Below are 72089 nucleotides of genomic sequence, written 5' to 3'. Positions count from 1 at the left end.
GTGGAGTCACCGACCCTGGAGGTGTTCAAGAAATGCTTGGATATTGTGTTGAGGGATACAATTTAGTCAGAACTATTTGTGTTAGGTGGATGGTTGGACTGGATGATCTTTTCCAACATTGGTGATTCTGTGATGTTAGGAAATGTGATGTAGACATAGAAATATGTCTGATGTGATACAGATGTAGAGGTACTTGCTACAGAGGCAAAGCAGCATAGCAGTAGGTGGAAATATAGAATATATTCATAAGATTAGGAACTTTTAAGAAAGCTTTTGCAGTGGTGCAGGATTGGGTGTGTTAAGGAGAAAACAAATGGCTTTCAGCTTAGACTCCTCAAATATATGTGAAACCAATTACGTGTGAAAAAGTAATAACAGTAAGACAGAAAATGTAAGAATGCATTGTTGGTGTGTCTTATGCTGGAGAAGCACAATTTTTCTGTTTAATGATAGGCCTTGTCACTTCAAACAGAAGAGCGTAGCTGATTTAAACTCTGAAGATGAAGATGTTTTTTTTGCTTGTTTAGTCTTAGCTCTCCCCTATTACCATTTTAAAAACTGGATCACTCTTGTGAAAAAGTTTTTACAAGAACCATTTTCAAAGCACTAAAGATCTCATTATCTTTCTGCTGAAGTCGATCTCCAAATTCTTTGAGGATTAGGAGCAGATTCAAATCAATAAATAAATAAAATTAGCCATTAATTGACACCCTTCTTTTTTTAAATTTTGTATTAATTGATTCGTTGGCAATATAGCATACAAAATTGTTTTGTTACAGATAGTGTAAGAGCTTGGACAAAATTTCCTCATTTGATTTTACATTTTTTTCATAGACTGGGAAAGCCACTTCAAATACTTGCATGTAAGGATATGTAAAAATGCTATTCCATTTTATCTTTTTATTGTATTTTAAAAAATATTTTAGCATCTAACCATTCAATTTTAGTAATTTTCTAAATAATATTGCATAAAACTCCCTTTTATCCAGTTTAAATAACGATGCATATTTCTAAGGAGAGGCTTACGCCTGGTTGTTGTACATCAAGGTATAAATGCATGAAATAGTCTGCAACTATTTTTTATATAATTTTTATAAATGCCTTCTTGTTTATTTTTGTTTTAATATTTAAATTGGAGTGTTAGTACCAGTTGTTCATACGAAGAAAAGATTCCTGAAAATTTTTACAGAACAATGTTTTCAGTCTCAGTCATCACGCAAATTAAAAGTTTATTAAATATACTGAGTTTTCTTTGAAATGGAGAACTTGTAAGTGTTCTTAGTAATAAAAATAAAAAATAAAAAAATGTATTTACTATCAAATAATTTCTCTGAAAATAGCGTACTCATAATCTGATTTAACAGGTGCAATTTCTGTGTTCTTCCATAGTCTCTCCTCTCTGTTTTCTCACTTTTTTTTTTTCTATCTGTTCTCCAAATCCAGATGGAGTCTCTGCAAAAGAATATGTGAAAGATTAAGTACAAGTGGATTTGATACTTCCATGCCTTTGTACATGAAAAGGGATAATACTAACAGCAGGTGAGACTGGGCATCAGTGCAAATTTAAAAATATTTTGCTATCAGAATTAGAATAGTGAAGCCTCATAGCTCAGAACCTAACACAAATTCTTAGCAGCAAAAATAAGGCTGAAATTCTTAGACCAGCCTGTATACTACTGAGCCTTCTGCCTTCCTCTTTCACAATGGATCTTAATTCCTGAGATTTTTTTTTTTATAATGGTGCTTCCACTGGAAAATGGTACATCTCAATGACTGCAGCTTCCCCCCTGGAAAGATTCTCCTTACAATTGCAGTTTGCGTTCAGCACACTTTCTGCAGGTACTTGGAACTTGTGCTAATAAAATACTGAAAGCCAGTGATGTGTACATCCTGTACTCATATCCTGGTTACTGAGGATACTAACTTTTATCAAACCACCAAATACTCACTGAGCATGAACACAGTGGTAAAATCTGAACCAGCCATGAGGGAGGCATGCGACCTAATAACATGCTAGTTGCATACTTAATAGTAGAGCTTTGGTAGCTGCGAGGCCTCATTGAGAGAAACAGAATGACAGAATGTCATTAATCAGCATCAAGATTTTAATACCTGATGGATTGAGAGGTAGCAGTTTTAAATGCAAAATGATGGCTCATTTTCAAGATGCCACTAATTGTAAATCAAATTCTGAGATGTTTTGTTGGAACTGTAAGTGTGGATGAGTATCATTATTGTTTTCAATTTGCGACTTTCATTTGGATAGGAAAATATATCATAAAGATTTGATTTTTAATTTATTTTTATTACCCAATGCTTATTATCAGGTTCCTCATTTTGACTTGAGAATCCTGTGAGAGAATTTTCATTTTAATAGTTATTCGGTAAAAAGAGATTAAATCAATCTTAAGAGTGTATTTTACTTAATTTCAATCATAGTTTATTGCTCAGAATATATTTATAGAGATATGCATGATTATATGAAAGGATTCATTAGGAACTATGTTACCAAGGAAATGGTTTAGTGAACCTTTTCTTCACTATGTGTTTGCTTGAAACCATTAGAAAATGGAAGCTGGGGGGCCAAAATATGAGAAAAATCAATTAAAAGGATTTTATTTGATTTTTTTTTCCAAAGAAAAATGTAAATATTGTGAGTAAAATTTAAAAAAATCTAAAAAAAAGTCCACTTTTCAATAAGACTTTTCATTCACTTTTCATTCACAAGAAGCTGTGAGTTCTCTGAAGGAATAGGAAAGACAGTTTTCAGACATTGGTGACTGGTGCTGTGATACTGATCACCATTTTTAGCTACCCAAAGAAGACCTTGGTTAAGCATGCTGAACTTCTGTTATGCTCAAAGGTATCAGAATATATCTGAACCTTGCACCTTGGTGGCCTTAAGAAACCTTTCATTTTACATGAAGAACTCTCTGTATGTAGGTAGATATTTAGCATCTGCTTGAGAAATGATGTGGCTCTAGACAACTGGAGAAGTGTGAAAGACATTTACAGTCCAAAAAGCTAGGATTTCCTTTTTTTTTTTTTTTTTCCTGGAGTTTGAGGATCAAAAGAAGAAAGTGCACAGCAAAAAACTCAACAGAAGCCAGTGTTTCCAATGAAAGGGAATCTGAATGTTTTTAGCCACTATATTAGTTTATTTGGTTCTGCTGACAAATGTACTTATGAAGATGTGTTTGGGCATATGATTGCAATACCAGTTAACTGTTGTTATATACCTTGGGCTGAAAATGTGTTAAAGATTAGTCAGCACTTGATATACAGATACTTATGTTTTAAGCATCACACCCTCTGCAACACTTGTGAGTAATGTACTGTGAAAAGACCCAGCTAAATACATTAACATTTCTTTCAGTTCCAGCTAGTTTCCAAGGGATCTGCTGCTTGCAACTATTGCTTAGCAGTGAAATAGTTTAATCAGTATAAAGAGAGGCATCTACATGGCAGCCACATCAAGCAGTCTTACTGGCTATCAGGTCTTTGAATTCAGGTTTTCCTGTCACATGCAGGTATATTTTCATGATCAGAGTAACCAGTGGCAAAGTTTTACATGAAGGACAGTTATTTGATGACATAAACCAAACCGAACTGCAGAATGTACTATACCTGAATATCCCAGAAAGAACTAGGCCCAGTGTTTCAGACAATGGAGTAAAAGAAGAATTTTATACGTCTGACACAAAATGTGCTGATGGTTTTCATTGCACAGCTGAGCGTGGAGGCTTCATAATGAAAGTGCTGGCTTATCCTGACTTATGAGGTACTTAAACTACACCTCTGCACAATATTTTATTGTGTAAACTGATTAAAAATTTACTTTCCATGATATTTTGTTTGTGGTACTTCTAAAAGAGTGATCTGTATAATGTCTTTAGTTTATTTCAACAGCAGCTGTACAGCACTGCAGTGGGTCATCGTGCTCTCTATTATGCTGTCTTAGACAGCAATATTACCCTGTTCTTTTCATAAATAGATCACAGACCCTCTGAATATTAATCAGTCCTGCCCAGGAACTTCACTGCTGTAAAAGCTAGAGTCATTCCTCTTATGGTCAATTGTCCCCATCTGTTCTTGTCCCAAGGTGATTTTTTTCTGATTCCAAAAGTATTTCTTCCTCCTGGTGACTCAGTCTCCTAAATTATTCAAAAAGAATAAATACATGCCTTAACAGACTTTATAGAGAAAAGTAAACATTATTATTATTATTATTATTATTTTAAGGCTTGTCAGCAATTCTATTTTAGGCCTGAGTTACAAGTGTCTATTGATATGCCAAAGCTGAATGTTTGAAGGTGGCTTGTGAGTCCATGCAACTCAAGGAACATCCCAAAACTATTCATTTCTTAAACAGATAATGCTGCTGTAAATCATTTTGGGGGATGGCAGAATTTGAAGCAATTTAGCAATTCTAATTTAGCATTCTGCATGATTTGAACCTTGTGATATGCAGTGACATGGCTCTTGCATGTGTTTTCATCGCATAGTTACCATTTCTCTTTCTTTGACTGAAACATAACTGACTATAAATGTGTTTGCAGTTCCTTTCAGCGTGCAGCGTGATCTGCAGCTTGTACTTATTACAGCTAATGACAGCATTTGGCATGCTATGGTTTGCAAAGCTGACCTCTAGATTAGGGTAGATGAGGTTCTGTCACAAAGAAATTATCATTTACTTAGGCAGTCTGAGTCTTATCACTGAGATAGTACCTTTGTAGTAATACATTGTATTAGTACGTTCTAATAAAGCAATTTATAAGCAAGTCTGTTATGAAGTCCTACCAAAGCAAACCATAATTACTGTGTCACAATAGGCAGATAAACAATAGAAGCTATCAACACCTGCCATTACCTCCTCCTCTTTAGTGCAATAAGACACTAATGGTGCCACTGAGGGAGGTTTTCTGTACAATAGCACTTTACCAGAGGTGCTCACAAACGAGTCTCCAATCCAATGCCTATGTAGGCACCAGAAAGTTTTTCATTTTTTGAAACACAGCTGTATCTTCGTATCTTCTTTATATATGACCCTTGTGTCTCTCTATAATTGTATGCCAGATACATATCACTAAAAACTGTTTTCAGTGTTTTCAGTGTTGTACTTATTTCCTTGGAAAACTGAAAATATATCATATAAAATATAAATAAAACTGTGTGTGTTGAGCTAACTTCTGCTAATCAGAGATAAAAAACATATTTTTTCTTGTTTCTCGAATGAAGAAATTGAAATGAAATATCCAGGTAGAAACAGCAAGATGGACAAAAATTTCATCCCAGAAGAAAGCCCTTTTCTTATTACTACTAATGTAGTTTTGTTTTGTTTTGTTTTGTTTTTCCTTTAAAAGCGTCAAATAACTGGATATCATTTTTAGTCATACATTGTGCTATGTAAGGTAAAGAATTACAGCTCTTATTAGTATGAAGTTATCCAACCCTGTATTAGACAAATTAAAATTGGCTCTGCAAGGTAAGAAATATTTTTTGAGTATTGCTTATGAAAAGCTCACAGCTTCTCTATTTCTCTATTTTGAATCTCATCAGAGCTGGTACATTTTGCTCATCTTCTTACGTTCGCTTGATCTTACTAGTGATAATACACCATCTATGATTTTTTACACTGATGTTATTAAGCTGTTATTTACATTGCTTATCTAAAGGAATTTCTGAAATTATACCATTTGATGTGTTGAAATCTACTGACGGATTTAGGATTAAATAATATCTCTAATCTTGAAAAAAACAATGCTAACGTATGAAGAAAGTTAATAGGAAAAGCTTCATATCTTATTTTTCTACTTTTTTTTTTTTTTTGCATTCAAATTTCTCTTTGTACCCTTGAACCATCAAAAGCACAAAGAGTAAGTGAGAGTCATTCAAATGCTAAGATTTTGCTGGAAAGAAATGCTATTTAAAACAAACAATCAAAAAAACCCTAGTATTTCAGGATTTGCAGCATTTCATAATTCTAAGGATTTTTTTTTTTTTTTCTTAATTTGTACAGCTTATAATGTTGATATATTGAAAAGGTGCACCTTAACAACATACATACTAATAAAGAGTTCATGTATGGATGAAATTTTTTTCTGAACAGCGAAAATCTCCTTTTACTTGCAAACTGGTTGCCTTTACTCCAGAAATTAAGCATGCTATTTTGAAGAGCTAGAGTTACCAGTGAGCTCAGGTTTACCTTAGTCATTATTTTTGCTTTTCAAGTAATTATTTGCTTACCATTAAACTTGAGATTTTATTGCCTACAAACAATAAAAAACAGTGAAATCAAACAACAAAAAGCAGTGAAATCATTAGAATCTGACATGCTATCTTATGGTATGTGTCTTTTTGGAAACACTTAAGCCATCCTTCACTAATAACAAATGAGATATCAGGACTGAAGTTCTGGCAAAATTGATGAGCTTTTTGCTTCAAAATGGATGCTGAAATAATCATGTCCTTAAGGTGACTTTGAATGTAACTTGTAAAGGGAACTTTCACAATGTTTTCAGTGTTTAGGATTTCATTATATTCCTTGAATCTGCAGTGCAGCTTGTGCTTATAGAAGCTACACAATCAGGGTTGGGCTAACGCTTTCATAATTGTCAGCTTATGCTACAGTCTGTGGTAGGCATTAAATAGTTCTTAGTATTATCCACTGGAAAATATCAAGCATAAATTGAGACTTTGGACATTTTCTTAAGGCTAACACATATCTGTAGCATTTAATTAATAGTGCCGTGCCCAGAAAGGAGTAGAAAAAATAAAGAAATATAACTAAAAGTTAACAAAAAGGTTAGAATATTTGTTTCTTGTACATTTGCTAATAAAAAGAAGGTAGTGTAGACCAAAATATTCCTCATACCCCTAACCCAGCAGATCAAGGAAATGCAAAAGATTAGAATCTGATAGGAAATCTTGTTGAAAATACATAGGTTTCTCCAAAAGATATGCTTTCTATTTAGTTCCAAGGAAACTACAACAGATACAAAGAGTGCAATAACTCTCTTTGATAAAGAAAATTTTCAGCTGCAAAACAGTATTTTTCAACATAGTCACTACCAGTACCTACGTATTTTTACCAGTGATGAACAAGAGCCTCCATGCCCTGCTTGTAAAAATCTGCAGACATGACCCATTGTTTCACAGCTGCTACAATGGCATCGTTGCTAGGAGAATGTTGCTCACACAGTCTATCTTTTATCAGCCCAAACAGATGAAAGTTAGAAGGTGCCAAATCCAGACTACACAATTGATGGTGTAAGGCAGTCCAGCCAAGGCTGGCAATTTGGTTTTCAGACAGGTTTAGGGCTTGGTGTCTATCATCTGGCAAGAGAAAGGTTGTCATCTTCTCTGGCCTGACTCCAGAAGGTTGAGCCTGAAGTTTAGTCAGCATTGCAATGTAGCAGTCAGAGCTGATGGTTTATCCAGATTCCAGGCAACCCAGAAGGACCATCACTTTCCCACCTCTAAAGACAGTGTACCATTACTTAACCCACTGAGAACTGTGTCTTGAACTTTTTTTTTTGAAGGGGAATTCACGTTGCCATTCCATGGACTGTTTTGACTCCAGCTAGTAGAGGTGACAACGTCTCATTGCTGGTAATCATGAGATCCAGGAAACTGTCACCTTCAGTCTCGTATTGGTTCAATAGGTCCTGACAAACATACATAGGGTAGTCTTTCTGTTCCTGTATGAACATTTGTGGAGCTCACCTGATGCAATACTCCAGTGTTGGCAGCATTGTCATTTCCACTGCATTGAGGCTGATATTCGACTCAATAAACAGTTCCCTAGTCTTAATCTGCTGATTCGTGAGGATGAGCTGATCAAGATGCTTTCCATTTCATGGTGTGACAGCAGTGCATGGCTGCCTAGAACATGGCTTATCTTTCACACTGCTATTGCTACTGCTGAAACCATCACCCACTGCTTCATTGTTGTGTCATCTGCTGTTTGATCTCCCTAAGTGTTCAGCAAGTGTTGGTGAATGTCAATGAGTGCAGTTTTTTCAGCATGGAGGAATTCACTTCCACACCTTTGCTTCATACACACCTCCATGTCAGATGCCATTTTGTCAGACTGTCTCTTGGCTGCCATCTGTTGCATGGCAACAAAATATAATGGAACATCGGCCAGAAAATTCAACTTCTACTTCCATACCACCATTTGTCTCTTGATGTCATAGGCCAGCATCATAAAGTAGGAGGCATTGCTTTTGGAGCAGTGAAAAGAAAATATCATTGAGTTCACTGTTTATACATACTTTGAATATACTTACACATCAAACGAGGATATAAGTTACTATTAGTTTAAGAAAATATGATTCGATATGCTGAGGGGTTCTGGGAACTGAGAAACTTACCAGTTTTATAATTCCACACTTCTGTACTGGAGCTCCACAAGCTATGAAATACATCTCATTTTAAGTAGGCAAGTCCTGTGCAAAAAATAAATAAAATGAAACAGAAACAAACAAACAAAAAAACACTTTCCCACAAAAAAAAAAAAGGTTTGTTTTTTTGTTTTTCTTCTTTTCTCACCTGTTCAACTAAGGAATTCTGCTGTTACATGTGAAATTTCAGTAAGATATTTTGTATTAAATTGCAGAACTTCAGGTCTGATGGGAAGAAATAATTATTGAATCCCTCTATAGGTGCAGCACGTTTCTTACCTAACAAAAAAATAAATAAAATAGAGCTAGTCAGATATGTAACTGAATTTATGGAGGATAATGTATAGGCATTGTTGTTCCAGAACACATAGTAATAGTTGATAATGATTTGTGTAAGGTCATTTTCAACAATTTTCTATCTTCTGGTGTATGACTCTCCATGTAGGAGGCGTTTTAAAACAAAGTATACTTGGTAAATATTCTGCTTTACTACAGTCTGTTCTTGAGAAAATTCAGTCTAATAAATATGCAAGAAAATAGATAGTAATAAAGATAACTGGTAGGAGAGTAGCAGCAGATGAAATACAGTCTGCCAGTGCTTGGATTTTGGTCAAAATGCTAGTTGACATAGAGCCATGTATCCAGTGGAACAACCTGCAGCTCATCTATTTTCTTTTTCTTATGCTATCAGAAACATTATCAGAATGTGACCCCCAAACAGTAAGAACATTATTGATCTTCTTTTATTAATGAGCTGGGTTTGCTGAGGGTCATACATCAAGCCAAATGTATTCTGTCAGTTGTTCTACAGAGATATTACATACAAAGGGTAACAAAATAATATTTTTCATGCCCAGTTTGATGGGATGTCAGACTGCTGTGTGCTTTTGAAAATATTTAATATTCTTAAGCATCATTGATCTGGAAGTAAAAGTGAACTCTTTGAACTAGTGTCTCATCCACTATGAAATCAGACCTTAAAAGTTGAACAGAATAATTGATTGATGGCTATTGACTCACTACTGTCTCCTACTATGTGGAATCAAGGAGGTCTCAACAAGGGAGAATTGCAAGAGAGCACAGCCTTTCCTGAGTTCACGTACAGCTGTGACCAGGTCTCAGAGCAGAGGCATTTTAAAGGGAAATTCTGTCACGGCAGCAACAACAAAAACAGGAAATGTCATTCAAAATTATTAATTGATGCCATTAACATGAAAATGAAGATTATGTCTGATTGCAGAGGAGACAGTAATGTGAGCACAATGCAAACAGAGCCAAGGAAATCTCAGTATGCAAGAGTTCTATAGACTTGAATAGACTTGAATAAATATATGTATTTCAAGGAAAAAAGATGAATTTATGTTGGAAAATGCTTGTTGTTTGGAAATATTCTAGCTGTGTGAAGAAGTTATTTCAATTTGGGAACCAAACAAAGATTTGATCTTTCAGGATCCATTTAGGAAAGATAGATTCTAAGAGACAGGGAGGTGTTTGCGGACTTACAAAACTAGACTTTCACCTACAGATCTTGCAGATGGCAGGGCTGTACAAACTAATCTAAAGAATTTCTTGCTACTTCAGAACATATTCAAATCGTAAATTCTGTGAAGAGTGTCTTCTGAGCCATTAACGGACGTGTGTAAGTAATTATGTAGTCCTGCGTTGAAATCATCATTAGAAATATGTTGTAGGATGAATATGTGTAGTCCTCAGCTTTTAAACAATATAAATCTTCAAAAGCTTAGCCAGAAAGAGTGGAAGAAAAGTGGAATTCACATATTATATTAGCAAAAGGCATTTCTTTCTGGATAACTCCTTTTTTTTTTTTTTCCTTCAAACATGAAAAAGCTGCAATAAATAGATACTTGTTAGCACTTGGAAAGATCAAACAGTTGTTTTTTGATCTGAATAACTGTGATATCTTACAGAAGCAATGTGAAAATTTAGCCTTTAAGATAATGTGCTTCCAAAAATAGTCTTTGATATGTTTATTTCCCTTTTGTGCAATACATTTTCTTGAAATAAAAATCTTCCTGGAACTGTACTGTAAACTTACAAGCAGTGTATCACATTGGTCAAAGTGCTTTCCCTGCTTGGAAGAAGGCTTTCATTTTGGTGTACCAGTAAATATCATTTGATCTGCTGTTGTATCTCAGCAGTGTTTCTGTACGATATTTTTGATACAGTCATTCTCTAAAGGCTCTCCTTTTTCTTAAAATATATTCTTCATAGAATGGTCTTCAAGAAATCTCTGTAGTTATACTCAGGATAATTTGATGACAAACTATTCTGAGGAACTTCAGTTTTTGGTTATTTTCCTGAGGATTTCTTGTACATACCAATGTTTTTGTACAGTGCACACTTGTCCTACTGAAACCACCTGCAGCTGAAGATACTTGAGGACATTGGAATAGAATTATCACACATCAGAATTTTGGTATTTAAGCGGTGCTGTAACTGACAATGTTTCAGGTATCTGGGCTCCAAAATGTGATCCAGACCTCAGAGCTATGCTTCTACATTTCTCGTATGTCAAAGAAATCAGAATGGTAGCTCAAATCCCAGGCAGAGAATCGAATTACTTAATCGGAGATGGTGTCTTGTTTGAATTCAATGCACCTGCAGGTCAAGAGATTTCCTCTGCTCTGGGCCTTTGTTCTTTATTTCTTTTTCTTCTTCTTTTTTTTTTTTTTTTTTTAAATAATTACAATTTTGGATCCTCTGAGTTTTAAATTGAAGCAGTTTTGTTGTCTACAGGTTAACAGTAATTAATAAATTAGTCAGACACTACTTTTTATCTGTTTTATGGAGGAGAAACTCTCAAAGAAGGGAGAGAATTAGGACTCCTGTTAGTGCTATTACTTCTATGATGAGTGACATTGTTTTCCACAGGGCATTCAATGTAGATGGGGCAATAGCTCAGCAAAAACGAGGTAAGAGCAACTGTGTGAAAAGATGACGCTTACTTTTTGTTGTTGTTTTGTTTTTTGTTCTAGCTCTCAAGTATGACTAGGCTCATATCCTCCTGGGCACAGATGAGAAGTATCTATTACTGAAAAAGCATAAGAGCACTAAAAAGGAATTTTAATTTTAGGAGGAATTTTTCTGATTAGCTTCATGTATGGGAACTGTTAAGTCTGAACCACTGATTGATCACCTGACCGGATCAGCCCTGGGAGCACAGGTGAAGGCAATTCAGCTGTGTGACCGGAAGGGGTGGAGCCTGGCTGCACCTCTCCTAGATCCCATTTAAAGGCTGACTGCCATGGGGGAGGGTCTCTTTCTGGAGATCCTTTCTTTTAGAGTTTTCTGCTGTGAGCCTAGGATGCAGGTGAGCATTTAATTTTTGACTGTCTCCTTCCACTGTGATAATTTTTCTAACTATGCCACTCTTCTAAATGTAGATTGGTTAATTGTATGTTCCCTTTTACTTTGTGTATCTCTGTTCTAGGACTGTAATGTTAGGAGATGTACCTGCTGAATGAATGTGAGAATAATTGGTTCTGCACTGTGTATTTCTATTCCGAAAATATTTTCTCTGTTAAAATTGGTATGTTTTCTAATGATTCTCTGACTAATTTCATTATCTGCTGGCTGCTTCAAGACTTCACCTCATGTATGTTTTGCCAGTGAACTTTGTAGAAAACTTCACTTCCTTTTCTGCCTGCTTTTTTTTTTTTTCTCACTCAGAGACAAAAAAAAAAATCAAAACATTTTCTTTTTTATTCTCCATGGTTACCTTGGAGTAGGGAATACTTCCTGAGCATACGCATGCAGCAGTCACTCCTCTTCATCTGTCTCATAGAGCATGGTTTTCTCTACTGACATTTCAATTACTTATTTTTATCCCACAGTAAGATTTTCTGGGTTTTGTGTTACTTTCCAAAATAGAGCATTTCAATTCATTGGAAGAGAGATATGTTACAGCCTTGTGTGTACCTCTTTTATTTCATTTCCTTTAGTTTTGCTTTTATCTTCTCTGCCATTCTTCAGTAACACCCTAAATTACCTTCCTTCTAAATCCCAGTTTGGTGCCCTCTATTCTCCTTTCTATTGATGCATCTTTCTTGCTGATTATTTTTTGTATACTAGCCACTTTTCTTTGTGTTTCTTCCTGTCTCCTTGCTGAACATCTTATTCTTTCTTCCTAACTTCAAGCTCTTTTGCCCAGTCCTATTAGCTTTCCATCTCCACAAATTGGTGGCCTTGCTCTTCAAAAAGAACTTATCAACTCTTCCAAGTCTTTGCAAGCCCCTTGTCTTCTAACTGTTGATTTATCACTACAGTTCTAGAATTTTTGATTTTAGTCAACGTAGACTCTCACAATGAATCATATATAACATTAAGCAGGTTAGACTGATGCTCATTAAACTACATTTTAGAATTACAAACCACAAATTCCTCTTACAGGTTTCTAGGTCTGTGATTTAATGAAGCAATGGTATTTTCTGCTTTCTTCAAGACAGTACTATGGCATCATATTTGTACTAGTTTTGGGGCAAGTGTCAGTAGTCTAGACTTGCTTAATTTCTCTTTGCTACCTCATGTTGCTCTTCTGTGTTGACTTCACATATCTGGTATGTCATGAGATGATTTAACTAGAGATCATGAAATACTGCTTAAGCAGAAGAGGTGATTTGAGGTTATGCAAGCAACCTTGATTTTTTTTTTTCCTGTTTTCTAACTTGTGAAACTTTTTCCTTACAATTTTATAAACATTACTTTAATGTAATTTTTGCCTAATATATATATGTTATAGCTAAATCTATCTATTTAATAAGCAGTTTGAAATAATATATGTAGATTCTTCTTTATATTCTTTTCAGTAAGTCAGTAGAGTTAATTAACTTGATATGGATCTTTTCCAGTTTGTAAGCATTTACCAAAGAATGGATTTAGCAGTATATTTATATGGTAAGTGTACTGATATTGCTTATTTTAATTGAAAGTTCAGCTTCTTTTAACACTTTTTCTACATATACATATTTGGCTTCTTTGGAAAGAGACCTGTAATCCAGTTTTCTTTCTTCACATTTCAGTAGAATTCCTACTTCTAAGCTAATGTAGATAAGTAATTTTGAGCCCTCAATAGACACCCCTGTAAGGATTAAAGAAACGTATGTGTATTTGTGTAGTACTTACAAGAGCTGTATACTTCAGCAAAGTATTTATTAAATAGAGCAACCATTGCCATAATAAATAGTATCTATTTGAATATTGCCCCACCATAAAAGACTTCTGTGGTGTTAATAGTGAATTCTTGCAAAAACATGATAGACAACTATAATAAGACACTAGAAGTTTTTCCTTTTCTAAAAATGATTGCACAGCGTGTGAGCTCTGACTGGAGATTTGCCACTGAAGTAACTCGACCAGTAATGTCACTTTAGCTTGAAACTTGCTTGGAAACATTTATGATGCTTGTATCTTTCCCAATTAACTATAATATGATGATGATTGCATATGTGCCACTGATAGAGCTGTTAGAATTTTTGATAAAACTTTTGTTGGATTTACTAATGAAAAAGTGCAAACTTTGAATCTTCCAATTAAAAACAGCAACAGAAAGCGAACAAAAACCTTCTGTCTCTCTAGACTAGGCATGTTTCAGCAATTTCTAAAGTAAAGCTCTCCTCTCTTGAGACTATTTCTCATTTTCATGAAATTAAAATAGAATAAGGCAAACTTTTATTCTTGACCTTTTATTTTAAAATCACTTAACGAATTGTCAGGTTCTGAAATAAGTTCCTGATTTTTAATTCTAATAAGATCACATAAGTGCATCAATTCAGTAACTGTACCACCTCCAACTTTTTCTGGAGAATTTCCGCACCACTATTGGCATCTGATTACATGGACAGAACATGCTATGTATGCTGGTCTTGCATAACATAGTAACATACATAGTTGACTTAACAAAAGAGACGGTTACTTGAAATATACCAAGGATCATGGGCATGGATTGAATTAGTTATTAAAGGACTACTTTTTTTTCTGAGAACACATGAGATCCACATCAACCTCTGCAGCAAGAATTCTCTTTCACTGAGGGAATTGATTTGTTAAAGGGAGATTTATGCATCAAGTAAACTCCATTCATTGCTTGTTGTGCTGGACCCTATCCCATTAAATAGTTGCAAACATTCCCATTTTTACCTTCTGTCCCCCTTCTCCTGGCCTTTAAGGGGCTCACTAACCTTGTTTAAACATAGCTTCAGAAGGGAACATGACAAGTGAGATCAGCCTGAAATAGCTGAAAATTTGCAAGACATCTAGCACAAGACTGAGAACTTTGTCCCTCACAATGAAACTATCACAAGTGTTTTTTTTTTTAAATACCAAAAGCCTCTATGGAGACTCTGGACAAAATCAGTGCTTTTTTGCTGGTAACTGGACACATTTCACCTTCATAAATTATTTATAGAAGTTCATGCTAGTGGCTATCTCAGTAAGGAGAATTGCGTTTCTGATCTTTCAGCCCAGATCCTTAAGGAATAACCACAAAAAAATAAAGATATTCATACGTAACGTTCACAGCTGCACTTGACATTAAAAATCATTGAGATACTGGCTTCCTGGTGTCTGGTAGTTTTCTCCAGATGGCACCTCTGCCTGACCTCTTGGTCCCACCAGACCTACTGAACTTATTACTGCTTCTCTTTGCTGACATCACCCTTTGCTCTGCTGCTAACAACCATCATTTTCTTTCAAATTGGCTAACTAATTAACATAATTATTCCCAACCTTGAGTTTACTGCTTTCATTTTAGATCTAAAGAAGGGCTTGTATGCCTAAAAGCTTATTATCTATAGAGCCTTCTCACAACTAACACTCCACAAGTCTAATAGAAAAGGAAAGAAAGAAAAAAGTCCTTACAATGCTTCTCTCTGATGCATAGGTCAAATATCTATATGTATTCACACACAACTAATTATTACAGTGCACTTCTGTAAATTAGTGTTACATGTCTGGAAATTCATCAAAGTTTTGCTGTATTCAGTTAAAATAATTTTATAAAAAACAAATCACTTGCTGGTTGAAAAGATTTTACACATTCAAATCTTCTAGGATATGTTGTAATGGCTGTATGACAATGCTTAAGAAAAAGTAACCTCTTTGCAGCTGAAGCTAGCAAAAATATTTCTGCAAATTTTAACAGGGTAAATACCTTTCAAGCTTAAGAGCAGTAGGTAATCAGTTACTCCTTTTAATTTTCTATTTTTTTCCTGTCAACTGTGAAAACATATCTTAGATACTTAGATATCTTACTTCGAAGATCTGTATAGATTACTTTTCTTCTTCCCCTTGGAAACAGACATCATGATTATTACATTTAATCTTGTAAGAGCAAAAATCATAAGCGGAAATGGGAACTTATTGTTACTCCTGCTTTAACAATAAAATGGTCTGAATCTTTAGTCTCATTTCAATTATACGTTCATAATGCAAATTGCTATGGAAGAGCTTCAACAGTAAGCATCTTATTCAGGAAAAAAAAAATCCCTTCCCAGAACTCCCTTTTTGATTGATGGTGTGCTTTGCCTCCCTTGGTCTGAAGACTGGTGGTTCCAGCCTTCACAAGGGAGAAGGTTTTCAGATGAGCATCCAAAAGTCAACACTGAGTATGGCTCTAATGATGGGAGTTTGCACCTTCCCTTTGCTGAAAGAACTAGGATGTTGATAGTTCCTTACTCCTTATCCTTGAGTCTGCTTGGGCTTCCTTTAGTAAGCTTTCTTAATGCAGCCTACATGCTGTTTCTTGTCTTTGGACCCCAGTGATTCAGGTTTTCTTCTTTTCTGTTTAAATCTGATTTTACCTAAACAATGGAAGGCATTCCTGTGAATTAAAGCTGTGATTTTTTGCCAGTGCCCCTGGACTTTTGGTGCCATCCTGGGTTTATGCTCTCTTTCATACCTCATTTTATTCTGGGGACATATTCAGTGGAAATTGAACTGTCTAACTCCTTGTTATCACTATACTAAAGGTAGTTGTTGCCTGTCAGACAATTGCTACCACAGTCTATTTATTTGTTTTGAAGCTAAAATCAGCCCAGGCTAAGACAGACTTAGGCACATCCTAATACTTTGTGCTGCTGGGCCAGAACTAAATCAAAGCCAAATAATAATGAAAAGAACTACTTACAAATCAGAAATCAAACTCTCCGTTTAGGTTTCTTCAAAAACAAACAACGAAAACAGGAAAAAAGGTAATTTATCCTGTCTTTCATGCAACTCATGTTGTGATGCTACTCCTGGTATCCTTTTTGCTAGACTTGTATAAGGAAATTCTTAATAAAAAAGTAACAAACCAAATTCAGTTCTAAATATGTGCCGTGCTGTATCTTCTTAAGACGTGCTTCAGTAGTGAAAAATCATCTGCCAGATGTCCTTAATGTTTATTTTGCTAACTGAAATAATTTGATTAATTAAAAAAATAAGGCGCCCCCCCTCCCCAGACTTTCTGGAGAGATGTCACAACCTGTGGGCCAGAAAGCCCCATCTATTAAACAAACAAAAAACAACACAAGAACTCCTTCCTCCTGCCCCTCCTCCCACATCCCCCCCAAAAAAAAGAAAAAAAAAAGTTAATTTTTGCTGCTAGTTATTGTTTTTTTGCTTTTTTTTTTTTTAAATAACCACAGAGTGCATGTGATTAAATGCAAAATTGTGAAAGCTTGAGTGTTTCACAGGTAATTCTTATTTTTGCTAGCCCCAAGACAACTGTGTTAGAACTTAAATGGATCATGTGAATGAGAATAGCAGTGGCTGTATGAGCACAGTTTGAATATTTTTATTATTTTTCATCACCCTCTGCTAAAGCACATTTGAAACAAAACACCCTGAGATTTCAACACAAAAATACTGTTCAGAGTCTCTGGGTCTTCCACAAAGCTGCTGGTATCAAGCCTGGGAGGCGTGCTGTGATGTTTTTCCTTACCCCATGTCTCTTACCATTAGTGTCTTAAAAGAATTTCTCCAGCAAAATAAACTGTAATTGCAACTGCTCAGTGCCCACCTGAGAAAATTACTTTAATAGTAAAAGTGAATGGATCGAAAAGGTTCAATGCATTCCTTTTCTACAGAAACATGCATCAGAACAAGACCAACAAAGTAGCAGAACAAGCAGAAATAACACTGCACAGTATATTTTTATTTAAACCTGCCAGTTTTTTTTCCTTTAAATTCATTGCCCTCCTCACTTAGTGCATAATTTCTTTGTGACTCTCTCCCTCCTCTTCTTCAGTGCTTGTGTGATTGCAATTCCTTTAATGTCAGTTTAATATTGCATGGCATCCATTTTTATTTCATTAAGAATAACCATGGTTTTAAGCAGTCTCTGTGTTATAAATCACAGTCAGATTGTCACAGATGCTGAGATTCCTCATCTTTCAATGCCCTGGTTTTGAAAATCTTTTAAATGCCTAAATGGTTTGCTTAGAGTGTAAATCTGTTCCCCAGAGGAGATTCTTAATATTGAGCATTCCCATTAGTTGCTGTTTCAAGGCCAGCTTTAATGAACATAAAAATGTTCCTTTCACAGATGTTTTAAAAAGAATCTCCACAGCAATATGAAAGCTTTTTTTGAACGTTTCAGAAAACAAGAAAGTAGCCATGGACTGAAATACTTTAACCATATTGTTTTTTTCTCCAGGAAATGCAGCCATTCCGTGTGCAACTTTGTAGTTGGGAGCCCATTTACAGTAATGGCTTCAGCTAGTCCTAATGATCAGCTGGAAACAGCTGAGGTAATAATGTTTTCCAGAAAGAGATGTGTTGGGGCTCTGTTCAGCCTGTAGTGGGGTAGTCCTTTTAATACAGCAGAATTGTGGTCTCGTAACGTTGTCTAAGGATGTGGCAAACCACAGGAATTCTCACTTGCATGGGCAAAATAAGAAGTCAGGGAGATATAATAGCAGTATGTTGAGAATGCTCGATTTAGCCAAACGTAATGTAGTCATAGAATAATGGAAGGGAGTGGGGGAAGGTGGAGGCAGGTAGATAAGTGCGAAGGATCTGAGTTGTGGTTTATTATTATTATTTTTAAATCCTTTCCTGAGGCAGAGAGAGAGATCATGCCTTCAAAAACCCTCATGAATGGGCAAAAAGAAGATTTTGGTCATGGTTTTGTTGCCAAAAGTTAGCTAATAGCCAGGAGCACAGCACAGCACATGGCAATGGTCCTGCTCTCAGAAACGAAGAGGAATTGCTCAGGATGTTGCTGTAGGCAGCTAGACTCCTTTCTCACCATGGTGAGAGGGAAGAATAGGAGGAGTTGTAGAAATGCTGCTGGCAGGAACACTAGGCTGAGTGGGGATAGGGGCAGGGCATGGCATTGCTGTACTACGTGGGCTGGTGTTGGCCTTCTTATGGGGCTCTTTGCACCCCTGGGCAGCATGACAGCTGGTATTGGCTTGATGTCTTCTCTGTCCCTGAGATGTCTCCTTGGATGTCAGGCTTGCTACTGCAGCCCTGCGGGGCTGGGTATAGCAAAAGGGTGATTGGGGTCTTCTTGTGCCCAAATGCCAGCTATCCCAGTTGGCTGTGCACCACATGACTGCTATGAGCACTGCAACCTTGTCCTTTTCTGAAAGGAGGGAGCTGGCCTGTGCTGCAGCAAAACCCTACACTGTGGAAGATATAGATTTTGGGAATTTTGTGGGTTGAAAGGGCAGTGTATGGGTAAAATCTCACAGGGAGTGAGGGTCAGTGGCTGAGAGAGGGCATCAAAGAGGACAAGTCACTGGCCTGGCCATGTTTGGTGCTCACTTGGACATGAGTTGCTTGCTTGGGAAACTGCATGGCACTGGGCTCTATGGGCTCCACAATAACAGAAACATTTCAGTGCACGAAATTGCAGTCCTGACAGCCTGGAGGACTATGTCTGGCATGAACAGGGGATGAGGAGCATTAGTGTTTTGTTGTGGTCTTTTGCTGTTTCTATGCTGGGAATGAAATTGCCTGCACCAGAGTGTCTGGCTGCTGAGCTCCATGTCCCAGTCGGCAAAAGCAAAGTCAGCCTGTTATTTCTTGGCAATGAATTATGTATTAGTGTCTCATTAGGAAAAACAACACAATTGAAACACATGCATAAGCTTTTCCCTAGTCAATTAGTTCTTGTGTCTTGGTATAAAACATCAGGGTTTCTATCCCTGGAAAGATCTTGTGCTAGTGTTTTTTCTACAGGGAAGACTATCTGTAGTTGTTCATGTAATACTGAGTACATAGGAACCAGATGCAAAATATGCCTGCCTACTGCCACTTTAAGTTGCCCTCACATGTCTGATATATTGTTGTGATGATGGGAAATGTGACAGAGGAGGATCTGATGAGGTCCAAGGGCTCTTGCAGAAAGGCAGTTGGAAGCCAGGCAGGCTGCCCGAGGGTATCTGAAATGAAACTGTGTACTTGTTTTTTCTCATCTGAATCTCATCTTCTGGGTGTACACTGATGATACAGTATAAATGTACACATTATTGTGAACATAAGTTAGTGCTGGTACAGAACAATGGAAATTAATGTTCATTATTTTCTGATAAAAATACCAAAGCACTGAGGGAATTTGCTACTTGTAAAAGTGCTGGAAGACATAGTCCTCACCACAGTTTATTTTAGTAGCACGAGTTGTTTCATACTGTTGACTGTAAAAGCTATTATTTCCCAAATGTATACAAAATAAGTCTGAACATGTTTACCTATAATACAACAAGGTGAACTTAATTACAGGAAGCTTCAGAAGTGCACTGCTCATGTGCTGCTGACACAGCATAGGTGGATTTGTGAGAAGGGAAGTGGAGAAGGGAGGACAATCCCTGTGTGAGAACCACCTTCAGAACAAAAGCTGAAACTTCAAAGCAGGTGAAAAAACCTCTGTAACACTTCTAAAATGTTATAATAAACGAAGGGAAAATAACATGCCCATTTACATTTCTTTGTTCTTATTTATGGTTTCACTTAATGTCAGGAGATTGCCAAAGTTTCAGCATCAGCACCAGCTTCAACAAGATTTAGGGAAAAAAAAAAAAAAGATCACTTTGTGTTTTGCAAATTACCTATATTCATGTGCAAGTTACATAAGAAGGTGTTGATAGGAACAATCGGGAGCTATTTTTAAATAAACTTGCTGGATAGAGGTACATTTCCAAACTTGGAGAACAGATTCCCAAAATCTATTCTGTTGCTGCATACATCGGCACTGTTCATTTGTGTCTTGTGCAGCCCTCAGTTAATGTGGTGTAAAATGAAAGTGTGTGTGGTGTTTTTCTTTCCCTTTGACATCACATTTGTTAATGTAATAGGGGTTTATAATTATTTGCAATAGCTTTTATCAGAAGAACTCAGCAAAGTATGTAGAGACTTTTCAATTCTAATATATGACCTGCTTACGGAAAACAATGTTTCTTACCAGAAATTGCAGTTTGTTTTTCTAAAAAACTATCTGAGATTTTTAGGTGCTTTATTAGAAGTTAAACATTTTTTTTCTTTGTACTTTAAACTTCTTTATCATGTCAAGTATAGAGAAGTGATATTTTTTAATATATAGCTGTGCTTCGCTTCTTTCTTAACTGCATTAATAGGATTTATTGCATTTTCTTAATATGGAAAAGTCAGTTAAGTATTTTTTAAAAAAACTGTTTTTCCGGTACTCTGATCAATTAAATTCAGCTAGTAGAACTACATCTTATTGCGTAACATTCCACCATAAACCAATATGAAACCTCTTAAACTGTGCTTGCTTTCCTTATATTTATTCATATTAAAAAAAAAACAACACCACAATCCACGTATTTATATTAGTGACATTTATCTGTATTGTAATTAGTGAGGACTAAGTATCTTCCAGTGCAAAAATATACTAAAACATATTATAGATCACATCTATTGACTTTTAAAAAATTTTAAAACTTTTTTAAAATTTTGTATTCAATAAGAGGGTTATTTTCATTATATTAATTATAATAATAATAAGGACTGAAGCACCTCCCCTATGAAGACAGTCTGAGGGAGCTGGGCTTGTTCAACCTGGAGAAAAGAAGGCTGCGGGTTGACCTCATTGCAGCCTTTCAGTACCTAAAGGGAGCCTACAAACAGGAGTCAGCTCTTTTAAAGGGTAGATAACTGCAAGACAAGGGGAAATGGTTTGAAGTTAAAGGAGAGAAGATTTAGGTTGGATGTCAGGGGGAAGTTCTGTACAGAGAGAGTGGTGAGGTGCTGGAACAGCTGCCCAGAGAGGTTGTGGATGCCCTGTCCATCCCTGGAGGTGTTCAAGGTCAGGTTGCATGGGGCCCTGGGCAGCCTGGTCTGGTATTAATCGGGGAGGCTGGTGGCCCTGCATGTGGCAGGGGGGTTGGAGATTCATGATCCTTGAGGTCCCTTCTAACTCTGGCCATTCTGTGATTAATCTCTTCCATTAATAATGATATAAACCTGCTTTCTGGTATTCTCATACCCACAGATATATGAGAATGAAAATCTGTTGCATAAAAATAAACAGTTTTGAAACTGTAGAATCCCATGACTATATTTGAGGTGAAATTGTTAATTATAACTTAAAATGTTGCCAGAATGACTTACTGAAGAAGTTATATTGGGATTCTACAGTTAGCTGCATTAGAATAAAGCTTTTCTAATGTGAACAGCAGCATTATAAATGTTTTGAAATGCTCCAACTTTTAATAAATTAATGGTCACTGAGACCATCTCTAGATATTCAGTGGCAGTGGTCTCACAGGAGGTGCACTCTGAAGCAGCAAAGATAATGCCATCCTATCACAAATGAGGTAAACTATTTTTGTCTCTTTGCAGCCTTTTTTAAAAGCTTGATCTTCAGAAGTGAGTTTGTGTAAGCTTATTTGTTTGGTGAATGAGCAGGAGAAATGAAGGGACAGAAGTGTTCAGAATAGCCATGTAATATCTAAGAATTTAAGAAAATGAAAGAGGTTTCCTCTGTCCTGAATCCAGAATCAGGCAGAAAACTTTACATAATATATATATATATATATTTTAGTTTATCTATGCTGTGGAAATGAGTTTTAAGTTCTGCTCATGAATGGCGTTAGCTTATTGCTTATTCTGGGGTGGTATCCAGAAACTTTTTAACTCAACAAACTAATGATAGAACAAATTGTCAATGGAGGTAGTTAGGAAGATTTATATTTTCTAATAAATATTTCCTCAGCTTTCACATTCTTCTCTTATGTTACTTCTTGACTTGCAAGTGTTTGTTGAAAAACATTTGATTATTATCATGTTTAGGTATGGTAATGTCTTTTTGTGCCATTTCTTCTACAGAGAATCATAGTATCTTGTGAATGGAAAGGGCAAACATCAGAAATGTATGAAATACTTATTTTAAACTTTTGTTAGTCATCAGTCAAATTACTGTGCTTATTTCATGATGCTTCCCTGACCTGGTAACTCATGTGATGTTGTTGTTTGGAGATATTTTTGGGCTATTGCAACACTTCATGTAGGATGTTTATAAACAGTATGTGTGACTTTATGTGGCAGAGAAAAGAGTAAGAAATGGAAACTAAAAGGGTAGAATTTGAAGAATGCACTCAGGTATCCTTCTTTGTCTTGTGTCAGTCTTAGAAGTCTTGACACTAGTGTAGAAGGGAACATGGGTGAGCATTACCAGGTGTTTGGATCAAAAAAGGATGTGCACATTTCTTATTTTCTTTTAATCACCTGTAGTAGCCAGAAGGCCTTAAGGAGGCTACAAAACTCTATGACAGAACTACACAAAGAACTGAAAATCAGGATTATTCCCCATCTTCTCCCACAGAAACTACACTGAAAAATTTGTAGTTGCCTCAGTAATGGTATATGTTGTTGGTTTTTTTTTTTTCCTCCAGATGCTTAAACTTGTCTAACTCAAGTAAGTAGATGCATATCAGAGACAGACATAACCCTTTATTTTTGAATGTGTAAAAAAAAAAAAAAAAAAAAAAAAAAAGGCAGTCAAAAGGGAATACTGATTGGTTATTCTCACTAGAAGTCCATATAAAACCAGAATCAATGCATGTTAGGGAAAACTTAGCTATTATGAAACATTTAATGTTTTAGCAAAATATAGGCATCATAATTTTTACTAGGGAAGAAGTGAAGAAAAGATGGCTGGTCGATCAAACAACAGTAAATGGTAAAAGGAAAGAATAGGATAAGATGGCATACATTCAGACCTCTATACAGCTAACTTTGATTTGAACATTTTGTTCAATTTGATAGCGCTACTCTAAACAGTTTAATGTTTTTATTAAATCACTGGTGAAGGATGGGCTTACCAAAATAAGATGGTATCTTACTGCAGTCCAGAATACAAAGAGGGAAGGTGAAGAGGTTTAATAATTGTAGAAGTAAAGGAAAACATAATTTGTTCTGTGTGACGCTGTCTGCTTATAACTTCCCTAACATGTGAAGCTGGATTCTGTTTTATTTAAGCACTGCAAGTTTTCCTAAACCCTAGAAAGAAATTAGTAAAATAATAATAATAATAAAATTGGAATACCCATTACAATGGATGATATGTGTTGCACGATTGAAAATATATATACTAATGGAGTACACATTCAGGGATAAAATAAGCAAACAAACAACCTAGACCTTAACAACTACTAAAAATTACTTGTAATTATTGTTATTATTATTATTATTTTTAGTTTGTTCTTACTGTTCTGGTGCCCTTTTCATGCTTAATTTGGATCTTGGAGCAAGTGAAGTCTTCTCTTATACCTAATTGTCTTTTGTAAACTACTAATTAGTTATATGTACTTGAAACGCCTCTGTGGTTGGTGGCACTGAGGGCACAAAATACCTTGTGATATACCTAGCCGACCAAATTAAGCAACATTTCACTTTCTGGAGCATTTAAAAAGCTGTCTACCAAGTGGATTAAAGGTGTGCATTTAGTAGGGCAGCTAGGAGTTCATGGAAGCCTTCCAGAGTTCAGAGTTGCTAAGTCAATTGTTGCACACATTGATAATGGAAATTTTGTAAGCAAATAGTATGACTGAGATAATTATACTACGTAAGTGCACATGGCCTTTACTGTTACAATTTACTAACAACCTGCTGAGAACTGTGGTATCAGCCTGGTGCCCTGTCTATGTCTATGAAACTTATACCTCAAATATAAGGAGTATGATAAAGAAGTTAAAAGTATTTTTCTTAATTTGAATGCAAAGTTCAACATTACAACAGAAAGGTTCTGCTTCAGTGCTTCAATAACTAAATCCTGGTACCTGCTGATCTTTCTGTGATGCTGCAGTTGTTGACTTACCTAATGAATCCTGCTATGCTTTTCAAATATAAGCTTTAATAGGCTGAAGTATTTCTACAGTTAAAATGCTTGATGTTGTTGTGGAAGAAAGAACAATGTCAATCTCATTAGCTTTGAGTTGAAACATGAATTTCATGGCTTGGGTCTGTCTCTCTCCAGTAGGCAGGTAAAGCTTGCCCTGCTCTGACAAAGCATATCTATCTTCTTTTTTTTTTTTTTTTTTTTTTTTTTAAGATTCTAAAAACACTACTTCAATCAGGTCCTGGTTAAAATGAAGTAAACACTTGACTTTAATGGGATTTAAACAGGTGTTTGAGCACTTTGAACAGTGTCTTAAAACAGTAGCAGTAAACAACCTCAGATACTTGTCAGTCTCTGCCTGTTCACTCTCAGTGTCTGCAATGAGAGATGATGAATGATATTAAAAAAAGAAGCTTTGGAGAAGAAAAAAAATAACACTTTAAAGAATGAATGTGACTTTTGATCTTTGCCTAGTTAATCTAAAGGGCAGAAGGGCAAGTTTAACAAATGAACAAAGGTGTATTAAGAACTAGAGTGTTTTATCAGAGTTCATTATCAAGGTCAGTTTTACTTGAGAAGGTAGAGGCTCTGAAAGTATTTGAAGATATTCTTCTGGAATTAAAATTTACTTGAGATAAGATGATTCAAAATAAAGCGATTTGTAAGCTTCTTCTCTTTCTTCTTGTTCCCCTCCTTCCTTTATTCTCTCCCAGAAACCAGTTTTCTTTCTAAAGGAAGAAGTAATATTTTGTAAGAGAAAGAAATCATGAAGTCAGTTTAAAAATTTAAATTGCAAATTCTCCAGAAATGTTGCGTATTAAAGGTGAGACTTTCAAAGATATTTAAGAGGTTTAAGACCAATTTGTATTATCTTTCCAAATGGAATACTCTTAGGCCTCTTTGCAAACCATGAAATTTTATTTCCTCTACTTTTGACATTCCTACAGTGTAATGTACTCCTTACATTACACTGATGTACAAAAAAGGCTGTGCTACAACTTGAAGAAAATAATTACTGCAAAGCAATGTCCATATTAGCAATGAGGTTTCATAATATGTTCTGTTTTCCTAAAATACTATTGTAACGTTGATGCACTGCATTTGTGATGCCCATCATCCATTTATTAATATTAATTTTAATAACTTTTTTGAAAAAGATGGATAAATATTTTTTGTATTAAATCAGTGAAAAAGTTTAAGACATTAGCTATTAAATACTATTAAATAATATAAATACTAAGAATAAGCAAAAATAGTGCTTTTTCTGCCAAAACTGAAGTTTCACCAATTTGTCTTAACACGTAGGATAATGGTATAATAATGAAAAAAGGAAGGACCTATCCTAGGAATTTAGTAGTACTCTCTGCCATCAGTCATGAATGATATGGAATACTACATGTGCAGGAAATGAATCACTTGACAACATTTGCCTCCAGAAGTGACCTGCAAACTGAAATAACTTCAGATCAGAGAGGCAAATGTCAATATCTTGGCTTCTAAACAGAAGGGGATAAGCATCAAAGGGCCATAAAGATATCAATTAAAAATAAGCTGTGTAGGGAGTTTACCAAAGTTTTCTCAGTAGACTAAAACTAAAACTATACAAATAATAATCAAACATGATTTACCTGCAACAAAACTTGTGAGCAAAAGGGAATCATTCCTCTTCTTGGATACTCCCCTTGAAATTGGGCAGCTGAACATCCAGAAAAGCTGACTGATTCATCGTCAGCCCTGGAATTTCCCTGGGCCATGATCAAGCTTTGGGCCTAATCTGAACCAGCTCATCAGTGTAACTGTAGGGAGCACTGCAGTGCTGGAAACCTCCTAAAATGAGACTTCAAGTTGAGACTCTGGTAGTTCAGAGTTATTTAACATTACATGGAACTTTAAACAAGAGTACAAGTCATAAAAATGACAAAATATAGTCCTAAACTGAGTAATAACATTTTGCTACTTTGCATTTCACTGTTCTCTCGAAACAATGTGTTGTAAATTACAACAGTGTGATTTGGGTTTTTCTTTTCCCCGCTTTTAACAGCTCTATACTTGCATTGACAGTAAAGAAAAATGGAAGGTTGAAAATACTTAAGAACAGTTTTCAAAGTTACCTAAGAGCTCTGAGAGGTTAGTTCTTCTTAATTTTATATTCAGAGGTCTTCTCTAAGTTGGCTTTAATAAATGCTAGTTTAATCTATAAATATGCAGTAGTTAAGAACACAACACAATTGAAGTTCAAGGAAAACAAGTCATGCACTGCATGTTTTTAATTTCTAATATTTAGTATAAACAATGCTATACCCCGATAATTAGGTGCAGTTATCCACAAATTCTACAAAAAACTTAAGGCAAAAATTAGTAAATACCATTGCCTATATTTTCTGATACAATGCAAAATCTAATTTTGGGACTTGATTTATCTGATTTTTATATCTAAATTTGGATGTCTACGAATACTTGCTCTTCTGTAGGGGCTGTGTTTCATTTTCTTTTTGATACACTCTACTTTTTTTCTTAATTTGGCAACAAAAGAGACTAAAAATACTTGTAGCACACAACATCTTTCATGTTCCCTTAGGAAAGATGGCATCCAGACTGACGTAATGACTCTATGGCTGTCTTTTTTGTAAAAACAAACAAAAAAAAAATTTCTATTCTAACATCTCTGCTATTTCATTTAAATGGTGCAAAACTAAGGAAAACATCAAATCCTGTTACTTAGCTGTTTTTTAAACTTGAAATGGATAATTAACTGTGTGTGCAACAACGTGCACAAACAACAGTGAGGTTTCACTGTAGAGGCTTGAGAGTTTTAATAGTTGGCAAAGATCTTGGAACAAGGTGTCTATTCTGGCCCTGTGCTACTCCCTGCTGCCAGGAAGAGCCTATCTGGGAAGATTTACTAATACTTATGGCAGTGTCTTGGTGAGTCACAGTACTGCCCATTGCTTGCAAGGTCAGAAATATTGTTATATTTGGTCTGAACCTGCCAACATGGGCAGAGCCCTCCAACGCAGCCCTGCGCTTCTTGTGGTAAGGAAACACTGCCTCGAGGAGAAATGTTCTTCTGCTTCTTGGTATGTTTTTGTTCCATCCACAAATGGAAATAGATTTGTGCTATAAAATCTAGAGACTTCCTTGCAGCCAGTTGTGAGAGCAAAGATGTCAGCCAGGCTCGATGTCTGCTTGGAAAGAGAAACACAACTTATTAACACAGACCAGTATCACCAAGGTAAAAACAAGTTTATGGAATCCGGATAAATCTGTTCAATCCTAACCAGATTTTCAGCTCAGGCTAGGGGGATATAAACTGTCAAATGTAAAGGATCAGGCCTGTCACTCGTTCCATCAAAAACAAAAATAATATTTCTTTTCACAATCTTTAGTTTCAAGCTGTTCCTCATACTGTCAGTAAAAACCAGAGAACAGTAGTCTTATTGAGATGCATTTGAGTTGTAACTTATTCAGTAATCAATGTGTTTGAGTTCTTTTCCATTTAAGAAAAAAATCTAATGTGCTTCTGAAAATTTGTGTTTCTTGAAAGGATGAAAATATGTGATTAAAAATTGATAGGTGTAGCACCAAGATTAAACTGAGAGTCCAAAATGTAATGACTTTAAGCAAGTTTTTTGACCTTCTAGTCATCACAGAATTAGAGGTAGCTATAAACATGGTGTCAGTTTATACAACAGCAGTACTTTGACTTCAGAAATTATTAATGGCCAGGAGGTAATGAAAACATGCAGGGTACAAGGAGTTACTTGCAATCACAGTTGAAGTCTAGCAATTCCACAGCCTTCTGGTGAAATGTATGGATAGGAATATAAAATTATAATTAGGCTGTTATCACTTTCCCAGTGGGCCATGAATACTAGCTGTGATAGGTGCCATACCTACCATTAGCTGTAGTATATTTTACTTGCACATTAGTCTCAGTTCTCTGATCACTGTAATATCTCAATGCTTCTCAGTAAATCAGAAATCATCTCATAGATCTAATTCTGTATTCTAGTTGGTGGAAGTGATTATGTTATTTTTATAGCTTGCCGTCCATTTTACATGTCTAAGGAAAAAAAATACAACTTCTTTAGGGAAATCCTATTGAAATAATGTATGATTTTCTTATGAATAGTTTTTCTTAGGAGGTTTGAAGTATTTTGTTTTTATTCTTTTTTTCAGTATAGAAAAGACGAGACCAACAAAGAAAAGGGGAGTGAAATGGCTCAGGAAAAAACTTAATGGTAAATGGTATTAATGTTCAATTTGGAAAATAAGCAGTAAAAATACAATAGTAGTTTTTCAGTTGTAAAGCAAGAAGGCTATTTCCTTCTACATGACTCTTTGAGTCCTCACAGTCTTTGACAGGCAAGCAATAAAAAATGTCCATGAGTAGGAATGCATTGCCCACCAGTAAGTGCCAAGGTTCCTGGCCCATCTGTATCTTCCAGTGGGAGCAGTGAACCTAAGGCAGCTCATACAGAGAATGCCAGCAGAAAATTATCAGAAAATGCTGAACACCTGAATATTACATTCAACACAACCAGTGATTAAGCTAACACCTGTCTAACGATTGCTATAACACATATTTAATGATATAAATAAATGCCATCTAAATGGTCTGTTAAAACATATCCACTAAGACACATGCACGCTGTAAGATGTTGCCATAAACTGGATGTCTGCAGAAGAAGGGTCTAGGCTTTAGATGTAGTACCTAGCATTTGGGATCCTTTCTATTTGAAGGACTCATTTTAGGCTTTGAAGTTTAACAAATCTCTTCCCAAAATTAGATTATACTTTTATAATTAGCATTCTAGCAAGGAGAAAATGCAACAAAAATAATTCATTTTCAGTATTTTACCATGAGAGATGACTTTTCCTCATTGAATTTTTATCTAAGCTAAGAAGCTTTATTTTTTAACTGGCTCAGTTCTCTGGTTTTACTTTGCAGATAAAGGAGTTTGGTTTTCACAGGGAGGAAAAGCATTATTAATTTTATTTTAGAGGTAATTTTTAAATATGGACTATATATTAATATAGTCTATTCATTCTAAGTGACACATAAAGCAGACTTATCTTGACTTAGCTTTTAAATGGTATAACACTGTGTGCATGCTTTCTTCAATGACATATTATTAGTAGCATACTGTACCACTCTCTATACATTATCTGATGTATTTGCATGCTTTTCTTTTTTCCTTTTATTTATTTTATTATTATTATTATCTTTTTGCCATTGTGTTATGCTAAATAGTTTGATTTGGCATTTTCTTCTCAGTTCTTTAATGTTTTACTTCTCACTTGTAAAAGCGTGTATGGTCAGACTGTAGGCCATCTGTAATTCATTTGTCATATGCCAGTGGTCCTGAAAGTATGTGAACTTTGAAACTAGTAAAAACTTGGGTTAGAATTCTCATTCTGAAGCAAAGCAACTACTAAGATTTTAAGCAGTTAGGACTTAAATATAGTTAAATTAATAGTTAAATTAAAGGCATATCAGAGTTGTCTTAAATGAAAATATGCAGAAGTACAAAGGTTTTACAGATTTTTGTAATACATAAAACATTTTTTCCATCTGGAACTAAGATTCATAATAGTATAGTAATAAAAACTGTAGATCTTCTAGTCAATTCATTGAATGTTATGAAGTATAACAAAAAGACAGGCTTTCATCATCCTATTTACTGCTCTAATTAAAATTAAACTGCATAAGGATTCCATAGAAATGCCAAAAATAAACTCAAATCTGCTAGGGAAATTAAGAACAACCATTGTGTGTTCCTCCTACCACAGAAATGATGTATGATATGTGATCACGAGTCAACAGACTAATAAACATCATGTGCTTCCTTGTTAAACCTGGAGTTATATTAAAATATGTAATATATCTTCAGATATGTAGAGCATGTTTAATTGCACTCACTCATACCTTTTAATAAGAGAAAACTCCTTAGCCATCCATTTTTATTGGTTATCAAAGTGGTAGAACTACTGAATTAATGGAGGTTAATAAAAAATCCCTAATGCCTTAGTCAAACTTTCCCAGTCCTGAAGATGAAGAATTAATTTAAGTTGTGTTTGCTAAAGATACAGATAAACTTCATAAAGGGCACATTTTCATATTCCTACCTATGAATAAATTATTGTAAAGAGAACAAATGATTTAGACTGTTATCTCTGCTGGGCATTTGGGATCATGTGGGGCATAATGAGCTCTTTCTCATGCAGACCATACACTGAGGCATCACAGTGAGAAGACGCTGCAAGAATTTAGGACTCTATTTCTTACATACCGGAAATGTGATGCTCTTATTCTAAGTGTTCCTATATCCACATGAAAGATTCACTAAAAGGCAGTACAATGTATTTGGAACCACCATTAGATTTGTTTAGGCTGTAGTTTTAATTTCCTATTAGTACCTTCTTATCAACCAGCTTTGAATGCTACCTTGCCAGGTAGGTTTTAATTGATGGTACCTTAGTGTGTTTGGTTAAAATAATTCTATATGAGAGCAGTTAAAATGTGGTATGTGTGAAATGTACTTCACGTTTGTAGTTTAAACTGACAACTTGGTGTTTTATGGTATAGCATCATGCTTCTGTAATGACATTATACAAAAAGCTTCTGTACTAGGTCAGAGAAAAGACACACAAAACCTAAACTTTCCTCTTTACCAGTGCCTAGGCTCAGGTAATTCAGTGCAAAAGGAAGAAGGCATGTAATAAGCAACCTTTTCCCTTGTGCAGTCCTTTTGTTTCTTTGCATTCTCTTCACTCTTACCTGCTGTGGGCTAGCCAAGAGCAGTTCAGGGACATCCCTGGGCAGAAGTTACACCAGCCCTTCCAGGAACCACCAGTGCACTGATCTGCATGTGTCTTTGTGAAGGCAAAAAAGCAGACTAGGGTTGTTGTCCCTCTCAGTGCCACCTCATCACTGTGCCTGTAAGATCCTGGGGCAAATTGATGGCCCCCTAGTCCTGATGGTGCCCCAGCCACCAGCACAAGGAGAACAAGAGTGCTGGATTGCACTGTAGGTCCTTGCATTTACTTCTGTGAATGGACTCAGACTTAGTATAAGAGAAAGCAAGTATTGCTATTGGTATTTACTAAGGGATAATGTGCTTTACAAGGGAGCAGTGAGTCTATTTACTTAGTTCTGTCAGAGCCAGTGGATAAAGAATGTGTTCTGTAAATCCCAAAGGAGAAAAATTGCTTCATCTGTAGGGTATATGCCCAGAAAGTTTTGTACTGGCATGAAAAGAGTTAATAAGTACATGGAAAACTGATTTAGCATAGCAACAATTTTGCTAATGTTTTAGTTCACGTTTTTGAAAATGTGCTGGCATCCAAACTCTGTTTTTTGCTTTCTGCTTTTCCCTTTCCTATATTCCCAAGCTCTCAAATGCTTCCACTCTCTCAGAACTGATCAGAAGTCAAATAAAAGACAGTTTTTCATAGCGTATTTCCACACTGTTGACCAGGATGGGAGGTATACTTTTCTGCCTGTAGCTACCAGTGTTTAAGATAATTATGGATGCCAAAAAACTTGTGTGCAGAGGTTTGGGAAAGCACCAAGAAATGATGTTAAGACAGATGTCACCACAAAACAACTTATTTTAAGTTCTGAATGGAGAATATCCATGTAGGATGCTGGAGGATCTAATAGAGAGAGGACGTGGTTGGGCTTGGCTATCTGCATGTTTGACCATACCACATCACATGGTCTTTGATCAGAAGTACTCCTGGAAGAAGGAGGTTTTGCTAGTTACGTTCCTGACAGTTCAGCTTCCCTCTAGGGTAACAGAATAAAGTAACCCAGTAGCGAGAGTAACTATGGAATATAGTTTAATACAGAGCAACATGCTACACAATTACATAGCTGTGAAATGTTTTCGTTGGTTATATAATGATACATATCCTGCTCGTAGCTATTAGTTATTGAGCTTGGTCTAAGTATATAATGATGCTCCAATTAAGTCTCATTATTTCTTGAACACAGAGGTGAGATTAGTATTTAAATGAAAAATATTTGGGTTTGATTCATTATTATTTACTGTTCTATGAAGCACTTAAAACTACTCACTTGTTTTTCCTCATTTTGCTTGTAATTTTCTGAAGCAAATTTTCTCTTATTCTGTTACTCCTGCCCTTTAGACACAGACATTAACCTCAAATGCGGAGCCTTGTCAAAAGCACTTTCCAAAGTGGAAACAACTTTGTCATTTCATTAGAAAATGTGGAATTATGTTCTGAAGCATTTCTTCATTTAATCTTCGACATTATCATCACCTTTCGTCCTCAGGTGTCCATTTGATTTCTGGCTGGAATCTTCAGCACTGTGATTCTGACATAAAATGAACTTTCCATCGCCTGGCTTACTGTTGAGTTCAGGCAGCACTGACTCTGCTCATTCAAATTTTGTATAATACCTAATTTACTGCTGCCTTTCAGAAAAGGTGGTAAAAAGAAAACAAAAAGCACCTCCAAGCAAAGGTATTATACATTACATGGCAATTATCATCTTGCCATTTGAAGACTCATTACCACCTCCACTTTGCTGAAAGATAGGAAAAATGACTTTTGTTGTTGCTGCTGTTCTAATTTGCTCCCCTGCAACAAGCATTATATTTTGAAAAAATTTTAGGCTCTGTAGCAAAAGCTGACTAATGTTTCCTAGTCAAAACAGAAAGATGTACCTGTTCCATGTTTGGACTTAAATATACAACTTAACATGATATATTACTTTAAACATGACAAGGAAATTGAAATACAGAAAGCTTGAAGTACGTGAAAGCTGAAGACTGAGATATTTGAGAATAAAGCCATAATGTATTGGCTTAACATGTAGCTAAGTTATCCCCAAAACTGCGTACGCTTGAATAATACATGGAATACATATCAGACATATCTTTTCAAATCTCTATGATACTGTAAATAGAACTTTACCCTACAGATTTTATTTCCCTTGTCAAGGAACTGGTGATCACATGTTTAATTATATAAAATGTTATATCACATTGCATAATCATCTCCACTGTAAAATAATTATACACCACAAAATGCATTTCAAAGTCTTTTTTTTTTTTTTTTTTCTTTTTTAACAATGAAGATTAGAGAATCAGGAATGCTCAGAGATGCTGAGTGAGTCCCAGTCATCCTCTGCAGCTTTTTCCACATCAAAAACAGGTTGGTGAGACTTGTGTGGGCTTTCTTCTTTTCAGTTTTGCTTTGAACACTTGAGGTGAAAACTTGGTCCTTTTGAAGTCATCAGCAGCAGTTAATCCAGCATGAAAATTGAGTCTACAAAGATTGGATCCCAACAGACTAGGGATTTGTGTCTCCCTCACAAGCCAGATTCTTCAGCTTTTGTAGATTGGATATAGATAATATTTTTCTATTGCTGCTATGTTTTTATTTCTTTTTTCTTCGCCCCCCCCGCGCCCTCCCCCCCCTCTTCTTTTCTTTCTTTCCTTTCTTTCTTTCCTTCCTTTCTTCATGGCAAATTGAGAATCTGTCTTTGTATCATTAGACTCATAGAATCATAGAATGGCCTGAGTTGAAAAGTACCTTAAATATCACCTAGTTTCAACACCCCTGCTGTAGGTGTTGCTGCCCAGAGCCACATCCAGCCTGTTATTGTCAACATAATTGCCTTCACAAGCACATATGACTGACAGTACTATCTAATGCCATTCTAAAAGTTGCTGCTGATATACTTTCCAGGTAGGGCTTATTAGCCTCCCCCAAACCTATAGATTACAGACCCTGGTTCTTCAAAGGCTGTTCCAAGGAACATATACAAGATGAGTCAGTGAGAGAATGAAGGTCTAAATGTCTGATACCTCTTTATAAGGTGCAGTCTCTCTTATAGTCTACAAATTTTTATTTATCAAATTACTTGATTTCTTTACGAAGAAGACAATATCAGCCCTTCATAACACAGAAAGTTAAAAGTCTTTCTTTTCTTTGGAGAATGTGTAACTTTAATCGTTGTATTTTCTTTGATATGCTCTGTTAGTGTGATCTACTGCGAACTGAAGATGAACATGTTTTGCTGTTTATGTTCCCAACTTTGTTTTTCTGAACACAATGACTAATGGTCTCTAAAGAAAACTAAATCTTAAAAGGAAAACAAGTAATTTTAAAGGGGATATGTATACAAAGAGAAGAACATTGTATATATCACAAGCTCCTAATTATGATGAATGGCAGAATGTTATTAGACTGTGCTTGTCAGCATGAGTTTGCTTGTAATTATAAAGTTTTAATGTAGTATCAGTTTGGTGAATGATCATCTGGTATTTTCATTGTTCAAAGTGTGCTATCCACAAATATAAACATTTCATTTAGCTTCATGCCTGCAAGATAAAGTTAGATAGGCTGATGATCCAGTATAAACGTTTGGTATCATGCTGTAGTAACCAGGAGAGGATGGCCTCGAGTTTACTCTTTGTTGTGTGTTAAACAAGTTGGAGCAAACAATGGTTCCTTTTTTGAAAGGAATAATTAAACTAGACTTCCAATTGTGCTTTAGGGGTGTTATATTTAAAACACTATAGAAGTAGAAGGTAATGGTAGACTACAGAGCCTGGGATCTGATTGTTGTGGTTTTATCCTTCAACAGTAATCACAGTCGATGGAGATTTTCATGCACCTCAGAAAATATTAGGCATTAGATCGGAAAGAAACCAATTTACTCAATTCATTACCCAGATTTATTTTTTCTACAGGAGTAGTACAAGGAAAAATCGGTGTGTGTTTGGGAAAAAAAAGAAAAAAAAAAGTTTTTATGGTTCTACCTGTAACATCTTCTCATTTGAGGCAGATGATGATAAAGAAAAATCATGTCAGGACTTTATCTAATGCCACATCTAGCAAAAAGCAGATGATTTGTAGAGTATTAATCCCTTAACAAAGGGTAACTTTGCTCTCATATCTTTATATTTCACTTACATTGTCCCTTATTGCTCTACTTCCTTTGCATAATAGTAAGACTGAAAAATGAAAGTCTTTCCTTTCTGACTGTTAGTTTTAGTATATTGAGGATCTAGTCTTGCCATAGAATTTGTGTCAGCAGAGGTCTCACATTACAGCAGAAAATTTTGCACTAATTGATCTTTTGGATTTCTCATTAAGAGAAGGAAAATAAGATAATCCCAAATCTAAAGTCCTTCTGAACAATCAAGAAGAAAAAAACATTTTTGGCCAAAAAAATCCATTCCTCGTTTGGTTAATACAGTGCCTGTGATCTGTGATGGCAACACAAAGGTAACTCTCTGTGCTTTTAGAATGGAAACTTTGAGAAGGAGTGAGGTCAAATGGAGGAATGGAGGGAAGGGTAAAACACAGCTTACATTATTTGCAGAAAATGCAAAACAATTTCTGTGGAGAACATCAGTGACCTCTTAGTGCTAACTGGCTGTTTGGGCAACCAGCTGAGGAGAGCTTAAGTCTGTGATAAGTTCAGTGAGTATAAATAGACAAGAAAAATTAGCGGATGAAGAAGCTGTGACGGGAAGAAAATGTTCAGAGCTTTTTCTTGAAATTCTGCTATGATCTTTTCTTCTCTCCAGCCAGTAAAGAGATCATCCTTATGTCTGAAATTGCAGTGGAAAACAATTGCAGCACAACCTTAAACATACAAATTCCTTCATTGGGGAATCATTTCATATTGTGAGAAATATATTTTTTTTTCCATGAAAAATACCTCTAACTCTTAAAAAGTATATGATTGCGAAAATGGGCTGACAAGACAAGAATTTGGACAAAAATAATGACACATTTACTAGGAAGAACACACAAATCCCATTGCTTCTAAAGATACACTTGATATCATCAGTCTTGAGACATTGGTGCTTGCTTTATATTGAAACTCTTTTGCTCTCAGTTTTGCATTGTGTTTGTAAATTATTACAGTGAACATTAACTTTGTGTGTTTGCTGTCTTTTCTTGTGGTTTATTTTTTTCTTATTGTAATTTCATCTGATTACTGCTGCTTCACTTCTCCTTTGTATGATGTTAACTACCTATTAGTTGTCAATATTTGCTTCTAAAGGGAAACTGTTGATGTTTTTTATTTACAAGTTTCAACTTACTGAAGAAATACTGCCTAATTATTTTATTTATTTATTTTTTTAAACAGGAGAGCATTATCAGTGGCAACATGGCTAGGAAATTTTCATTTTGTTTTCCTGTACCAAAGAACATGTTTTTTAGGTTGTGGAAAGCCAACTTATAAAAGGATTTCAAGTCTGTTTATGAGTTTATTTTACATTACAATATAATTTTCCAGTCTCACAAGCTGATAACATTCCAAATTTGATTGTTTCCATCAAAACACAAAGGAAAATAGTTCTCCTTTCTAGGTTCCTATTACATTTGTTCATTAACAAAAAATGCCTCTACTCCCTACCAATCAAACCAACAAGGCTTCTATGTTCAAGACAGCAAATGAGATTGTTTTAAATGTAGCTGACTTCCCGTAAGTCATATTTCCTTTGACTAAAAATGTATCTTCCTATTAGAAATATAATACTACAGAAAATATTTATCATTTATTTGCTAAGAATTTGTTTGAATGCAATATTACTTTTGATAAAAGTTACAAGATTATTAAAGAAGCCAAAAAAAAAAAAAATTGGAAGAACAACCTTTGAATGAATGGCAACTATCCACATCTCTCCAAACTAATCTTCATTTAGATTTCTTACGATGAATCTCTTTTATAAGATAAAGACCACATTGACTATACTTATGTAATACTTGGCTAATAATTGTTCTGTAATGTAAGTAATTTCAAAGAATTTGATTTCATTTATTACTTTCATGTAAAAATAATACTTGCAATGATATGAATGATAAAATATTCTGTGTTCCACTTGTGAACTCTACAACAAGCCCATTTACTAGAACATTTTCATGTCTTCATCAAACTTACTTTCCAGGAATTTTGAGCACTGTTGCAAAGACTTTAAGTGGCCAGTTTAAGAGGTAGCTGCTGTCTAAAAATATTTAGTAGCTTGAAAATGTGCTACAACATAGTCACAGAAAGAATGAGCGGAGGAACATGCAGCAAAAATAGCACATATGTAAATTATTTCTTGTCCTTCAGATCCCAAACGCCTTTTTTTTTTTTTCCCTTTCCCATGTGATAATCTGATTTTATTTAAGTACAAACAATACTATGATTGTCTTTATCTTCCACTTATTGTGTTCTCAAGCAACTATTCTGCGTAGAAAAGCCAGGAGGCAAACACCTGTCAATAGAAGGCAAGATGGTGAGGAAGTGGTGCATGTGTACTAGCAAATTTCTACTAAATTCCCTTTAGTCTATTATGTCTTTTCTGTCTCATGCCCTAAGCATCCTTTCTACATAAAGCTATCAGAAAGCTACGTAGGCTCTATCTTAACAGGAAAACAGCTAGGAGTTAACTTCTTTGCTCTTCTTCTGCTTACCTTAATTTTCTCCGCCTTAATGCAAAAGCTCAGTGAAATAAAATGGAATGCCAACTTCTAACTGAATTCTAGTGACTAAGGCTTTGATAAAGTCCATCTTCATCTTCCTTTAAGTCACTGATTTCACAAATGGATGGGACAGCTGAGTTTTCTAAGGGCCATAGAGAAAATGTTCAGCTACTTCACATAGTTTAGGGACCTACCCATTAAAATTTTCTGTCCAACTTTTCTAGTAAAAGAGGTTGTCGAGGGGGGCCATGAGCAAATTACTTTTAGATCAGACCTTGACAGATGGGTGGGATGGCAGCAAATTCAGTTATAGCATGCTGCGTGTTAATAATAAAGACAATTTTTGCTACTGTGCTTACAGTTTTTATTTAGAGTGTTTTATAAATAACTTTAGCCTAGGCTAAAGAAGAGATCATAACAGTGGAAGAAGTAGAAAGTATAAATAAAAAATAAGAAAAATGCTCTTAAATATTAAATAGAAAAGGCAGTAGAAAGTGAGGTGAGATAAAGAGTTGGTAAGTGTATTAAGTGCAGGGAAACAAGCAAACAAACCTTCCCATTACTACTGCCATACCTTGCACAATAGAGTATAAAGTAACAAAAAATTCTCATCAGAAGTGCTCTTTTGTTATTTTAAACATTTCCTACTGTTGCTCCTAGATAACAACCACTCACAAGGAACAGTTTCCAGCCACAGATCTCAATTTTTATTCTTTTCTATATATGGGCAATCTGAGAAGCAGGAAAAAAAGTGATACTCTATGATGTTCTCCTAAAATGCAGTGTCTGTACTGAAATCATGAACTATGTCAACTGGGAAACATACATTTCTATTGAAAAAAACATGGCAAGACAATATGTCAAGATAGCTGATTTCTTTTTCAGTCTTTCATAGAAGGGGAAACACACAGAGTACAGAAAATTGAATACTTTTAAAGATCTGAGCCATGGATGGGAACCACTTTTTCATTCTGAATTTATTAAGCATCCAGCTCCACCTGTGGAAACTCTTGCTTCACTGGGGACTTTTGGAAATTCCTTTCATTGCTGTTGTCAATTATGGTTCAAGTCATGGCTTACTGTTATTTGAAAGTAATTATGTATTTAATAGATTAGCTTCAGAAAACCCCGGTTGCTATGAAAAAATAAGGAAACTGGTGGCTAGCTGCCAAAATATTTGGCATCCATGAGAATTTAAAATTTTTCCTTGGTATATCTTTGGCAAGTGTGATAGGAAATAGTAATGGTTGAATTGGATTCAGAATTTTTTTTTAAGTAATTGATTTGATTTTAAAATAATAAAAAATTATTTTTATTATTATTATTTTTATTTTTTAACTTAGGTACTCAGGATGCCCTCTGTTGCATGGTGGATGGTTGCTCTTCAAACTGTTGTGTGATTAGGAATGTCAATGCAGAGGGCAGATATGCTGAAATCAGGAAAGATATCTAAGAAGACATTTGAGAGCTCCTCTACTTGTGGTAAGGAGAAGTTGTACAGCATCTGCTTCAGCAAACATACATGAATTAAGAAAAATTCTAATACATGAGAAACTTTAAAATAGCTTTTTTTTTCCAGTTTAGAAAATATAATTGATTCCCCAAATCAAAAATAAAAGTGAAATATTTTTAAAGACCCTTACAAAAATAACTTGTTTATATTTTCTTTCTTAGGATCATGAATTATAAGCAAGACAGAGTCAGTCTTAACTGTTAGTTTGACAAGATGAAGTAGAAAATATAGTGAAATGTGTAGGTGGTCAGACAAAAGGTAAAATTTAGAAGCAGTGTTCTAAAGTGTTGAAGAAAGGAAAGTGAGCAAAAATTTGCTCTGTTCTTCAGTTCTAATGGAGCTTGGTTAAAACACAAGAGTGTCAGTTAAGTGGCTGTGTGATAACACATAATTTATGGAGGGCAAAAAGATCTATCTGTCTGTCATAGTTAATTGAATCCAGGTTGCAAGGCTCTTGCCATAGAGCCAATAATTCTGCATAGACCAACTTCAGCTTTCTTCTCTAGAAATTTACTGCTTCCTCTCCTCATACAAAGGCTGAAGCTCCCTGAGGTGAGTGATTTCTGCCATACAAATTCGCTCCTCTGCATTTCAGAGTGTACAAGCTGAGGTAGGAAGGGAGTGCAGCACTTCTTTGGGGTGATGAGGACTTGGAAGGCTTTTAGACAAGCTCAATCGATCCCTTTGATCACTTCTTTAGTTTTGCCAATAGGATTAAGTGTTCCTAGTCAGAGCTCACAATAATATCCCTGAGAAGAACTGAACAATCTGGGCTGAGCAGGTCTCTTTCAAACATATCAGAGCTGGAAACCTCCTTGCACAGTGTCCTCCTAGTGAGAAACTTTTGCATTAAACTTTGCATAAAATTTGTAAAGCCTGCATCTTTGTTTTGTGTCATTAGAATATCTGTAACATTAAGGAACTATGTACTGTAGTTAGATTAGCACAATAATGACTCCATTTTTTGTGTATTGACTTCTAGTTTGGTAGTAGGCCTGGAAAAATATTCATCAGCCAATGTGATGTTCTACTCATTTCCCCTTTATTTCCCCACATTTCTTCAAGGGTATTAAGGATTGAATCTCAGAACTGGTAGAAACCTCTTTTCTTGCTGAATCATTTCCAGGAATTTAAGCATTGACTTTAAGTAGCACCACCTATTAACAAAGGAGGATATATAATGCACTTAATGGAAAATCTCCCAGTGGGTTCTTGGACCAGTTCTGTGTTTAATTTCTGTCCTGAAGTTAAGTCTTTGAAAACTCTGAAATCAGTTTACTGAACCTGAGCAGGTAAGCAAGCACATTTCATTCCCTTCTTTATAATTAGTTTACAGATGCACAGATTTGAAAACCTGAAAACACTTGGGTATGTAGTGCAGGCCATAACATTTCACAAAGGTACTGGTGCATGAAAGTTGTGCTTGTACACAGTAATATACAGCCACCAAATAATGCAAAATTCCCTGGTGACTGGATCCTCACTGACTAGATATTCATTGATGTATTTCAAGGCTGAAACTTGTTCATTTTACTTTACAGCAACAAAGTGTTGCAGTATTTATGAAAAGTTAAAAATTTGTCAATATCCCTTACCCTGGAATATGTGTTGCAGTTCAAGAAGCCTTTATATATGAAAAAGATTTAACTCATTATTTGATGAGTTTTATTAACCCAATGAGCTATTTTGGCAATAGGAAGGTTCTTAAGTGTGCTGGCCTATTTGTTTTCACAGTTAAGGCAAAAGTTATGCAAGGGTATTTTGAATGTGCCTGAAAGGTTTCCCTGTTACCTTTCTATCATGAAGAAGAACCAATAAACATTTGCTTTTGGCATCGAACATTCGACAGTTATTCATCTCAGGTGCAAGCTACTTTGTTTTGGTAGAGATTTCAAGACCTTGAAAATCAAGACAAGATGGATGGCACCTTTTCTCAATACGGCTCTATACAGAAACTTTGATTATTCTTTGATCCATAGCCAGAAACAGTACATCAAACTATGAAATTATTCCAAATGATTTTTTTTTTGAATAGTACTGAAGTTTAGCATACTCAGTCTGCTATCACCATTTCCCTCTTTCTGTTTTCTAACACCTATTTTGCATCCTGTACGTACCAAGTTTATAAATAGAAATACACTTATAAGAGGGCTGCTCTGAAAGTAATGCCTCCTATTTTATTATGTTGGTCCACAATAGCAGAAACAGATATTGGTGGTATGGCACATGGCAATAAAGGCACTCACTGATATTCATCGATGCTTCCTGAATATTTCTGGAGACCAAATAGTGGATGTGAGCATGTGAGCACAGTGAGGTGGTGAAATATTATGAAAAGATCACCTCTGCTGGTGCAGATTTTTATAATTGTGGCATGCGGACTCTAGTTCTCAGCTGGTGAAAATGCATAGCTAAGGGTGATGACTGTGTTGAAAAATAGTGTTTTTTTAGCTGAGAAATTGCTCTATCAAATAGTGTATTTTGCTCTTTGTATCTGTTGTCATTTCCATGGAAATAAATAAATAAGAGGCATTACTTTCAGAGCAACCTACATAGGAAAAATATCCCTATTATACACTTCATGCACAATGCCAAAGAGGCAGTGCTATTCTCATTGTTAGATAGCATCAGCAATCTCAACAGATGTTTTAATGAGAACAACTTCCAATTTTCAATTGCACCAGAAGATGGCAATAGTAATTTCTAGTAATCAATAGTAATAATAATTTCACTGAAGTCAGTGGGAGTTCATGAGGAAAAGAGCATTCAAGGTAGTTTCTTCTTCTTCTTTTTTTTTTTCCTAATGTCTTGTATTTCTACTTTTCAGCTTCAGTCAAAAGTTAATATATGTCTTTAACTCATACTTCAATCAAAAATTTGATATATGTCTTTAACTCACACTTTTAACTCTCTCTCTCTCTCTCTCTAATATATATATTATATATTTTATATATATACTTATATAGAGTTAAAAGTATGAGTTAAAGACATATAACCAAAATACTATGGAGTCATTCTGTTTGTAAAAAGAAAGTAAAATAGAATATCTGGAAAATTAATCATTTAAATCAATATTAGCTTAAGGTATACTCTGGTGCATAATTGATATGTCAGCTCTAACTCTGCTTTTATTTTCTTCTTCCTTATTTTCAGAAAAGCCACATAACTGAGATCTACTTCATGGCAAATCTGAGAATCCATCAGACATATTGCAGTTATTAGAACTTTTAAAACCACAGCAAATTTCAACTATTTTATCTGTCCATCAAAGAGCTTTTGAAAAACATCTTGACATTGCAAAACTTGTTCATAAATTCTACAGAATTTGCTGTGATTTCCTACTTGGGCCTTCTTTGTGCTTGGTGGATTGTACTCTGTCCTGCAGTAACTTAGAATCCTGACTCTCAGAGAATAAGTCTTTCACTCCCCTAGTCATTACTGGGATTACTGTTGGCTTGATAACAGCAGTCTCACTAAAATCTGTGCATTTTTGCTGGTGATTTCTTAATCTGGCATGCTGAGCAATTCTAAAATGCTGAGCACATCTTTTAACACTATATGAATATTAACTTCATCAAAACCATAACTCAGAACATCTTTCAGCGTTAAAAAGTGTCTGGCAGCAGTATTTACTTAAAATATTTCATCCCCACTGTTTGTTCTTCCTCAAAGCAACCCAGTAAAGGAGCTAAGAGGCAAGGCACACAGGCTTCAGTTTGATGCTATATGTAGCTTCTGGTCAGCTAAAAGCACAGCCGGGACTTCTCTCCATCTTGCAGGGTGTGCTTGCTGGCCTCCTCTTACAGGGCTCCGAGCATGTGAGTTCAGGTACTCTCAGTAGGGTGTACAGTCATTTGGTCACAAATATCAAACCACAGAAGATGGAGAAAGGCTAAGCAGTGCAGAAATCAGCCATGACTTTTAAATTTTAATTCAAATTACCTACAGATGTTTTGGGGATGATTTTGTATAAATTATTTAGCTGGCACTATAGGGTACATGTTTCGGAGAAGTACTACTTTGATCTGGGTTATGTATGAATAGCTGGTTTCTTTGCATCAACACTTCCCTGAGCACGTCTGTAAATTAAGCATTCAAATATGTAAGCTCACAGCAGACCATAAAATAGAAATGTTTTAGACTGCACTGTACCTTTCCACAGGGACTTCACATAATCAAAGTAAAAGTACAAGTGCTGACCCAACTATTTGATTTAAGACTTGGAAAGGGAGAGGGAGAGTAGAGGTATCAATGTCAGCAGGCGGTTCATAATCCGAATAAACTTTCAAATGAAAACAATATGGAAAATCTCTGTACCTTAAGGGCAGAACAGCTTTACTGTATAAAGCCTTTTATTTGGTCTGTTACGGTTTTCTCTGCAGAACAAAAATATCACTGTCTGCTGGCTTAATGGAGAACAGTTGGATCATAAAAATATCAAATGCATGTATTTGGCAACCACTAATAATCTACACATATTTATGTAACTGCAATTTTTCTTTTGGAATATACCGTCTGGAAATATAGCCTGCGGCTTCCTCAGATCTCCTGGAAAGAATTAGCATTCAGATCACCTCTGCAAAAATATGTTATGTCAAGCAGGTTAATTTTTCCTACATTCTTTGAAGGTTATTGTTATTATTATTTTTAATTATTATTATTCATTCCTTTATGATCATTTGGTATTACTGTTATTATTATTATAGCTCTACTTATTCATAGCTAACACAGATGTTTACATTACAAGGAAGCCCTAACATCTGCTTTCCAGTGACCATCAAACTTAAGTGAATTAGTAAATATGGAACACATTGTGACTATGTTTTGGACGCTTAAAAATGGGAGCAGTCAGTATCTGCCTCAGAGCTTTTGGGCCCCAGAGAGAAAGGAAGTTACTAATGAATTTCTGGTTGTTTAGAATGCTTACAGAAAGCAGCATATCTAGCTTACAAATTCTGAATTTCCCAATTGCTTAAAATGAAATGTAGGTGTTTGTTAGAATTAACTAAAGCATTTCTTATGGGTATTATTTCTATTAATGGAGTCACAGGAAACCTCTTCTACAAGGTGAGAGATGCATATCTTTCTTGCATAGTTCATATGCCCTCAGAAGAAACCAAATCTTTGCTGCAATCTAGCTCTAATACTTTTACTTAGTACTATTGTTCCCTAACAGATACAAAACTGCTGTGTGACTTACAGATATGATCTTGCTTTTTGTCTAGACAAAATAATAAGCCCAACAATACAGAATCATGTTAGACACCCACTGACTTTATTAAGGTCACTGGCAATATTGTTTTAAATTTCAGTGAAACTATTTTTTTTTCTCTGGAGACTTTTAAATTTGATTTAAAATCTCTAAATGATTAATATATCTACTAAAAATAATTTGACATTTTTTTTTTTTCTACTATCAGATTTTCTAGCCACTTGGAGCCCTTTCTATAGAAATTGAATTTGATTACTTGCAGCCACTAAAACATCCATTTTAACTAATACTGTTCATATAACCCTTAGCTTTTCCACCATAATTTGCTCTTTCACTATAGGCATTTCCTCAAAGATGTAGATTTTATAATTTGAGAATGTGTGTTGGAAAGTTTTAGATAATGAGAATCTACATTAATTCTGGGATATGGAAGGGTATGCTTTCTGTTTAATCCTTAAACAGAAAGCAAGAGTATATGAACACCATTGAGAAACTGCAAAGGGTAATGCCTTTATGTGGATTAAACTAATTAAACGAGTGTGATGGTAAGAATCTGCACTAATTCTTAGTCAAATTCTTATGGACCACTTATGAAAGTTGCTTGCAGAAGCTCAAATTCTGTAGCAATACTTCAGTTTAAGTGCCAAGTAGTTTTTGCAAATAGCATTCAGATCCAGTTGTCTGAGTCTTCCTGCAGTTAATGGATATTGTCCATTTCTTCCATTTGAGAGAATTATTTTCCCCTAATCTCCTCTTATTTTTTGATCTTGAAGACTGCCCATTTTGTTCTGAAGCTCCAGGAAAAAATTTTTGCTCACTGGTGTTAATTGAGAAGACAGTGGTAGATAAGGAGCACCTGGCCTCATATACATCCATAACATTATAATAACTCATAGAATTTATGAAAACTTTGATGTTTTTGACTTTCTGAAGCCAAAACTTTACTAGGACAGGGCATTTTCATTTGTAGCTTGAGTGCAGTTGGTGAGGTCTTCTGGGAGGATTATTGAGCTAGAGATCAAAAATACATCGTCACTTAAAATGGGGCCATATGATGCTTCTGAAAGGCAATCAGACCTGCTCTATCTGGTGTCCCCTGAAAGACAGAAGATTCCTTCAGAGCAGTCTCTCTTTAGAAAGAAAATGCATTCTCCCTGGCTCTTGCATGCTTTGTTCTGGCTTTTGTGATCTTCACTTTTAGTGTTCCCTGAAAAATATCACTGTTTCTGTGATTTATAGATCAAAATGCATTCCTTGATGTAGCTGGAGCTTGATCCCTTAACTGCTTTGAAAACTTGAACCAAGGCTTTCAGCTGGTATAGAAACGTGACTGGATGCCAGTTGACAGTTTTCAGCATCAGCTTCATGTTCATCCTAAATCCACAGCCCTGGAAGAAGGAGACAGTCAAAAGGCACCATAGGCACTACAGATGCCTTTAAGCCATTCTGGCTTTCAGATTTGCCTATGAATTATATAAATAGAATACAGAAGTAAAAATGTCTGAATCAGTGTAATTGCAATCATCCAAAAGAAACATAGCAGATATGTCAGTTGTGTAAGCAATACTGCACTACAGACATGTCCAGCTAAGGCTAAAGAAAGTAGAGTTCTCTTGACAATGGACACAAGTTGTTTCTTCCAAGTGTACGTAAGTTGCTGGAATTCTTTGCTTTGCTTTATGCTCTGAGACACTTGGGATGTTTTTTTAAAAATTGATGTTTCTATTTTGTTATTTTGCCCAGGGAGAGAACATTGGAGCATAGTGTTACAGTGGCATATAACTTTCCATTTTTAATTCTGATTTCATGTTTTGCTTTTGATAGAATTTTGCAATCCAAGATATTCTCTCTAGTCAACTGAAACAATATTAATATGTGTAAACACAAAAATATATTTGGTTGTAACACATGTAATTGTAGTTAGATTTCATTAGCGCATTCATCCTATCTGCTTCCAGGAGGAAAAAAAAAAAAAAAAAAAAGGCTTAATCTTTGACTTTGAATGTTAACTTGATATTCAGAGATATAATTTCACATTCATTATATGCACTTCAGTGCACAAGAAGAAAGTCTGATACTTAAAAGTGCACTTATGTCAGTACAGCTCTGCTTAATTTTTTGTTTGGTTCCCCCATTTCAAACTATAGTTGAAAACTGGAAAAGGGATGAAATAGGGCAATTACATTTTGTAGAAGATCAACTAGCTGATTCCATGTTTATAACCTTTATTAACCTGACAAGGAGGAGTGGAATGGCCAGCAAATCATATGCAGGATTGAAAATGTCAAAGTATGAGCATAGTACCATAATTATCAAAGCACATCAGGTTTTATTAGAATTTTGATAGTCCCATCTTCTGACAAATATGGTAATGAAAATAGAAAATATACAAAATTGATTTATTTTCATGATGAAAATAATAACGAGGTGAGATGATTACATCCAATTCACAGTTTCAAAGTTGTCATTTCCCATTGGACTGGACTACTAATCTTAGTAGCTTAATTAAATCAGTAATAATAATTCCTCCTCCCTATCCCCTTCTGCTCAGAAGAGGGAAAACTTAATGGAAAGGCAAGAACATTTCCACAATAAAAGTTGTCTTGAGCTTTGTACTCAAAACAGTGATTAAGCATTTTATTATATACTTTTATCTGTGCTCTTAACCACTGATATTTCAGAAATTGAATCAGTCTTCAGAAGAAGCCTTAAGAATTATTAATATTTACCTGAAGACACGTTAACACGTTACTTATGTTGCATGGGAAAACTTGAAAGGTGTTTTTTTTTTGTTTTTTGTTTGTTTGTTTGTTTGTTTTGTTTTGTTTCCTCCTAAACTTTATATCACTGTTCTTTTTCTTAGACTAGTAGTAGAATATGTATATTGATGTTTGAAGAAGTGATCAAATAACAATATTGGGCCTTAACATTATTTATACTGTGAACTTATTAATGCAGCATTTCTGAAAGGTTTTTAATGTAACTGACATTCAAGTTAAAAATAATATGAAATAGCACTATTCAAAAATCCAGAAATTAAGATTTTATTTAGTCAATTAAAAGCACTCATATTTGTTTACTCTTCTACTGTAGAAAGTCCAGTAAAAATGAAGCATTCAGTAGCTACTAAAAATCTGTCCACTTCCATTATTTATGCCTATTATTCAGTGGTGCCTTCTTCAATAATGACAAAGTACATATAAGAAATACATAGATAATCGAAAGAGGCTTTCTGATCAAATCTCGTATAGTAGCAAAAAGCAATTTGTCTTTGCTTTTTGAAACTGTTTTTATTTTTCTGCCTCCTTTTCTCAGGAACAAAACTACAAGAGAAGCCTATTTAATTCTATCTGATTCTCTGAAACCAGTATGAAGCTATGATTCAAGTTAATGTTGTTAACATCATCCCTATCTGATTTGAGGTAATCAATTTAATCTTTTTTTTTTTTTTTCCAGTGAGTTCCTCTGATAAACTTCAGTCTTTAAGTATAAAAGTAATTTGCAAAATCTTTTAGGTTTTCTATTAGCCATCATAATTATTTATTAAATAGATTCTTATATCTGAATATTTTCTCTTAAATTCAACACCTCTTAGAAGCTGGAGACGGGGTTAATAGAAACAACCTTAAAAGACTAAGGTTCTCAGTCACGTTTCTTAAGTAGTAGGTGGCAAAAAGTACATTAGATAATATTATATCATTATCCTCTGTGGATGTTTCTAATGGGATTTCTTACTGACCTCTTTTAGTGCTATTAGACACATCAGCAAAAAACTGGAAGAAAATATATGGACTTATTACTGAGAAAATGTACAAATGGCAGCACAGCTGATTGAACAGTAAATAATTATGAAGGTAGCTCATATATATATTTATATATATAGGTTTAATTTGGTTTCTATGGTGCTTCTTTTGGGGGGAAAAAAAAAAAAAAAAGGAAAAGCTCAGGTTTTAAAAAGGCCAAATGCAAGATTACAAGATTGAATGAATGTAGGGCAAATATGAGATGATGTCCTGGAAACACACCACTGGGAAAGGCACCTGGTCTCATGTTGAAGAAAATAGTCAACAGAGCGTGGGTTGTGTGCTCATTTCTCATGTCATGTCAAATGGTTTTCATGTCCTTTCATGACATTAAACCTCAGGTAAGTCCCAGGGACAAGTCACTGGCTTACCTCTCTGCCCACAGCCTTTGTTTCAGAAATACTGAAGTTATTTATGGGCTGTCTACCTTGCCTGCCCATTACTGTAAATCTGGGTGTGGGCAGTGCTGTCATTTGATCCCTTTAATTACTGCTGAAGAGACTGGACTTCCCCTGCCATGTTTTTCACCTAGAGATTTTCTTCTGGTAAGCTACTTGCTATTTCCAAAAGCTCTACATCAATGTATGAATATTAGGTATAGCCTGAACCCCACTGTGAAATCCAATGGTTGGGCTGGAGCTTTACCTTTTAATTTTTCACAGTTTCAAATGTTCAGATAAATAAATACAACACAGGTTGTAAGAGTACATCAGAACTTTAATGATAAACTGAATAGAGCTTCCACTTATCTATTAACTTCTTATTTTCCCAGAAGAAACTGTTTCTGTCAATATTTGAATGTGACGGGGGTGAACAGGAGGAAGAAGTGAAGTCTAATCTCAGCAGATGGTTGTCAAAACTGCACAGAGTGACTGAGAATGTAGAAAGAAGAGAGTTTCCCCCATTTTGTTTTTATGTCGTGAATAGTGAATAAATCATACATTATAGACAAATCAAAAATAGCAAAAACTAGGTAAAGTACAAGATGAAAAGAATGAAAACAGTATTGCTGAAAAGTATTTTGCAGATAAATGTATGTGATTACTCACAGATCTTAAATGAATGTTGAGACGACTGAAAACAAAAATGGACATATGTATTGTATTTATGCATTGATAATCTCATCTTGGAGATATTACAAGAATGATTCATGTTGACAAGAAAAGAAGAATGTCTTTCAAGCTGTTACTTAGTTACTGACAAATCAAGTATGTCAATTGGACGCAAGGATGGGCAAAGCAGACTTGTAAGACAGATAGGCTGCTGTAAGTTTTACATCTGATCATAGCTGAAAATCTGAATGTTAACCCAAACTTTTCTCTCCATTTAGAGTCTTCTTATTCATTGAGCTATGCTCTGTATCTTGACTTGTACTGGAAAATCATGGATTAGGACTATCTTTTTTTATTTGAAAAAGTTCGTAGATATAGACCTGTGCTATGTAGTTTCTGTGTAGTTGGAATGCACACAACTGAAATAGACACTTGAACTAACTTGAAACAGGATATGTCTACCAGCCTTTTTGAATAGTGTTTGATTGCTTTACAATATTTTCTGTGTAAATGTGCGTGTATTGTATTTTGATGCTCATACATGCAAAAATCATTCCTTAATGGATTTTTTTATAAACAGGTAGGACTATGTAAGTGACTTAGTGTCACCACAGAATGTGTTTGTGGCTATAGGGTTACTTAACCTCTCATTTCAGCAAAATTTATCTGATTCACAGAATACAGGCACTACAATATGAATTTCAATTTAAGTGGGTGCCTTCAAATGGCGTTAAATCAAGGATCTTCACTGACTCATTAATAAATACACTTTACATTAAGTTTTGTTGTATTATGTTTAGTGTATGTAAAATTCACGTAATTCTACAGTAATTATAATAATAGTAAAGGATAAAATTACTTTAGAAACGAATGAAACTGACTTTCTTCCCAGATCAATTGTATCTGATTTTTTGCTTTGAAATGTATGGTTGTTGGTTTTTTTGTTTGTTTGTTTGCTTGTTTTTCATTCCTTTTGCCATTCTGGAAAAAGTGTATTTGATCTAATCTGTTCCCAACAATTTTCAGTTACTATGGCATCTTACTCAAAAAGTAAAGAAGCTGCAATTTTTATATATAAGCATTCTTGTTCAAAAGTCAAAGATTAATTTGAATACTGAAAGTCTGTATACAGCCTTGGCAGCTTAGCAGGTATTTTGAGTGCTTGTAAACTAATTTATACTAGAAAGAATAAAAATTACAAGGGTTACTAATCTTCATGCTGAAATCATTAAGATAATTACCACCAACTGTTTTATTATCCAAGTATATCAGGGGAAATGTAGTTGCATCCTGCAGCAATGAATTAAAACAGAGTAGGTATGTACCAATCTACAGTGTAAATGACATATTGAAAAACAGATACTTGTGTATGTGTCTTGTACTGGTACATAACTTTCCTATTGGTAAACTTAAAAGGTCTATTAAGTGGAATACTGTTTTTTATTCTTAAAATACTGCCATGTCAAGTCTCCTTTTCTGGTACTTTCCACCCATTGCAGTACTGCTCCGTCTGTTTTGATTTACAGATCCTCAAGTCACATAAGGTATTATCTTTGCATTTTTGTTTTTTTTTTTTTTTCCCCAATTTAAAACCACAACATTTTCAACATCTATTTGTAACTTTTTTTTATTATTTTTTTTTTTTAGATACTTGAGTCTTAGAATGGAAATGAAATTCGGCAAAGATACAAAAGTTGTCCTAAAAGAACAAGCACTCGCTGTGATCATTCACATTGAATCTGTCATCACTCTTCCTAGAACTTCTCATGCAAATAGGTTTACAACTGCATATATTGTTTCTAGACTGTTTTCTTTTAAAAAGATTAACTTCCCAAACATTCACTTCTAATTTCTAAAATACCAGAAAAGACTCTAAGTATTAACAGTTTGCTTTGAAAATGGGATGAAAGAAGTCAACTAGTCAACTTTTTTTTTTTTTTCATTTTTTTTCAGTCTTTTCACCATATTAGAAATGAAAAGAAGTCTACAAGGTAATTTTTTGCTGTTATGCACCCTTGTTGTGGAAAGACCTACTATCATAATAAAAACTACCTTAACCTCTGAAACTGCAGAAGCTAGCTTGACTGTGACAGTGAAAAAAAATCTTCTGTACATGTTTCTATATCCTTAACAGGTGTAAGCTGACTTTGCTTTGTTGACCTCAGTGGCCCTATATGTGCAAAATATGTATGTCATCTGTGAACCTGACCGACTGAATTAAATTCATTGCAATGTGAAGTAACCATCCAGGGACTATATTTTATGCTTCAGATAATCCTGTGTAAATACACGAAGAAAACATTTCCAGGAAACTCCGCATTTAGCCTTTTAAAGTGATCCAATTACTCAGTATTTCATTAAAATTACCTATTCAACGAATTAAGGGATGGAAAAAAAAAAACAACCCTGACAAATCATGTTTATGATGTGTATACCACTCAGACACAGGAGATACTGTGAGGTCCTGTCTCATTGTAATGATGTCTTTGCTTTAATGAGCAGAATCTAAGCTTTCATTTGTACCGGAGAAAGAACATACGATGCATATGAAAGATGCATCATGAAAGAACATATATATGACCATTTGAAGCTCTAAAGGATTGTCGAAGATGGAAAAATGGGGTGAGTGCTTTTGGATGCAGCACCTTTCCTGTTTTTATTTCAGCATTGTGTTTGTAAAGAATATGTACGTGTCTAGTGGATTAGACCGATGTAGTGAAGTAACGTGTAGTTACAGAGAAATCTGACAGATGGGAAGGGCCTAAGGGATCCGAGGTCAGAGGATAACTGATTGCTCATACATTATCTAGTAAAATAAATAAATAATCGGCGTTTTAGTCTCTACAAAATCAGTAAAAAGCACATAGGTTGCCAGTTAGGGGTAATATATAGATTCTGAATGCAATTGTTAAGATCATAAAGATAGTGTTGAGTGATCTATTAACAAATTGGATATTCAATCCTGCCTAATTTCAATTATTGCATACGAGTCATAAATTACAACAAAAAGCGGTATGGATTATTACACAGCAATACATTCACTTTCTGGAAAGAATGATGATACTTTTGAATTAAATGACAATTTGAAAATTTTCCAGTTCTAACAGAATCCTGTGAAACACTGTCACAAAAAGAAAAAATGAATGCTTCGTAGGCATACGAGCTGGATGACCATTTCATACCTTAAAAACAATGGAAAGACATAATGTTAAAGTAATCTCTGCAAAATTCTGATCAGTATCGAAAAATCAGTGCCACAAGTCATATTCTACTGCAACAGCTGGGCTGTGGCTTAGGGTTTCCAAGAACAGTTGATTGTCATAGGTGAAGAACAGCATCTTGACAGAAAGTAGTTAAATCAAATTGAAAATTCAGACCTTTCTGTACTTGCTTTTTCAGTTTTGTTTGAATTTTCTTCCCCTTTGAGTGTGGATGGCAAGAACTCTTTTTACAGACACACAGTGTAATGCCTGTAAGCAGAAGGAAGGGGTAGATTTCAAGCCAGCACATGGACAGTCTTTTGTCTCTCCTGACAAAGAATGTTGAAGATGGTACAAGATGTGGTTCCCATTTGGTAGCGTAGAAAGGGTCTGACCAAGTTTGCTGTGTATGAAAATAGCTTTTGCACGTTTTCTAGTTGCGCCCCCACCCTTTTCTTCAAACGCTGTTTGCTAGATCTCTAGAAAACAGTAGCAACCTTCACTACATGGGGATATGGGGATTCAGTTTCTTGAAACATAAAACTGAAATGTGTTTGCATAGATTTTTTTTTCTTCTAGCATCTGGCATCCAAAAGGCCTGTGCTTGGGGAAATACGTTTGCCAGATTCCAGTACACCTACGAGTGGTTCTGCCAAGATTTCAATAGCCTTGAGATTTCTAGGTGCTCAGCTGGGGCAGAATATTATACAGCAAGGGGTGGTTCATTAAAATACAGTCGGAATCCTTATCAGTCATGCATATATAGAAAAAAATGACCATGAATAATACTGTATATGCTAGTAAGTATGTCCTCATACCTAATGCCATTTGCTTCTTGCAGTCTTCAGTGTTAGAGATCTGTGCCTGTTGTTGGCTCAATTCTAGAAAGCTGCAGTACTTGCAGTGCTGAAACTGTGCAACTGTAGTGCACAGTCTGTGCCCACTTAAAGAAGAAATATCATTTCTGCTTCCTTCCGGTGCCCAAAAATATTTTGCCCCAGAAACTCCTGTGAAGGTGACTCATGTATCTCAGAATATACAGACTTGGTTGTGATGCCCAGGCTTATTTTAAAGCGTGTGTCACGTTATTTTTGTCCTTGAAATTTGTGGAAAGATTACTGATTTAATTTAGATCAACGCAAAAGCATAAATGTTCTGCTGCTTATGACTCAGAAGCATTCTTTTTAATGAAGACATAATACTAGTAACTTCAATTTGTAATTATTTAAATAATTGTGGTGTCTTACAAGAAAACTGGATGAATAACCATTTAAGGATATTACCAAACAATTTCTTTATGTAATCACAACAGCTTTGCATGACAAATAGCTAGATAATAGTATATTGAGTTTTATAAAGCAGTAACCTTGCTCCATTTGAATGCATGGTGCTTTTCATACTCTACTATCCAAAAAGAGGTTTAGAGAGGAGAATACAAGAATAAAATCATCACTTACCTCCATTATATTTGGCCCTTTTAACAGAAATACAGGCCCAATAAGTGCTATTAAAGGATTTGACTTGAAAGTCTTCAGTATATATTGATATAAAATGTTTTCAGTAGAATTTCAACTGCGTATATAATATGTAGGTTGCTCCGAAAGTAATGCATCCTATTTATTTCCATGGAAACTACAATGGATACTAATAACACAATAACAAAGAACAAATTCTCATCTATTAAATAGTATTTTTCAACATAGTCACAACCATTTGCCATGCATTTTTGCCAGTGATGAACGAGAGCCTGTATTCAGAGAGCACTTGTAAGATTCTGCACCATTGGAGGTGACCCACTGTTTCACAGATGCTATGATGGTGTCATTGCTAGGAAAATGTTTCCCATGAAGTCCACACTTGGTCTCACGTTGGCTCACTGATAAACTTGCGTGTAGGGTTCTTTCTCTTCCTATGTGAGAGTTTATGAGAAACACCTGACATAAGCTGTGATATTCCAGTGTTCCATTGTTTCCAATACATTGAAGCCAATATTCATCTCCATACACAGTTTGCTGGTCATAATTCACTGATTCCCAAAGATGAGCTGATCAAATGCTCTTCGTTTGTTGCTGTGACAGCTCTGCATGGCCGTCTGGAATGTGGCTTGTCTCTCACATGGCTCTCGCCACTGCTGAAACTCACTAGCCACCACTTCATTATGTTCATATCCACTGTTTGAACACCATAAATGTCACGAACATTCAGCAAGTGTCAGTGAATGTCAATGGATTCAATTTTTTCCACATGGAGGAATTCGATGAGGCTCCTTTGCTTCATTTGCACTTCCGTGTCAGCTGCCATTTTGTCGGAATGTCCCTTTGCTGCCATCTGTCACATGGCAACAACATTTAACAGGATATTGTCAGGAAGGTTCCACCTCTTCTATCATACCACCAGCAAAATTCATACTAATTCCAGATGTAAGGAACTGTCAAACAGTTGATAGAAAAAAAATTAAAACTGAATCTTTAGCCTTTCTTGCCCTTTATGCAGACAGAAATTCAACAAGTTGTTTATGCATATTCTGAGGACATAAAATATATTTCAAAACTAAAATTGAACGTAAGCTGTATTTCAAGGTATGTTGAAGATATTTTGATGTATGTCTGGGACAGTATTTTTAGCATCTATTTTGGAAAATTAAAAAAGAGAAAAACAAAGGAAATCTGACTTTCAATAATTTGTGGTTTGTAGTACTATGAGAAATATATATAGCCATTTTCAGAAAATAAGATTTCTTTTTTGATAATTCAGAAAAGTGCAAACATTAAACTATGTAAAAGCAGATTTCATATTGACAACAAATTACTTTTTCTTTTTGCCTGAGGTATTACAAAGCAAAAATAATATTATACCAAGTTTATTTTTCAAAACTCAAACAGTTAAGATGTTGATTTTGCAGACGCTGAATGATGAAATGATCTCTGGGATTTAAAACTGTTCGTTTTCTTGACATTTTAAATACACTTTTAATTGGTAAGAATAACAAAGAATAGCAAAAGCTGCAGATAATATGGCTTATTCTGAGCGAAATCCAGCCTGAAGGTAGGTTTGTCTTTCAAAGAGAAGGAAAAAACAACAATTAAATGATGCTTTCACTTTACTAGGCTGATTAGAAGCAATTCGAGTGCCTCAAGTGATGTAAAGTTTTAAATCTATTGATTAAATTTGCATCTCTTAATTTAGAAATGATCATCCATGTGGAGTGCAGCCTAAACAGCAGAATCTTTCACTACTTAAGTATTGATTTTTAATATGTCAAATGTAGTAATTAAAATTGATATTTTGTAGATTGCATATTAAATATTAATATTTGCTTGAATTTTATCCAGTGACATCTGTGATGTTTTGAAGAATTCTATAGATAATCACATTTCTCTAGTAGACAGAATGAAAGCAGAAATCTATGAAAACTGTACCATATAACATATAGAGAAAAAGTCCAAAAGATTATTTCAGTTGAATTGAATGATTCTTTCATGGCATGATATTGCTCTCATCCAGTCTTGATTAGTTCATTTCATAGTGGACAGCTGTGAATAAATGGGTTAAAAAAATGGCTTTAGGCTTTATATCCTTTCATGCTGCAGCCTGACACAGAGTTCTGCTATACTTTCACCTGTTTTTGTAGTGAGTTAATGCTCAGCAGCAGCTGTTTGGAGGCTCTTCCTGTCAGTCTTGGACACTTTCATCATTAAAGAATTATTCCACATCAGTTAATGTTGGTGATTTAGAGTGATGCTTCTTGGGACGAAGACAGTGGGGTAGAATTTGGCTGGCATTTGTACTTTCTTTTGTGTAAGGTAAACAAACATTTTAAATGTTTTGCATTTTGCAATATTACTGCCCTTCAAAGTACAATTTCACCCTCTCAGTGGAACCAGACAGGTGGATTTTTATGCTTATTTTTTCAGTTGACTGATACAGTGCATTTCAAATTATTTAATAATTAGTAAAAGGTCATTGTCCTCGCCTAAATAAGGAAGGAAGCACAATTATCCCTATGTTATAGAAGATCAAAAACATTTAGAGAGCTGACAGAAGAATCCAGGTGTCTCTAGGTATAAGCCCAGTCTATAGAGGCAAGTTCTCCAAGTATAATTGCCTTTTCTAGTCATTTGTCTTGGTTCTCTATGCAGAAACAATAGACCGTTAAAATGTATTGTATGAATGTAGCATATTCCCTGTAGACGAGAAGAGTTTAAATGAATAAAATATAGATGAAAGCTATATTGCATGAGAAGTTATGAAACCTGTTGCTCATCGTTACATGAGGAATAAATGAAAAATAGGATATGTAAAAAGGCATGGATCATTACTGAAAATGAGAGTGGACTTTGGCAGTCTTTGTTCTTTACTAATATCATCGCAAAGAATCTCATTGTTATTGACAGATTTCTATAATGGACAGAGAATAAAGACATACTGGTCTAATGTATTAGTGAACAAAGAATAATGTTACAGGGAAAAGGTGGTAATTTGTGTAGAGAACAGGTACAAAGCAGAGCTTATTAGAAAATTAAATAGGTTCTTTGCCTCACTGTCTTATGAGCTGTCTGATGATTTGGCAGCAGTGATTTAGATGTCCTAATTTAGTGTTAGATGAATTAAACTTACTTATTTCCAATGACTAAAGGGAATCCAGCCAACTAGTTTGAATGTACACGTCTATATTGCACAAATCAATACTTGGCAGATGAAATTCTCTCCTAAAATCCAAACTAAATGAATGGTGACTGAAGATCAATCATCAGTTTTGGGAGAGTGCAACAGTACAAAAAGGAGAAAAGCTGAGCTTGTGCTGCCACTTAGTGAAGACCTCAGACTGTTTGCATTTGCCAAGGGATGGACTCCCTGGGTATGTGCACGCAGTCTCAACATCTGACTGCCCTTCTACTGGGAGATCTTGTAGTGATATCAGCAATGGGCAGACATAAGAATATTTGTTATTAAAAAGGGTTTTCTTTACATGCATGATGTGATTTCAGGAGACACAAGCTTTAGCATTTCACACTGCTTGGATCCACCAGGGACTCAGATGAGGGCCCAGATGAGATCTGAGTCAGATGTTATGCCTTTGCATACCTGGATTCTATAAAACAATATAAAGAAATGGTGAGATTGGACATAATGTTTTAAGGCCCTGACAGTAAAGTTGAACATCCTTAAATGGAGGATGTGATCTCAACTGGACTTCACATTTCATTCTGTTTGAACATATTTCATGTTTGAGCAGTGTGATTTCTATTGCTATTAGAAGGCACAAAGTTGAGAATTCTACCTAAAAGAGACTTAACTCCTTTTATATTTAGCCTAAAATGAATCTTTAACAAAAAAGTTTGGCTGAAGGGTTGAAGTACGTATGAGTGATACACTTCTCCCAATCATAACATTCATTATTTTCAATTGCTAATATGCATATTTCATTTAAAAATACATAAGATGCTCAAACTCCCTGATTACTAGGAAATTCTATGCAAAGAATTTATAAGATAATGTTTTCAGGCTGTAGGTAAAGCCTAAAACCTTGCTATGCTAAGGCTTATATCACATTCTTCATATGCTTTTCTTGTATGAACCACTAGAATAAAATATTATGATCCAGCTTTATCTTCCTTGTTTTAATGCTTACCAAATGAGTAATTTATCCTAAACTAAAAGCACTGAAGGAATAAAATGCAGTAACTGATAACATCATAATAAAATAGAGTTGCATTTAGAGCAAATAACAATCTATAAGTAATAGAATAGGCACGTAGATCACAGGTGTGACTGCTGACTTGAGAGTAGCATTTGGTTATATGGACGCTTTTCCTGTGATGTAAATAAAGGGAAACATTTTAAAATGCTAACAGCTATATTTGCATTCTAGTTCAGTACATTTCAACACTTCTAATTTTTGGGAAAAAAAAGAAAACCAAATGCATTTGTGCTGAGTAGAGAATTTGCAAAGCTGAGCAATTCTCTCTCAGTGTTGAATTATGGACTATTAACAGATAGAACCTGGCAAGAGAATCACTGATGTGAAAGGGTGAATGTTTTCCAAGAAAGCAATACATTTAGAAAAAGGAAAAAAAAACATAGTTGACATGATAAGGACTCTTTTATTTAAAGCCCACCGTATATTTTCACATTATGGGTAATATCTATCTGTTATAACTAATTAGCAATCGCTATTTCTATTGGTACGTGCATACGACTATTGTTTTTGCTGATAATCTGAAAGAAAAAGTAGTGATATTTCTGCTCTGGCAGCTCCAGTTCTCTCCAGCCTTATCCCCTCTCCTGACAGCAGGAATTCAGAGATTTCTCAGATCTTATGTGCTAATAAATTTGCAGGGAAGATTCAGTGACTTTTTTTTTTTTTAATTATTCTCAAAGCACCCTCTTATGTTGGCAATTCTTTTATATCTATCCTTATTTTAAAATTGCAGTTGATGTAGTTTGTGTACAAGAGATTAAAATAAGATATCACAGATATATTTTTGACTTTCATTTGATGTGAGACTCTCATTTTAAAAGCAAAAAATCTTAGCCCTAACTTTCTGCCTACTACTGCTATTTTCTAGAATTGCATATAAATACGTGTGTTACCTCTAAGAAAGCAAGACTTTTATATCTTCCAGATAGAGATTTCCCATTTCCTTTATGCTATTTAGATAGTTATTAGGCCCAAATAAGTTTCAAAGCAAACACAGCTGAGAGCATGCTACCTGTGATGGAGAACAAGCAACTCTGATATAAATAAAATGAATACAAAAATATTTTTAAATGCTTGATAGAAAGAATCTGCTGACTTCTCAGGATTTCTACGGAGATTGTGAAACAGGGATTTTTGTACATCAGCATTAAAAGTTCACTGTGAATAACAGAGTGCGAAATTTACCTATAGCAGGAATTATTCTCTAAGTCTACTTTCCTTGTCATTCCCCCATGCAAAAATGATGACTGTAAATCAGTTTTCTTCCTTTCAAAACATAGGCCTTAAAAATGAGACAGGCACACTGTAGGAAGTAGATGTGTAGGATGTATGTTAAAATAATGAGGGTAATTGAATGTACCTTGAAAAATGAAAACAATGTGGAAGATTATAAGTTAGAGATCACATAAAAGGCAATACATGCAGAGTTCATTAAAAGAGGCAGGTGAGTAGAAAGCAGTGGTATTTTAAATGATAGCTGGAAAGCACATAGGGACTTCAGTTTTGCTTTTCTTTCAAAGATGCTTTTTTATTTTTTCTTCAGTTTGTCTTTATCAAATCGCCAAAACAGCAGTAAGCCTAGGTTTCTTCCAAGCTTGAAAGATACCTTGAAATAATTTAAATCGTGCAATGAACTCTCAACCTCACCTACATTTTGAGTTGGCTACTTGAGTTCTAGCTCACTGGAACACCACTGACACCTGGCACCACATGGCCATCAGCTCTGCTCCTGAGCAAAGGCAGCTGTAGATCAAGCTCCCATCAGCCTTCGGAACAAACCACTCCTTGACTCCTCCTGCCATGTTTGTTCAATATTATTTGGATTCACCACTTATGTGGGGTTTCAAGAGCTCAATTAATTAATTTTTTTTAGTAGATTTCTTTCCTGTGGTGATGAGAGATGGAGCTATACGACCCACGCTTAAGATAGATAGGAAGATGATAGTTTACAGAGGTTATATGTTTGCAGATGAATTTCTCATCTCTCTTAGCCTTCTGCTCACATGTATCTCCTAGTGTCCAAGACTTTTGTAGATTATTTATTTTAAAGGTGGAGGTTACCTCACAGCACGACAAGGTCCTTACCAGTTGTGGATGATTTGCCTTCATAACAGTCTATTTATGCTGCTGTGATCACAAGGAGGCACTCCCTGCACTCAAGACCAGAACTCAGCTTCTAAGCACTCAAAAATGCTTAGAAGTTCCCACTGAAATGATGGGAAGTTAATTACCTTACTCCATCTGGACTCATATGTAGTGCTGTACTGTCCATGTTGAAAATAATGGGACCACATTTTAACAGTATGGTTTTAGGTATGTGTGAAAGCCATGGGCAACTCTCCAGCTACTCAGATACTACAGTGATAGAGGCTACATGGGCATTTGTTTAGACAGACAGTTGAACAGATTTCAAAAGCAAGGCTTCCAAAATGTGTCTTTTATAATACATTGCTGCTTTTTAACAGCTTGTTGGGGATAGATTTTTAAACCTGAAGCATATGAATAATTCAAGAGAGAAAATGTTGCACAGTAATGTTGATTCAGTAACACTTTATATGTTCATTAGCTAGTGTGCATTATAATTGAACTTTTACATGTGACAGCCACATGAATGCCAAATGAATACATTATGATTAATGTTGTTGCAATGAATACCAAATGATTTTTTAATGACTGAGCTGTTACCATTTTCTTGTTGATTCTGTGGCATGCAAAGTTTCAGTTATTTTTCAAAATTGAATCTGAGACAGTGATATGAATGGCTGATTGTATTTTAACGTGGAACATACTTAGTTGGTGCTAAGTCATTATTCTCCAAAATCCCATGACAATATTGTTGACTGTTTGAAAAAAAGCAACAGGTAAAGAAACTGTTTTCCTGTAAGCTGATAATGAATGAAGGATTACTCAGTTGAAGTTTTTAGATAGCAGTGATCCATGGATGCTAACCAGACATCACAAAGAAAGGAAGATGGAGGTGACTGCTAAGGCAATAAATCATCTTTCTTTTTTCTGACTGTGTATCTGAAGTGAGGGAAAAATAACATTAAAATGTATTATTGTTGTCATTGTTGGATTAAATGCTACTTGAATAAACAAACAACATGTTCACACTTTAAATACAAAGTTTGTACTTTATTCAAGTGAGCAATGCTTCCACCAAGTTTCTTAGCCTTCAGGCTTTATTTATCTGCAGGGAACAGTTGTCATTAGTGCTACCTTATTACGTTGTCTGAATAGCAATTTATTTTATAAATGTGTCTACCTGGAGAATGGGGAATGAATGGACCTACGTGGGGAAGCGTTTACTAATGACTGCAAGAGTTTTGTATTTATGTCCACGCTGAAAAAACACCATATCGAACAAAATCCTTGGTACAAAGTGTAAAGCCTCTTTTCAAACTATAGACATTTTACTATTTCACAGAGACAAAACTAAAATTAAAATTACATCTACTGTGCTTCTGGAGGGCAAAAAAGAGGCATGCACTGGAGATGTTTATGTAAATCTAAGTTTTCCTGAGCTACATTAAATGTCCTGTGAGAATCATACCTGCAAACTAGTTGACATCCTCTACTTAGTTGTTAAGAACTTCAGAAAAGACAGAAAACAGGTTTGTTCCTGAGCTCAGTAACAAGTTGTTATTCCTTATCTTTTTCTTTTCTTGGAATTCAATCTCTAAATTGACGTGAAAGGTTGTAGTCATCTGTTTATATTTATTTCAGTGGACTATACAAATAAAATTATATGAACAAGAATAAGCAAGTTGCTAGCCAGGTATCCTTTCAGAAACTGCTGTGAATTAGGAAGAAAGTGGCATTCCACAAATAACTGGTTAACTGCAGAGAACAATCCCTCTCCTCGCTAGAGCAGAAATGTATAGTGGTAACAAGAGATGAGAAAGCTTTTCTGGCAAAAAGAGTGAAAGGTCAGGCTTGGCTGAGCATGGGCATCCCTCAGTCCTCCCCTGCCTTCCCCTTCCTTCTCTGTACATCCTCTCAGATATCTTTCTGCTGCTTGAAATACTTAGGTAGTTGAGCATGAATGTATGAGTTTGACCAAGTGTTCGAATATGCCCAGGTTTAATTTAGACAGTGGATAAATTTTAACCCAATAAAGAGAGAAAATATTTTGTGCATCAGTCTATGAGATTTCAAAGCATAGCTTATTTTATATTACTCTTCTAGTTTTCCAGTCCCTCAACATGCTACCTAAATTTCATCTCGAATGTCATATAGCATTCATGATTTTTCTCATGCCCCTAAAATGTTCAGTTATCTCTGAAAGTTATTCTGCTATCCAAAATACTATTTTTCTGAATGTCTTATTTCCTTGGGCATTGAAAGACCATGAAGTCTTATTTTTCTTTAAAAAAAAATATATATATATATGCATACGTATATATAAAATATGTATATATGTATATGTATATATAAAAATATATGTATGTATGTATGTGTGTGTGTTGGTTCCTCCAAATAAGATCAAAGTTCATCCAAACAGGAGTGTTCATAGTCAGATGAGTCAAAGTGATTTTGTTTCATAGGGAGTAAATGGGTAGACCGAAATCAGGAGGTGCTTTTGTGATCCTACGTACACAGAAGAAAATTATAGTTTCATCTTCAAGCACTATAATAAATATCTAATTTTGTCAAATAAACTGTAGACTGAGTCCTTTTAGCTGCTGTAGACTGCTGAGGAATCTGTGATATTAACAGGAAGAGGGAAAAACAGACCCGATGGATCTATTTTACAAAGGTGTTAAATTGGAGTGCAAAGTCTGCACTCTCTCTTGTCGAGCCAGACTCTCTACTTCTCAGACCTTGCCCCATGTCTTATGCATAAAATCACCAATCTTTCCTTATGCCAGCTCCAGGCAATTTTTCTAACAGAGTTAAATTTAATCTCTGCTCCACACTGCAGTGTTTCGGAAAACTTCAGTTATGGATGGGCCCAAGGATATGTGAAAGGTGTATACTCTGGATAATTTTGGAAAGAGCAACTAGCAAGTGCTCGTAAACTTTCCTTGCAGAGTTATTTTGGTTTGCTAGCACAAATTTGTCAGCTGCTGAGAGATATTTCTGTGAGCTGAGAGGAGGCTGCTTTTCTGGGTGCGAGCGACATGGGCACAGATCAGTGGGTGTCTGCTGTGGGGCTCCTAGGGACAGTGACATTCTTGTGTGGTCATGTTCCTTTCATGGCTCTGGATTTGGGATTGTTGGCCAGCAACAGCCCACAGTGCAGTCCTGAGAGGGGTACACTGACTGAAGATAAGCATTTCAGGTCTGTTTTATCTCTGCTTTCATAGAGGAAGGAAGCACTTAAGAGATCAGGGTGGATTTTTTGTGGTTATTTTTTTGTACTATGCTAGCTGCCTGCAACATAATACCTGAGATCTTTAAGGGGTTTAGAGGTGCTTAATATTGTCTGTGGGAGGGATGGCTTCTCTTCATTTCCTCGGTGAATCAAGAATGCAGATCACAATCAGGATTGTTATTGATATTTTTTATGTTTATTCATTTACGAACAATTCTGTCATATATTTTAGCATTCAAAATACAGCATTCTCTGCCTAACCTGAAAATTGGACTTGCACACCTATTTCCAGTTACAATCAAGTGTATCTTCAAGTATACTCTTCTCTGGGCAAAAATTGGCTGGAGGGCTGAGCCCAGAGATTGATGGTTAATGGAGTTAAATCCAACTGGTGACTGGTCATGAGTAGTATTCCTGAGGGAGTGATACTAGGTCCTGTCCTGTTTAGATCTTTCTTGATGATCTGAGCGAGGGTGTAGGATGCACTCTGAGTAAGTTTGCAGATGACACCAAGCTGGGAGGAAGAGCTGATTTCTTGAGGGTAGAAAGGCTCTGCAGAGGGATCTTGACAAACTGGATTGATGTGCTGAAGACAGTTGTGAGTTTCTACAAGACCAAGTGCCTTGTCCTGCACTTTGGCCACAACAACCTTAGGCAACGCTACAGGCTTTTGGCAGAGTGGCTGGAAGGCTGCACACAGAAGAAAAACCTGGGTATATTTGTTGACAGCCCAGCTGAACATGAGCTAGCAGTGCACCCAGGTGGCCAAGAAGGCCAGCAGCATCCTGGCTTGTATCAGAAGTAGTGTAACCAGTAGGAGTAGAGAGGTGATTACCCTCTGTCCATGACCCTGGTGAATACTCTGTTCAATTTGTGCCTTATACTACAAGAAAAACTTTGGGACCTGGAGTGTGTCCTGAAATGACCTGAAAGGAGGTTGGGTTCAGCCTCTTCTCCTGGATAATAGTGATAGGACAAGAGGAAATGACCTCAAGTTGCACCAGGAGAGATTCAGGTTGGATATTAGGAAAAATTTATTCTCTGAAACTATGGTGAGGCATTGCAACAGGTTGCTCAAGGAAGTGATGGAGTCATCATCCCTGGAGGTGTTCAAGAAAAGGGTAGATAAGCACTGAGGTACCTGGTATAGTGGGGATGGTGGTGATGGCTCAACAATTGGACTAGATGATGATCTTTTCTCTAGCCTTAATGATTCTCTGATTCTATGATTCTGTGATTCCACTTTTCTTCTATGCCATGGGTTTGAACATTTAAATGTTATTTTAAATGCTGCTTACTTGGACATCTTTTTAGGTCTCCATTAGCAAGGATTCTTGTCTGTAACAATACTGAATTTTTCAAGATTTTATCTTTTGTGAAAACTATTTTTGGTTAAGAACATGGGAAAATATGAGGTGCCTTGGAACGGTTGCATAGAAATGCCCACTGTTCTTCATTAACAGTTGGCTGTGCCTTCCTAGATGCAAGACCCTTTCTGCATCCTGGTTAAAGTTGTAGGGACGAGTAGGCCACTCTATTCTTTTAAGCTCAGGAGTTATCACTCTTTCTGTACACGGGGATGAGAGAGCTCTGGGGACCTAATAAGAATCCATTTTGTGCAGACAAGTGTTAAGAGATGGATGAAGATGAAGAATGAGCAGAAGCATAATTCACTAATATACCTGATGGCATAATGACATTGATGTTTCTTGGCTCATACATCACCCCAGGTGCAGATATTTGTCAGTTTATTTCTGTCTGGTACAATGGAGAGACTGGGAGGGATATTATGGTTTTCTAAGTCACTATCTTTCAGACAGACTGCTTTGGGGGCTGTGCAATTACATGCTCTTCCACCTACGGGCTTGATAGCAAACTGATGCTCCCACCCACAGCTAGAGGAGCAATCAGTTAAGGATGACAGTGTTGCATAAACAGTTAAGTTGGTCTTGCATCTGTCCTATGGTGCTGTAGCAGCTTCACCTCTACTGGAATGGAGCCTGTGGATGTCTCTGGCTAGTGCTACCTTTTTCAAATTGCAGGTTTCAGGTTCCTAGTAGATAAACAAGCAGATCTGATCTGTTTTCTTCCAAATTTGTCAGATAGAAATCTTGTCTAGATACTGTACATGAAGCTGTTGACAAATAAGAGCAAGCTGAATTTCATACAGCCCTAAGAAGACTTTAAATGTTCCCTGGGGAACTGACTGTGTGCTCCTTACCCATGTAAATCTTTTTTTTTTCTTTTTCTTTCTCTTAATGGATCTACTTACATTTATGCCCAAGGACAATTCATATGGCTAAGAGTTGCAGGAGCAAGACTGTATTTTTGTGACCCAATGTAACATTGTCAGTAGGTCACATCAGTGCATGAGAAATGAAAAATCCTAATGTACGCTGAACACTGAATGTTCAGAGTGAATTAACAAATCCAGATAAAGTCAGTTCTCAATTGCCCATACAATATGCATTCCTGTTGATGTTATTCAGCACATGCATTTTATTGTGTTGCAAACATCTGAAATAAATTCAGTTTTCAACAACTCTAGGCTTTGATAAGGTATAATGGCTTAGTTTTAGCAAGCTATTGTCTGTCATAGAATTGTCTATTTAACTGAACTTTGTGTTTTGTGTTTTGTTTGTAAATTAAAATTGTCCTCCCATTTTCAGCTCTGTGTATTAGAAACGTGTTCAGAAGAGCATACTTTGAAAACTGCCAGTGTACTGAAACATGAAAGACTGCTTTTGGCTTATGTATGCTGTGATTAAATGTAGGACTAAAAAGTGACGAGCACATGGCCAGGCTGGCTTGCTTTCTGACTTTGTTGTCTGGACATGGTAAGAAATTGATACTGAAATATAATTTTAAAATTATTTCAACATGTTGCAACAGACAACATCCTTGCAAATATCTATTATTAAAAAATAGGTACTTTTATCAGGAATGCAGTTGCTTGGTGACCTCTGGGAAACAAAGTACAAATGCTGTTCAACTCCTGGAATATCAGTAATGATATTATATATGATTATCAATAAGCTACTGTTGCACCATGTAGTTGAGCTTTTATTTATATAAGTAATTAGAAAACTAATAGTAAAAATATTCATATGAATATGAAAAGACATGGATACAAATTAAAGTTTTACTTGTTTTGAGGAACCATCACTGAATGAAATTTCACGTTTTCTTCCTGAGATGCTTACATTACATATCATTTTTATACAATTTGCCTTCATTCCACAGATCAGCAAAGTCTAGAAGAAAACTTAATATTTTCAGTATGTAGTACATCTCAAATAAAATGTAACTTTTATATCCATTGCTTCAGAAGGATGTTAAGAAAATGGGCGTCAAAAATAGAAGTGATTTTTGACTGATGCTTTCACTGAATATTTTACAGCCTTGTGCATCTCTTCTCTATACTATTAGAATCAAATGTGTATTTCTTACCATTGTTGTTGCATCAAACAACAGCATCTAGATAAGGGACAGTGCTGATGGAGGAGAGTGACTTCTACTATTTTTTTCAGGCTTAGCCTGGGACCAACTCTTTTTTATTTTAATTTTTTATTTTTTAATTCTGCATCACTGATTTGATCTCTGTCATTAGTAGGTTTTACCAGGAAGAACATAAATTCTTGTACTCCAGCAAGCTGACTGGTCCACAATTCGTGGCATTAATCATGGATGGTTCTTTAGCACTGCACCATAATTTTCCAGAGACTTTTTCTTGTGCAGATGTAACATGCCCAAGATAGATACAGAAACATATGGTAATCTTATCTAATGCCTACGCGTACAGTTACAGAAGGAAAGGCACTTTTAAGAGAAGATACTGAATGGCAATGGTTTATTACATATCAACAGCTTGAGCCATCTCAATTTTTCCACAGTAGGAAATCTGATCTGGAGCATATGGTAAGTTCAGATGTAAAAGCATGATAGACTTAAAATGGCAGTTCTTAATTAGCACCTTATTAGTGTTCAGGTGCTAGCCATGTTTAGCAACAGCATAGAATGTATGGCCTACACTTTGGCATCCAGAATGGATTACACCTGTTTAAACACATTCTGCTACTTAAATTGGGTTGATTTTTTTTACTAATGACAGTAGAGGATAGCATAGAGCTTTTATAATACCAAACTGCACTATACTTTTGAAATCCTTGAGATACCTTTTGGATTTATAAAGCAAAAATCTATGTCAATATACATACTACAAATATTCTGCAGGCTTTACTTGCGTTTGCCACTCATAATTCTGAGATAAAATATCTAAACTTGCCAAAAGTTTGACAAAGATAATTGCAGCACTGTGTTGCTAAGCATTCTGTGTAAGCAATCTGTATTCAGTTTACACTCAGTTACAATTAGAAAGTAAAACTGGAAAATGACAACTTCTAGTTAGATGCTTGAAATATATATTTCTAACATTGATTGCATCAAGGCAAACATTATGTTACTTATGATTTATGCTTGTCAACTGCTCATCACACATTAAGAATTATAGGATGAATGAGGATGAAGGAAAAGCTATTTACAAATTGTATGCGAACTGTTGAGTCACAGCCTGAACCACTGATTGATCACCTGAGGCAAGAACTGAGTCTGCCATGGGAGCACAGGTGAAGGTGGTGAACCCTGGCTGCTCTCCTAGACTCCATTTATGGGCTGACTGCCAGTGGGGAAGGATCTCTTTCTGGAGATTCCTCCTCTGTGGAGTCTTTTCTGCACACCTAGATCTTTGGATACAGGTGAGCATTCCTTCCCTGTTTGTTTCTTTTTCCATTTTCACCATGATAATCTTTCCAGCTGTAACACCAACTGTAATGCAAATAGCCTGTGATACTTCAGAAATGTAATATTGTTCATGACAAAAAGCTTTGTTGTGATGGAATGGTTTATCTGCTAGGTGTCTCTAGACTGTTTGTCTAAACCATTTCACAAGTTTACGTGCTTAACAAAATTATTGTGTTGAAAAGCAGCAGATCAGTTTATCTATTGGTAGAAAACGCGTATCTAAGATTTACTGTGTAGTAGCCACACTAGAAGGCTAGTTCCTCCCAGGAAATGAAAATTACATTATTGTTGAGGGAAAGTATCACAAGTGAATTCCTAGCCTGCTGTTTTTGAGATTTGATTGCTATACTTGCCTGTCCTTTTAAACACTAAAACCCTAAGGCATTAAGTATAGTCTTTTGTTTAACCGTTATCTCTTCAATTTTTCAGAAGGAGTGGTGGGTTTGGGCTTCTATTATATAGTAACCAGAGAAAGAATTATTAATTGCAGCCCTTATAGATGGCACTTCAGGAAACGGGGTGACTTAAAATACCTGGATTGCAAAAAGCCCAGCCCACCCAGTTGGTATAGGTCCCTTCTGTGTAGTGGCTGTTCTGTGTGGGATGCAGAAGTTATACAGACTTAATGGGAAGAAGTGTGTGTGTGTGTGCGTGTGTGAATACATAAAAAGATGAAAAAAGACACAAGAAAAAACCATCTGAAATTGTAGGTTATTGTAGGTTCTTCTTTGACAGGTGGCATAGTCAACACCAAGCTGGTTTCTATTGCTTTATTTGTGATAAGGTATACTGATTTAAAAAAAAAAAAAAAAAAAAAAAAGGCAGGAAGGTGACTCTTGTAGTAGTGGTGTGAGGTAGGGCAGTTTCAGTTTGCTGAGAACCTAATCCCTAACTGAATTTTCAGAGGGTTGTAATGTGAAGGAAGGTACATGTTCAAATCAATACTAATAGTCTTTCTAACTTGTTTTATGCTTGGCACAGTGTGAAAAGAAAGCTAGGAAAAAACATAATCTGTGATAAATGATGCATCTGGCTTTGTTGTCTCTTGCAGGGGTCAAATTCATGTGAACAAATTCTATCTCATTGTATTGTTGCTTATTTTATTTGGTTTTGACTATAGGATTCAGATTTGAAACTTACAGATTTCTTGTTTGTTTTGTTTGTGGCAATACCAGTTACATAGTATCATTCAAATTACTTAAAATATTAATTTAGAAGAATATAAGCAGTTCTAGATTAAGCTGTGGCCTGAAATAGCAGCTTGATCAAGCTGAAAGAGTGCAATAGAGAAACTGTCTTTTTTGTTCTGTGTGTTTTTTTTATCACTGCATTTAGAGGTTTGAATACTCACAATAATGAGTGCAGTTTTAAGTTTTTAGTTATCTTTACTGGAAAGTAGTGTGTCTGAAAAAATTTGTTAAATTTATATACAGAACTAAATATGACAGTGGGAAGAGAGTTCTAGTATCTAATCTTATGCAGTCCTGCTAAGCTTATTTTATTCTTTTTCCCTTTTTAACTTTTTTTAACAAAAATCAAGGTAACTTTTTAAAAAGCTACAGATATTTATTGTATATTTTAGAATACTTAGATATAATCCATCAGCTCTAATGCTAAAATATAGTAAAATATCAAAAATATTCATATTACATTTCTTAAGGCAGGCAATAAAAATATTACTTCAGACAGTGGATGTCTTTCTTTTGGGTGTGGGTTTGTTAACACCTAACTTTCTACTGATCTGCTTTAGCAGATGTGTTTAATGATTGAAGCTAAAAATTGCTGTTTTGACTTGAACTTTTGTATGATATACACTGATATATTTTCTGTTTAAGTGACGTGATTTGTGTTATGAACCCAAAAGTATTTTTTATTTTTTTTTATTTTTAAGCTCAAGGCTAGATTGTTGTATACATTGCTTCTATATAAGAGAAGTGAGGCTGATACTTTTCCTATGCACAGAAGGAAGGAATTGTAATGTTTTTTAATGGATATTCTCAATTTTTAGACTCTGACAAATGGAAGCATGGTCTGAAAATGAGAAGATATAGGTGTTTCAATATTATTTCTCTTATCGTTTCTTCAGCTAGCAGTAACCAACTTCCTATTCTTTTCTCTGGAAGACTTAAAAAAAAATTTGTTGTCATTTTTAGTATTCTTATACCCCTCCTAAATAAGAACTACCACTTCTGATATCCGTACTAGCACATAATAGTGTGGGAAATATGCAGACAGTATCTGTGTAAGGATGTAGTCATTAAATAATTGTTGCTCTCTGGCTAAAAGGGGTGATAATGTTTTTGAACATATTCTGTAGAATAGAAGTATGCAATACCAGTACAAGCTAAAAAAAGGAAGGAATTACCTATAGAAGAGCTTCATTGCCCAACACAGCCAGTGCCTCTTGATTTGTGTGCTTGTTTGGTGGTGGTGGTTGTTTTCAATAACTGATATACAAAGATGCTTATTATTTAGCCATCTTTGTCAGAAGCCATTGCTTTTGCAAGAAGACAAACGTTTCCTTAGGCTGATTAGTGCACTTGTAAAGAAAGATGATACTACAGCTTTATTTATAATAGTGATATCCTGTTATTCATTTAATATTATGTTCTATAGTAAAAAATATATTTCTTTCTCTGTTTTGATGAGCCGTAATTCTCCACCATATGGGCATTTAGCTACAAAGATTGGATATCATATAGCATTTAATCAGAGTAGCAGCAAAACTGTATGTGAAGCTGTAAGTGAACTTGCAATATCTCCAGGCACAGCAAAACAAGGACAAAACAAGGTCTGATCAAATACAACTTCACCCTCTGCTCTTAGTTTTCCTTTTTGTTGAATGAAGTCAGATGCAATGTTTTATTTGAATGTTTTGCACAGTTCCTGCATTTTAAATTATAACATTAAATACATCATGTTTATGCTCACGCTAGAGAGCACGACTGTTTGTATACACATGCAGTAGGCATGTGTAAATAAACAGGTGAGCATGGGCTCACAGAACTTTGTTTGTAAGACAAAGGTGGACGTAAAACAGCTGCCACTCCTCTGCATCATATTGCATAAACAGGGTACTGTCAACAAGTCTCTTATCACAGTTTGGGATCACTTCTCCTTCCTTGCTTGCCTATGCTTTGTGGTGCAGCTCCCTGTGGGGGTCCACAAGCAGGGGTTTGAGAGAACTAGCAGATATAGATGCAAGAGGAAGGCTTGTTCATTCAGTGTCAGTGAGATGTAATTACTCAAATTCAGCATTGCAGTACAGCTTTCAAACCAAAGGAGGGGCCCCCCATTTTCTCTCACTTCTCTCTTTCTAACT

General features: G+C 35.4%; 1 long non-coding RNA gene across 1 annotated transcript; it reads left to right on the top strand.

Annotated features, from left to right (window-relative positions):
* Positions 1-33668: 33668 nt before the first annotated feature.
* Positions 33669-52842, top strand: LOC104910516 (uncharacterized). Its single transcript, XR_014882817.1, has 5 exons — positions 33669-33891; positions 39513-39651; positions 40809-40974; positions 48210-48316; positions 49470-52842. It is a non-coding gene; the product is annotated as an uncharacterized LOC104910516 (long non-coding RNA).
* The last annotated feature ends 19247 nt before the right edge of the window (positions 52843-72089 follow it).

The sequence above is a fragment of the Meleagris gallopavo genome, chromosome 4 (assembly GCF_905368555.1).
Source record: "Meleagris gallopavo chromosome 4, MGAL_WU_HG_1.1, whole genome shotgun sequence".
In the NCBI taxonomy this organism is placed as follows: Eukaryota; Metazoa; Chordata; class Aves; order Galliformes; family Phasianidae; genus Meleagris; species Meleagris gallopavo.
The sequence above is the reverse complement of the archived record's forward strand: the minus strand, read 5'-3'. Positions and strand labels throughout refer to the sequence as shown.